The sequence below is a fragment of the Taurulus bubalis genome (genome assembly GCF_910589615.1).
Source record: "Taurulus bubalis genome assembly, chromosome: 12".
In the NCBI taxonomy this organism is placed as follows: domain Eukaryota; kingdom Metazoa; phylum Chordata; class Actinopteri; order Perciformes; family Cottidae; genus Taurulus; species Taurulus bubalis.
The window spans coordinates 14,965,727-15,016,686 of NC_136600.1; the positions used below are offsets into that span (position 1 = coordinate 14,965,727).

The window sequence follows — 50,960 nt, forward strand, 5'->3', positions numbered from 1 at the left end:
CCATGTCACAACTATAAGAAGTGAAGTACCGCGTGTATCCACCAGTGGCGCTTTTCTGTGTTTATAATTCTTTCAATGACAACCTCAAATCCAATATGGCCGTACAGTAACAGGGATGCCAGTAACAAGCACAGTTTAAATGACACACAGCATTGAGTAGTGACGTTATTTTCATAATTGAAAGTTGACACCCGGGTCGCGATGTGGCTGCCGATCTGTTTAAGAAGCCGGACAGCCTGCAGGAGAAGCTACGCTGCTGCTCTTGTACAATGGCCAAGGCACTGGGGAAAAGCTAACGTGTCTCTCTTCAGTCATTCAGCTGGACCTGCAGCACACACGAGCAAGGCTCTCCTGTTCAGGAAGCACGGAGACCCTTCTCACGTCGTCCAGTAAGCCTGCATTTTCTTTCCTTTTCTACACTTGTCGTTGCTTCGTGCAAACCCCATTACAGTGACATTAGCTGCAGTTCATGTGCTCTTTGACGGAGGTTGAGCGGTTAACCAGAAGTGCATTTGGCAAAGTAACATGCTAGTCTTCATTATATTGATCTTTTATGTTGTAAAATCGAAAAATAAAATTCAAAAACACTTTTGATAAGGTATAAATCTTACCTTTTTGTCGCTTGTCCAAGTAAGTGCGACTTCTTCTTCACCGTATTATAGTTTACCAAACCGTACCAGGCTCATTACTGCCCCCTTACGTCGGAGGGTACAACAACCACTTCGCCCAGTGGCCACACTGGTTGTGATACTATCCCTAAATAGAATGTGGATTAAGGCTTCAACTAGCAATTACAGTCATTATGGCTCAAGTCATTGTCATTTTTTTAATTAGATTTTTGGAAATGTCAGAAGAAGAGGGGGAAATCACCATCAGGCATTCCTACAGCCCAAATGATCATACCCAATTGTTTGTTTTGTCCAATCAACAGTCTAAAAAACAATGCTAATCCATTTACAGTAACAGACAAAAGAAATGGCTTCAACAAATAATGTATTTTCATAGCTGTTGGTTATTAATTTGTCTAATTTGTCTGTTGTTTTGAGGTGTCTAAGCCTGTTTAAAAATGTTTTATAACAAATAATGCTCTTGTCTTTTTTTTTAGGATTAAAATGATCAGTTTTTACTTTCCAGTATTCAACACCAGGGACCTCCAATGAATATATTTGGACAAAGTCACGCTATGTGACTAAGCCTGATATGCTGTGTTTCATACATTAGAATGTTGTTACCAAACCCCCCAAAAATGGACTATACATGCTTTTGTAAACTTCAATGTTTTTGGTTGTCAGGTTGGAAGAAGTAGTCCTGCCCCCCTTAGGGGAAAAGGATGTCCTGGTTAAAATGCTGGCAGCTCCAATGAACCCATCTGACATCAACATGATTCAAGGTGCGTGGTTTGTTGGTTACCTCCGCAACAAACAGCAGCACAGTAGCTTAATTTAGAAGCAGCTCCACCGAAGGAACAAGATAGCCAAGAAACCCAACATAGTATTTATTTTGATAAGGATTAAAGATAAATTGTTTATCTTACTTTTTTTTTTTTCACCAGGTACTTATGCTATCTTGCCTGACCTCCCAGCTGTTGGGGGTAATGAGGGAGTGGCCCAGATCGTAGAAGTTGGCAGCCAGGTGACGTCCCTCAAAACAGGAGACTGGGTCATTCCAAAAGATGCTGGTTTAGGTAAAAACATGCAGACGCTTGTATGACATGGAAGAGTCCTCAGGGACTCTTCCATGTCACTCGCCTAAGAGTTTTTTCTGTCTTTGTGTGAGCAGGAACCTGGAGGACAGTGGCAGTGCTAGCAGAGGACGATGTCATCTCGCTGCCGAATGACATTCCTCTGTTGTCTGCCGCCACACTGGGGGTGAATCCCTGCACTGCCTTCAGGATGCTCTCTGACTTTGAAGATCTCAAGCCAGGTAATCATTTCCACGCACTTAGTCATAACATTATTGTCTTTTTTTATAGAACCACAAGCCACTGAAATACGGGGGTAGACATAAAAGGACTCCCTTTATTTTACTAAGGTTCCACTTCCAAAAAGAAACATTGGTTAAGTGGCTTTTTTTTCTTTTTTCTTTGCAACCAGCTTGGTTAATAAAACCAATAACTTCCTTGTTGTAGTAACTCCCAGTAATAAAGTACTAAAGCACATGTGGAAATCAAAGCCACTGCCTTGGTCAGGTTTATGGGCTTTGCAGCATGAACTTGCAACAGCATGAACAACAACGCCCATTTCATGTGCTGATAAAATACAAATCTAAATGGAGACTTGAGGATGGAGTATTCCTGCCTCAGTTATCTCTAAAAACATGACATGCTGTGCAGTACTTTAAGCCATCATGTGACAGTTTCACTCCATCTACGGTCCTTGCAGGTGATTCTGTGATCCAGAATGCAGCCAACAGTGGAGTTGGGCAGTCTGTAATACAGATTGCTGCTGCAAGGGGAATAAGCACCGTCAACGTAGTCAGAGACAGGTGAACTCAAGTATATTAAGTGTTTTCAGAAGACTCAACTTTTCAGCCCTAATCACTGGCCCAGGTAATCCATCCACCTGACTGTGAGATACTGAGGTCTTTTGTCCAAGGGTAACAGAGTTTTTTGTGTGCTCAAATTTACGACTGTCATGAACTTCTTCATTGTTTCTTCCGTTTTAAAGGCCAGAGTTCACACAGCTCAGTGATAGGCTAAAGGCCATAGGAGGAACTCATGTAATCAAAGAAGAGGCGCTGAGGCGACCGGAGATGAAGGAACTGTTCAAGGTCCGAAGACTTCAAAGATATAATAACACATGTAGATATGTAATAAATAAACAGTGGTAATTTAAATATTTGGTTCTCTTTTTCTTTGAAAAAGACCTGTCCAAAGCCTAAACTGGCACTGAATGGAGTCGGAGGCAAGAGCGCAACAGAGCTGCTCCGTCATCTACAGTGAGGATGCTGAATCATCTGTGATAATAATTTACACTGATGAGAAAATTGGATTGTAAAATGCAATAATTCCCATGTATTCCAGGTATGGAGGATCTATGGTCACGTATGGAGGGATGGCCAAAAAGCCAGTTACTGTTCCTGTGGTAAGATGAAACCTCCCACTCCCTCCTAGATTAAACATTACATTCCACTGCACAGACACATGTTTCTCTCAGTACGCTGACTAAACTTGTTCTCTCTAGAGCGCTCTTATTTTCAAGGATGTGAAGGTTCGGGGATTTTGGGTCACACAGTGGAAGAGAGATCACTCGAGCGGTGGGTCAGCGGGAAGTTCCATCTTTCATCAAATAAGTCTCTTGAAATTAATTTAATGAGAAGTGACACTCTCTCCATAGATGAAAAGGCTTTCAGAGCCATGCTGGATGAACTGTGCCACCTCATTCAGCAGGGAAAGCTGACGGCGCCGGCCTGCACTGAGGTGGGCCTCCAAGACTACAGCAAAGCTCTGGGCACGGCTATGCAGCCTTTCACCTCAGCTAAACAGGTCTTTGTCATGTGAACGGACTCGTTCTTGACCCCAGGGACGGCCACTATATTGTCAACATGTCAATCAAATACACTAATCAAGCACATACTCAATAAATGTGTCTTCACAGCAGGCCTAAAGTCCAGCATCTGTCATTTTATGACATTTAAAAATCCTTTTAAATTTACTGACGGTAATTAAAAAGTAATGACATCTTTATATAGTGATGTGGAATAACAGGAAGCTATATAGAACTCAGATAATGAAGCGTTATCTGATATGTTTAGTAACAGGTTAATCTGTTTCTAAGTTATATGGGCATGAGTAAGTGCAATTGATCTTAATCAACAGATTTACTGTTGTGATAATACTAATATGGTCAATATATAATATATACTGGTGCATTGATTCTTGCTGCTAAGAAAACGTTCAACCAATAAACAACTGTTTGAGCCATTTCTAGTTTTATTAAATAGAAGCAGTAGAGTTTGACAGGAAAGCTTGGTGACAAAGAAACATTTGAAAAAAGTCTGGATTTGATCCAGAACATCACATGTGAACTATTATCTACTTGAGCCACTTAAACACCACATAGTGTTGTTCTATTGACTGGAAATGTAGCATTCAACCAGCACCAATAAACCAAGCTCAAGAAGCGACACCAGAGATTGCTGAAGCCAAAGGTTGTTTTTTACTCTGCTCAAGTTCTCATGCATGACTCAAATTATAGATGTCATATGATTTAAAAACGTCATCCTATGATGTTAAATATTTACATGACAGCAATAATCTTGATCTTGAGTTTCCATTTTTGGTCATTGGATCGGTTTCCGATCCAGTGACTCCCCGCGTAAAATAATATATATATTTAAAAAAAAAAATCATCTTTGACAGACTGATCATCATTACCGATTGGCCATCACCAGACTCACAGCCACAGAAAGGACCGTCAGCAAACCACCATAAATGGCAGCCGCCGCTTCCTTTTCCAGACAGTGTTCATACCTGTCAAAGTCTACCTCTCTGGCTGCGCACACGTGGTCAACACGGCAGTCTCCGTTACACTCTGTCAGGTCATAGCTGACTGAGTTGAACTCGTAGTACTTTTGCAGGTAGCAGCGGTCATTAGCCATGCGCTCGAGAGCCTGATGCATGGAGGATGGGGAGGCGTCGGGGAGTCTGAAGCTCTCTGTGAGGCGGTACTCCTTCTCCCAGCGTCCGCGGGCTGCGTTAGCGTGTGTCAGGTTCAGATAATAAGTCACCACATCCTGAGTTTGTTCAAACGTGGTTTAAGAAGCAGAAACGAAACCATAAAAGTGTTAGGTTTTTTTGTTTTGTTTTGTTGAGGCTGCGTATTGCAGTTAAGTATGTGGAGGTAAATTACACAGACTGGCCTTAACTTACTTTGACCAGGAGCGTTTGGGTATCATATTCAAAAACACGAATCCCAGGGTTGTTTGCTCCATCCTCGACTCCAGGAAGTGTTGTTTTCCACGGCGTGAGGCCCGGGCTGAGGAACATCGTACTGATAGGAGAGCCTGTTCAAACCGGTATTACTTCTGATTAACACAGTATTGTGGTCCTAAAGGTCAAAAGTAACATCTGGACACTAGGCGAGAGTCACTTTGCATAACAGTGAAGAAAGAAAACAACTAAATAATTTCAATACCAACCAATCACCACTTGCAAATGCACATATAGAACAGGAGAAAGCATTAGAAGTAGCAATGGTGTTCTAACAGTGAGAACTTACCCTCTGAGTTATAAAACATCCGGAAGCTATCGGTATGATGATGGCCAAAGAACTGTCCAAGTATCACTGAATGATGCTTCTGAATTAAGTCCAAGTATAGCTTGTTGAATTTAGGCGTAAACCATGGCTTGCTTCTCTTCTTCTCGAAGAAACCTGGGGGAACGTGGCCAATGACGTACACCTTGAAGAGAAATTAGTGTAGAGTTAGCAAAAATTATCTTTTTTCATTCAAGTAAGAGGGAGTTCCACTATTTCAATGTGCTCATGTTTTGGAGGTAAATTGAGAGAAATTTAAGAGGACTGGTCCCGCCTCAGATTCAGGAAGCGTCTGCTTTTGAAAGTTTACCTTTTCTTCATGAGAGGAATGTTCAAATAGGGGACGTGGTAACCAGCATTAAAAGATTAATGAGTTATTCATTACTCACTGAATGTTTTATTGCCCTCTACTGTATGCAGAAATTAAAAAATAACTTTAAAATGAAAATTCATGATTTGCCTTTTCTTTGTTGATGGCGGCCTCTGTAAGAACCTGGTCCGCCCAGCTAAACTGGCCCGCTGGGTCATCCATGTCCTGGGTCAGCTTGTTCTGGTCATAGTAGAGATTAGTGTTAAGGGCCAGCATCCTGAAACCTGTTCGGTTCAGCAGCTTCTCTGTGTAATATCCACCTATGTGAAGAAAAATATTGTGGAAACACAATTGGACGTGTGCCTTATGTATAATATGTGCCATAAAATAATGTATTGATTCTTAGAGAATAAATTGTGTTAATATCAAAAGTATTCATCTCAAAGTATCACAAGAGACTCAACCTTTTTTAAATGTTCCTCTGGACTCTGGATCCAACCAGTCCTGCCACAATTCAGCTGTCTGATTATAGATGTAGTTTGGGCCTGCAGGAAGCTGGCTCTTGGGATGGTAGTCATGGTTGCCAAGGGCAGGATACACTTTAGTGTCTAAGAAAGGCAGTAATGTAAAAATAATATGAGTTCATCCATCCTACAACGTCACTGTAAATGTTGATTCACGATATTTTCTCATTCAAATAGGCTCTCATGTCTCATATGAGACTCACATCTTGGCCTCACACTTACTTGGAAACACCTGCTTTATAATGTGGGTAAGGTTGCTGATAATGTGGAGCACTGCTTCTTCTCCCAGATCCTCGTTGGGTACATGTGGTGTGTCATCTCTGAGCAGCAAAAAAATATAGTATATATATAGTATACAATATAATATATAGTAAATAGTTTAAGGTTTAAAGTGTAGGAAATTATATTTTTTTTGAGCCCCCCACAGTTGGAGAGGGTGAACAAAAAGTAGAGTCGGAATATCATTTGCAATGGAGACATGGCAACATTTTTTCAGTGGATCAATTCTGTCATGCATGATACCTCGTTAAAAATATTATTGAGCTGCACAAGCATTTCTCTCTATGGACTTGGGACTCAACAAGCTAGCAAGATTCGTAAACATTTTTACAATCCACCTAAAGTTGATACATACCCTGTCCATACGATGAAGTCCGGGTCAGGTAGAATATCCTTCATGGCATACACAGAGGAGTTTATAAGGGTCCACGGTGAATCACAAGCATAGTCTCCAAACTTCCCCGCATTGGCCGCGGGTCGTTTGCCACTTGATGCGCACACACGTGTAGGATCATCGGTCAGTTTGTATGTTGGGTCCCAATGCTGATCCGTGATGTGCCAGAAGTTTCCTGGATTAAAACGATGCGTAATTGCGCACATGAAGTTGTTCCGATGATAGGAGATTTTCCAGAAACATTTTGATACACAACAATATAACTTACCTGAAAGTGCAACAACCTCTTTAAAAAGCAGACAAGATATGAGCAGCCTTAGAGTGGACATGTTAAATTCGTTGAAGAAATCAGAAGTCCAACAAATGTCAAGTCCACGTCTGAGAGGTAAGTCTATAAAGGGCAAAGGGAGATAAGATACAGCATGACGCGTCTTTGGCCTGGAGGTGGTCCGTTACTGAGTTCTCTGGAAAAGATTATATTTGTCCCATTCATTGTTTCAATTTAACATTTAAAACTAAGATTATCAACTCGCCCCTAATAGCCCAAGGCCACACCTGTCATAAAGTTATATCCGTGCAAAAAATAACTAATATTTAGTTACAACTAAATAGCTTATTGTGGAAAACAACAAGCTATTTTTTTGCAAAACAGAATGAGTGCAGATGTGTGAGCATAACGTTGTATCATTAATAGTGGCTGCAGTGAGCTGCTTTCCTATACAACTCTTTTTAAAACGAGGTAGATTTGATACAGCCGTTCTCAATTCATGCTCCATGTTGAGCGACGCAACAGCAGAAAAGACAACCTCACGGAGATCTCATAAAGATCGGCTTTTGGCGAAATGACAAGAATCGGCGAGTCGTACATGCGCATGTGACCCATTAACGGCGTACGGTAAAATCAGCATTTCCTCTTGCGCCCCACCTGTAATACGCCCCAGTTTGATAAATACTGACTTAAAGGAAACATAGTGTTCATTTATTTGAATGATGACCACAAAGTGAGCAGGCTTTGTCACTGGAGTGTGTTTTTCGGGCTTTTGGAAGAATATTTCCAGAGCCTCAGAAACGTCAGAAACGTCATTGATGGAGCGCCAGGCTGCAGCCTGTTGGATGTTTGTCTTGACCTACAAATACCTTAACTGTTGGGCTTTAAACATGAGAGCTCATAGCTTAAAATAGTGATAGCTTAAAGCAGCATATCCCATTGTGAAAAGCACGCGACATATTTTTCGCCGCTCTCTCTGTCCACTGTGTGCTCTCCTGTGTGCATCGCATCGGGGCGGAAAGAGTTGTAGACGCGACCCAGAAATTACAAGCTGTCGTGTACGATCAATAACATACGGCCGTTTAGTTTGTTTAATAGCAGAACAAGGTGCAGACCTGTTCTATAGGAAACTACTAGGCCAGCCACTATATTGCAGGCTCAGACGCTCAACAATGGAAAATTATTTGCGGCAGCTAAATAATATTTTTTTGGACCAATTAAGTGAAATTGGAAATTTTCTCACGGCACACCTGACGATCTGTCACGGCACACTGGTGTGCCGCGGCACAGTGGTTGACAATCACTGATTTAAAATATAAATATTAAGACATTTTAGAATTTCGGAATTGTTAAAGTTTTATGAAATATTGCCTATCCTTATTTTATATACATGATAGGACGCCTAACAATTCCTAACTGAGAAATGTATATTATCATGTAATTGAGAAACTGCGTTCGTATCACACAGAAACTGCCACGGTTGCAGCAATAACCTCTTAGTAGTAAAAACAATATGTCCAACAGAACTTGAAGGCAGCACAGCCTTGCACAAGTAGTGAAATGCTTCACGATTAGCCCCGAGCATGGTCTTTCAGGCACTCCTTTCTTCGGGGCTGTTTACCGCTCCAACAAGCTTAGAGCCATTGTTGAGAGTTGGAGCAGCTACAAAGACTGTATTTGTACACCCACACACACGGACGCACGCAAATGTAAGAGCAACTGTCTGACCAGTCAAACTCAGGGTTACAATATCCTTTTGCAACCGTGGGTTCGCGGGACTTTTGCTACGCGCATGCGCTGTATATTGAGTTTGGCGCGCGGGACTGACTACAAGGAAGTCTAACAGCGTGTCTGTTGTACCTGCGCCACACTGTCAATAACATTAACGTCTGACTTTATTAGCTAAATTACAAGGAACCAGCATGTGGAACCAGGGTGAGTTTAATGACCACACTAGTGTGTTCACAAAATGGTCAGGTCAGCTCGTTGACGTTGTCTAACGTTAGGTTGACGAACCGTTACTTCACGCTAACTTAGCTAACGTTAACTTTCTTCTTTGTTGTTGTTGTGTCTTGAAGGTGACGCCACTTGGTGAAAACGTCTGTTTTAATTTGGAAGATCAAGCGGCCATTTATCTCAGCTGTCTAACTTTTGTCCCCTTCTTTTTCAGGAGGATATAATGAGTCGAGTACTGTCGGAGGCTACACTCAGTCTCCAGGGGGCTTTGCGTCTCCTGCCCTATCCCAGGGAGGGGAGAAGAAAGCGGTTCGTAGCGTCACTGAAGTCTAACGTTACACCACACTTTATTTATAATGCACTGCAAACATGAAACAGAGAGCAACACAATTGTACTGAGCATTAATCAAAACATCATCCCTTAAATTGCACGTTCATATTTCGAATAGATTAGTTTGGGTTATCAAACCCTGCTTTCCTACATCCACATTTGTTCACATATGTTTGTGCACTGATGGAAAGACTGTCTGTGTGTGTTTGTTTTGCAGAGAACCCGTGCATCACAGATAATCCCCTGCACAGTGTCTCAGCTGATGTCTGCCTCCCAGGCTGATGAGGCCTTCAGAGTAGGAGATGTGGAAGTAGCCCAGGTAAAATTACTTACCTGGTAGAACATGACAACAGGTGCCTCGTTGTGCAATTGCATTGAAATCAATTAGTATTATAATTATTTCTTATCTGTTATTCAACTCTTTGGTTTCTAATGGTGGGCATGAAATAATAAAATGTCAGAAAATAGTGGAAAATGTTTGACAATTTCTCTGAGATCTTTTAAATGTCTTTTAATTATTTTTTTTTGTCCAATCAACTGAAACAATTAGTTGATTAAAATGGTATGCAGAATCAGCAACACTTAAATTACAATACATTTAAATTCGATTGAGCTTTTGACAACTATTTTTGATCTCACTATTGGATGACGGTTCATATTCTGTGTTTTAGGTTACCATTGTGGGTATCATCAGGAGCATAGACAAATCCATGACTAACATCCAGTACAAGGTTGACGACATGACCGGCGCTCCGATGGATGTGAAGCAGTGGGTAGACACAGAGGTCAGTGACGGCTTTTATCCTTACACAAACCATTTAAGTAATGCTGCTGTTGTATTCAATCTCAAGCCCTTGTGATGGAAGTATGAATCATTTGTCTGTCAAATACACTCACCTAAAGGATTATTAGGAACACCTGTTCAATTTCTCATTAATGCAATTATCTAATCAACCAATCACATGGCAGTTGCTTCAATGCATTTAGGGGTGTGGTCCTGGTCAAGACAATCTCCTGAACTCCAAACTGAATGTCAGAATGGGAAAGAAAGGTGATTTAAGCAATTTTGAGCGTGGCATGGTTGTTGGTGCCAGACGAGCCGGTCTGAGTATTTCACAATCTGCTCAGTTACTGGGATTTTCACGCACAACCATTTCTAGGGTTTACAAAGAATGGTGTGAAAAGGGAAAAACATCCAGTATGCGGCGGTCCTGTGGGCGAAAATGCCTTGTTGATGCTAGCGGTCAGAGGAGCATGGGCCGACTGATTCAAGCTGATAGAAGAGCAACTTTGACTGAAATAACCACTCGTTACAACCGAGGTATGCAGCAAAGCATTTGTGAAGCCACAACACGCACAACCTTGAGGCGGATGGGCTACAACAGCAGAAGACCCCACCGGGTACCACTCATCTCCACTACAAATAGGAAAAAGAGGCTACAATTTGCAAGAGCTCACCAAAATTGGACAGTTGAAGACTGGAAAAATGTTGCCTGGTCTGATGAGTCTCGGTTTCTGTTGAGACATTCAGATGGTAGAGTCAGAATTTGGCGTAAACAGAATGAGAACATGGATCCATCATGCCTTGTTACCACTGTGCAGGCTGGTGTGGTGCTGTAATGGTGTGGGGGATGTTTTCTTGGCACACTTTAGGCCCCTTAGTGCCAATTGGGCATCGTTTAAATGCCACGGCCTACCTGAGCATTGTTTCTGACCATGTCCATCCCTTTATGGCCACCATTTACCCATCCTCTGATGGCTACTTCCAGCAGGATAATGCACCATGTCACAAAGCTCGAATAATTTCTAATTGGTTTCTTGAACATGACAATGAGTTCACTGTACTAAAATGGCCCCCACAGTCACCAGATCTCAACCCAATAGAGCATCTTTGGGATGTGGTGGAACGGGAGCTACGTGCCCTGGATGTGCATCCCACAAATCTCCATCAACTGCAAGATGCTATCCTATCAATATGGGCCAACATTTCTAAAGAATGCTTTCAGCACCTTGTTGAATCAATGCCACGTAGAATTAAGGCAGTTCTGAAGGCGAAAGGGGGTCAAACACAGTATTAGTATGGTGTTCCTAATAATCCTTTAGGTGAGTGTATAAACACTTGACACAATATTGATTTGTTTTTTGACTGAGGTTATTTATATGTTATACTTAAAGAGAACCGGTTTTATTTTTGCGTGAGTGTTAGTTAACAATAGGGATCACAAGTGTCCATTTCTGGTCAAGAATGAGTTTCACTCTATTATTAACCTGAAGGAGTTTTGGCAGGAATTAAACACAAAACATTACAGATACAATAGTGTTGACAAGCCAACATCCACGAGGTCACATTTGTCAAATGTATAATATATGCTTTAAAAACATAAATTAAGCAAGGACAGAGACAGTCATACCAGCATCAATTTAACAATGTAAGATTGTATAACCCTAAATCTGACTTTTTGCCACAAGTAAAAACAGAACATTGTTTTATTTCCTGGTAGAACCTGAAGCATATGTTTGTTTGGTAAACTAAATAATTTGAGCGTCTTTATCATGCTGTTGTTTTGGTATGTTTAGGACCCTGGTGTGGACAGCACTGTCCTGCCTCCAGGCACATATGTCAAAGTCTCTGGCAATCTGCGCTCCTTTCAGGTGAGTTTCATGTTCTAAAAATCCTCTCCACAGTACCCAGAAACAAAAAGGAACCACAGCTTTATGATCTATTGAGAAGCAATGTTTCCATGTGGCATTTGGTTGATAGGCTTGTTTCATAAGCAGTTGTGTTCTTGCGATGTTATTCTATTTTCAAGCAAGTAGGTTTCTCTGTGAATTCGGCTGTTTTTTTAAATTGACTGAGGGTGTGAATCTTTGTCTTTCTCAGAACCACAGATCTGTCGTGGCATTTGGTGTGAGGCCCCTGGAGGACATGAATGAAATTACCTCGCATATGCTGGAGGTTGTTCAAGCGCACTTGGCGCTCAGCAAACCTCAAACCATGGTGAAACATCTTTAGCATAAACTTCAGCAGTCTGTATTGTTTTTTTCACACGCAAAGTAAGGAAGTCAGATTAGCTATCAGTCTATGATGCTTTGTTGAAGTTAGTATCGAGAAAATCGGTATGAGCGTCCCATCACTCTAGAGATACTGATGAGCTGGTAAAAACACACATCAATGTGAAACTGAAAAGCACGAACATGTTACCTTAGAGAATATAAAGTGCCTGTTGTGTAGTACATTTGTTTTTAACAGCCTGTTTCCCAATAGTGGCATTTGCTCATTTTCCATTTCTGAGTATTTATCTTCCATCTATCTTTGGGGATGTCCTTTGTGCTGTTACCGAGTAATAGTTCACCCAATTTAGTTTTGTTTCTCTTTCAGTCGAGTGCTGGAGGAGGAATGAGCAGTGACGTCACGCCTATTTCACGACCGGCCGTGGAAAGCACTGGAGGGAGCTATGCAGGTGCTAACGACATGATTAACAATGGGTTAAGCGCAAACCAGAACCAGGTGAGCCTAAATTATGTATTGATTTTAAGTTTTAGAATGCATTACTTTTAAACATTTGACTGTTTAAAGATCATTTATGGACTTTAGAGGTGGCAATTGAACAGATTTTAAAAGCGGTTTAAACAATGCAAAAAGGAGAGAAGTTAGACTTATGAGTTAAACTCTTCTTTTTTGGGGGGCGGCGGCATTTAAAAACAACAAACTCATTTTTACTTAGTTTGAAGAAGACAGAGTTAAAACGGGCTGGCAGTGAGTCCATTTTCTAAGGACATTTTCATCTGTGTGCATTGATATTTTGTAATTATTACTTATTAATTACAATGCCTCTGTATTTGCAGGGTTTTGTTGTTTCGTTTTTTACAAAGCTAAGCACATGTCGAATCTCTTTTGTTTTTCTTCCCTTTTTACCTCCGCACAGAGAAAGAAGTTGCGCCACACAATGTTCAGTCTCTCATACTTCCTGTCCCTCTGTAATATAGCAATTCATTACATGAAAATAGTTTACTCAGAAAAATGTTACGGCCGCCTCTGTATTTGCTGTTTAATGCTGTCTGCATGTTTTTAATGTCATCGTTTATCTCACAAGGTACTGAGTTTGATAAGAGGCGCCCAAGATCAAAAGGGCATCAGCGTTCAGGAACTGAAGCAGAGACTAGGTGGCATGAATATGAATGTCATAAAGTAAGCAAAGTTCCACTTTAAATTGTAATGGCATAACCTGAGAAGTAACATTTACATTGTGGTGTTTTAGTGAATTTGGATAGTAGAGTCAGTTACTATATTGCAAACATTGACTTCTCCCTGAGGCTCATTGATAGTGAATTCAAGATTTGCACTGTGTTTGTATAAAATGGGCTCCTTTTTGTGTTTGAACAGGCAAGCAGTGGAATTCCTAAGCAACGAAGGTCACATCTTTTCCACCATCGACGAAGATCACTACAAATCAACAGACAACGATGATTAGACTCCTTTAGCACCAGTTATTTGAGTTTAATCCTATACTTGTCAATAGGTTTTAGAACTCAACTCTATCAACTAAATCACAACCTCTCTGTCCTGAGGGACATCCCGAGAATCCTTCTCTGTGAAGTTTCTGTGGTTGATGTTCGGTGAAGAAAGGTTTAGGTTCGACGTGATCTTTCCGTGTACACATCCTGTCATCCTGAGGTTGCTTCTGCTATTTTGCAAGTCCCAAAGGTGTTGCTGTTGAAGTAGCCGTTGTTAGCAGTTAATACTGTTGTTCAGTTTATCCACCTCCATTGTAAAGCTTTTTGTAATTTTAAAGATTTGGAACGTCAGTACTCAATATATTTTTGTCTATGTAACTTTACTTTTTCCAAAATTAAAAGATTATACAAAATGCAGTTGGGTCGCCTACCAGGTACTTTTGTTTCATAATTTAAACATGCACTTTAAGTTATATTTTTCTCCCTTTTAATAATAATGATAATGATGTCTGTACAGTGGGCTTTGAAAATATTCAAGCCCTTTCACCTTTGTTGTGTTAAACCTTAACCTGAGACGATTACAACCCCCATTTTGCATTACAAACAACAATTTGTGTACATTTATTAACATGTAAATACAGAAATATATAATTTACATGTATAAATAGCTGTGACACAACAAACCTTTGCATCTGGTATTTTAGGGTCACACTTGAGATGATTGTCTAAATTAAGTCCAACCGTGGCAAATTCAGTTTGAGCAGGATGCAGAAATGTAGACCAACACATCTGTCAACAAGGTCGCACTGGTTCACAGCTTTGAATAAGATTTGAATAAACCACAAAGGTCTGAGATGATTATGAAGCCACTTTATTAGGGATGATACATGTCTTAAATACCAACTAAAACTACAGACTAGTAGTACACAAAATGTTTTTTACAGTACACAAAAGTACATAAAATATTTGTTTTTTTTATATTTCTTTGGCAATGACTCAAAACCATCAAGTAAAAATAGGATTTGATACTATGTGTGGCACCTTTTTGTATTCTCAGATCATGTGTTGGCTGTCACAACTGGGAGAGCTTCCGCTATTGTATTACCATTATTACATGGCCAGGTTTGTGAGAAGCTGCACATTTAATTAAGACTCGTGCCTCCCAAACTGGTTTGAGCATTTTCTGTTTAGAGTTTGTAATGCATATGTTTATACTAAAGGAGGTTTCCATATACATCAAATGCCTGTACAATGAAATGTAATACCTCTGTGAAGCTTATAAATATGCATTTTTTTAAGGCTGTTGTTTTAGGTGTTGTGATCTGACTATATTATACTGGAAGGTGTTGCGGATGTTCCAGGAAGGACTATGTACAAAAACCTCTAAGAATTGCACAGTATAATGAAAAAATGTAAACGGAAATACTCGTGTTGGCAAACATTTGCGAAATAAAGTGTCTCAACAGGGCGACCCATTAATAGTCAGTTCAGATAAAAGCTGAATAATTGTATATTTAACTGAAATATCTAACCTTAATATAACCGATTATTTTCAGAATGAAATTAAATCACAATGAGTTTCAATAATATTTAGGATTTCATGGACAGGTTGCTTGGTCTGACTGTAAAGTCTCACAATGTAAGTCTATGCCACATTGGTACAATACAAAACAATTATTCAAGATAAGAGAGCTTAAAAACTGCAATAAGACGTTCTCCTTTGTCATTCTTAATTTAGGCCCACCACGTGATCTTCTGCTGCACAAAACTTTAGTAAAACATGACATTCTCTTGTGCTTTCTTCACTACTACTGCAAAACTCTCATCCACAGTTTCATAGTCATGGTCGCTGTCCACATCTTCTGCGAACTCACACAGCTTCACTAAAGAAGAAGGGGTACAGTTAATCAATCAGTAGTATTCAATATTACAAACAGCATGAGGATGAATTGAAGAGCCTAGTTAAGGTTCTGTCATAGATCTCTATATTTGTCCATAAATATTTAAAAATAAATACATTCTATGTTTTACTTCATCATTTAGTCTACATGAACACGTAAGTGTATTTAGAGTAAATTCCACATTCACTGTCCTGGTGCCAAAAATGATAATAATAATCAAAATGTGTGTTAATCTGTTTCCGAAAGTAGTCCCCATTGAATGCACCATGGAGTAACAGTTGATATAAACCACAGTGTCCCATTAGTAATGTCGCTGTTGGTTTTGGTCTTAATAAAAATGATAAAATAATGTCCGAATTGTCCGTTAAGTGTTTCCAGTATGGCTGTAATCTATGCGATAAGAGTCTGCAGTAAGAGATTCACCTTGTTTCATCGACTCCTCCCTTTCCACATAATTGTTTGGCACAGCCTTGCCTGTTTTTATCTCGACGGCTGCGTGCTTTCGGGGTACAACTGGTGGAGGTTGATCATCCAAGATAGCCTGTCCAATTAGAGGAAGTCCGAAACATTCAGCTTCATTACACACACAACTTATTTACCACAGCAAAAAGAGGAAGCATCATGTATTTGCATGGCATGCTTCTGACTGGCTTGAGATTTACTGAAAGTCACATTGTGAGAAAACACGTCTATCTGAGACAGAAGTCACGCTGTGTTTTTTTGTACATAGCAACATGATGTTAAAAACTACATCTCAACCACAATAGATTCTAAATAGCACTCATAGATGACTATCATATGAAAAGCAGTACTTACTGGAGGTGGTGGAGCTGGGGGCCTTCTTTTGCTATTCAAAGTCAAATTGGCTAAGTCCTTGGTTGGGACTCTTTTGTCTGGTCTGTGCTTGGACTTGGCTGCCTTCTTTGATGATTTTTCGGAAGACTTCGAAGATGACAGATTTCTCTTTGGTGGTCGAGGTGGAGGAGCTGCATCTGAATTTCCCTGTCTGCGATATTCATAAAAGAAGGTGTCTGTCACCTCTGTAACCCGATCCACATGGCACTTAGGCGGTTGACTGCTGGGCCACGGCAGGGCTTCCTGGGTAAAAGAGACGGACATAGAGAGCCACTGGGTTGGGATCTCGAAACAGTGGTCTGGCCTGTGCAGAAAGCTTGCCTGGATGGTGGGCTCTAACATGGCCCCCTCTATTCTGAGACACGTAAACCCAACCAGGGGATCAGTCTCGAGTTCGGTGTCCCGGCTCACCACTTTCACATCCAGCGGCAAACTAAACTCCTTGCCCAAGTCTTTGAGTCTGTACTTCTTGTTATCAGCTACCACTTCCACAAAGTGACCCTGCATGTACAGAGGCAGAAGAATCTCCTCTTTCTCATCCTTCTGCTTGACCTCCTCCTTGTCGTCGTCGTCGTCGTCGTCATCATCATCCTCATCATCTGGCTCTTGGAGACGCTGACACAAAAGAGCCTCGACGACCTGCTTCTGTCCCAGGCTGCTTTCACAAGGCAACTCCATCGTTTCGAAGCGAACAACCTCCAGCTGTTCGCCCACACTGAGGGCAGGCAGGCCTTCCTCATCATCTTCCTCACAGCTCCTTGTTACACTCACCTTCAGACCCGGTGCCTGCATGAAAGCGACATATAGCTCGTACACTGAATTAAACTCTCTTGGCCGCCTCCGAAATCGTCCACCATACTGCTTAGATACCAGAAAGTACTGCTGTGTCTTTCGGCCCTTTAAGCTGGATAATAAAATCAAGGGAGAGGTTCCTATCTTGTGGAAAATGATGTGGCTGTTCTTGCTCAGTTCGGGCAGCCAGCTGCACCTGAACAGAGAGCGGGGTTCTGGGCCCTCCAGTATCTCTGCTACTACAGGGAAGGATTCCTCCGGCTGGGAAAAAACCTCCGTCAGACTGAACGGGGTCACAAAATTCACATCAAGGCACATCTCTGTGACATCGACCACATCCACTTCTAAGCTGGAGGGGAACTTCAAGATGTTTTTTCTCACTGTAAAAAACAAATGAGAGGAATTATGTCAAAAAAATGTAGTAGAGGAACTTGATGAAGTACAGTGTGTTTCTTCAGTGACGGAAGATATATTCAAAACCTTTACAAAAAAACTAGTAAAAGTATACAGTGGAAAACTATGAATGATACTCATTAATGAGATCATCATTAGGTTTTTAAGATCTTAGCCTGCACACTTTTTTGGGGGTATAAGAAGGAAGAAGGAAGAAGAAAAAAGATGGGGCAAATAAGGCGGCCACCTTTACGACATATGAACAAACAAAAAGTCAACAAAAAGCACTCAGTAGCAGTGGAGGACACATGAACATAAGCAGGCAAGAACAACTTAAAAAAAACACAGAAAAAATGGGTATGGAAAGGGCAATTTACACACACAAAATGTTAATCAATTTTGATCAGGTTTACAATGTGAAAATATTATAATAACTATTATGTTTGCAAAATGCAGATAACTTTAATTATTTTCAAATAAAAAATGAAAGTAAGTTATTCTCACAGTTCATGACGGCCTGGACCTGGTATACTGGGCTGAGGGCAAGAGGCCGTTCACTCTTGGTGGTGTTCATGAAGCGAAACTTTCGACTGCGCAGGTACGGCGAGGACATGATCTCCAGCAGAGTGAAGCGCTCCTCACTTTCACATTCCCTGAACTCCCCTTGGGAAGAAAGTGGGAAACACACATCCGCAAAGGCTTCCTGTTGTCCTCGAACATGGCAGCGCACCTGATCCTCCTCGCCCTCATGCCGCTCAATGGAGAGCACCGTCAAAGCTCTCTCGGCCCCCAGTGTGAAATCGCCAATGGTAATCTTGGAACGGCTGGTGAAAGTGAAGGGAAGGCAGGATTCCAGGCCCACCGGCCTCAGGCTCACCATCTCCTCGAGTGTACCGTATGGCATCTCCTCTGGAATAACCTGGAACAAACCTGAGGAACAGCACCAAGTGTCAGTGGGCAGCGATGAAGCCAAACTAGCCGTTCTCACAAGAATCTTGTCTGAAGACCAACCTTTGTGGTTGATAGGCAGCTCGAACGTCTCATTGTTGTCGATGTCTTCACAGCAAACTGATAGGAGCTCAATGCCAATGACCTTTATTAGATCCCCAGTGGAAAAGCACACTTCACTTCCAGAAAGTTCATAGACAGATCCTTAAACGGAGATTGAGAATTTTACCAAAGAGGGACTAAATAACACAATCAGTAATGAGCAGATATATCAGGTATAAATAATATGCTTTCTTGACGCAATTCTCAGCAAATAAGACATTTATACAATTACCATTCATGACCAATAACTCTTTAAACTAAAACAAAAGCTCAATAACGTCTCATTTGGGGTTGAGAAAAGAAAAAAAACATGCATAATATATAGATACAAACAAATGCAATAGATACAACCAGACACAAAACAGAAATCCAGACAGGTTAGAATAGCTAATCTCTTCAGATAATCACTAATCTTCGTCTTCATCTAACCTCACAGTTTTGGTTCTGAATGAACAAAGCCATCAAATGCTTACCTTGAAAATACACTCCAGAGCAAACTTGTAGAATTTTTGGCAGACAAGAGTTGTCCAATGAAGCAATACATTGTTGAAGTGGCAAAGCAGTCATGCCTGCCATCACTGTTGCCTCAGTGCGCTACAATCAAAAGTAAAGGCAAACAGCAAATGTCAAGTGAAGCACAAAGGGAGGTGGTTGTTTTCTCAGAAAGAAACCACAAAAGTGAATAAGGAAGTTGGATCTGTTTGCACAGTGCTTGCATTCACAGGCAGAGGACAAGTGGTATCACATATTCTTTTGTGAAGTTGTGAAATAAGATGTCCGAGTTATCTGTTATCTGTGAGACTCTGTTATTCATTTAATTTCAGCATTATTTGCTAATAACCAAAGCAAATAGAACAAGATACACTAAAATATACACCTTTATTAGGAAATATGTCATGCTCGTGTTTGTGTCTGTGTTTGATAACTGCTAATGTGCACACATAATATTCCTAAAAAGTTACATACTCCACATTCAAATTGACAAATGTGGTTCTTCTCGATAAAGATTGTTTCAGGGTCTAAAACATCCCCAAAAAAACAATCTAGTTTTTGAATATCAAGATGGACAACTTGGCCAAACACAAAGTTCTGTTACACAGCACTGACGCCAAAACACACAGGAAGGACTGACACATTTATTCCAGCTGAGCAAGAAAAGGGTTCTTTGAGTCTGACACTTGCCATGTCTTTCATGCAGGGAATGTACCCTGTCAAACTACTTAAATATTCTGCCCTGTCTGGTGGAAAAGGATGACACCTTCACTTCCTGTAGAATAAACTAGGCGTCCTCCCACCTCGTGACATGAAAAAGCAGCCCCTCACCCTCAAACCATTATCTCCCCACAACAACACGAATCTGACACATTTTGAAAAAACATGTTATTGCAGCATAATTTATTTTGAGACGGAAATCTGGGCTCTGAGAACCCCTAGTGGTTGTTGAGGGAATTCAAAGTTGTTCTTGTTCACTTTAATTCCCCTCAGTTGATGTTAGCCCAGTGACAATTGTAACCAAGTTCAGCATAATTTGTGTGGACAAAGTGCATATTAATAAATCTATTTGGTGTTCTACTTTGGATGCAATGTGTTAGAACTGGGAGACAACAACTCCCAGGAACCCAAAGTGACGTTTACCCAACATGCACTTCGGCTATGAGAAGATGAGGCAAGATGGCGACTAAAATAAGCAAAGAAAGTGCTCCTCCTTTTGATTGTCCATCATGGTGAGAAAATCCACATGCTAATGTTGTAACTGTCTGTTTCTAATGCAATACCAGATGCAAATGGCCAAAGCAGCGTTCACTCATTCATATAATTGATATTGTACTCAGAGATAAGCTTGTAGTAACTGTTGCTAGCGTTAGCAACTAAGCCAGCTAGCAAGCTAACTCGTTCACGTTGGTCTTAATTTACAAATGGCGTAAGGTTCTTTCTGTCGTTTTTAAAAGAAGATGCTTCACGTATTTAATTTTAAGGGTGCCTGTTATCAGCAGAAGGGGCTCAGTCGTTGCATAGTGTGTTTTTTAACATGCATTTGCCTTTTGTCTTAGTCTTTTAAAAGCATTGCAATAGATGACGACCGCTAATGCTGCAAACGTTTCCATGAGACGACTAGCTAACGTACAGGTCCATCGTCACAAGCACTCGTTTATTATGAATGGACCTTTAAGCATGCCAAGAGAAACATTGTTTGGCTATTGCTCTATTGTCATGATCAACGTTGCACAAATGCCGGGACTTGTGGACTTTGTAAATGTTTAAAACGTTCACCAAGTGTTTTCTTTCAGGGCAGGCAAGCCGCCTCAGGGTCTTCATCTAGACGTGATGAAGGGAGACAAGCTGATGGAGGTAACTCGACCTGTTTTACCTGAGGTCACGGTGGCCTTTCCATCAGCCCGTTGTTGTTGTGAACTCAAGTTAATGCATGTAATGGATCATATTATGGGATGTAAACGCACCAGATACGAGCCTGCAGGTCCACTCTGTCCCAGGTGTGTTTGCACACTGGGACTTTCTTTGGCTGCATGGCTTCAAACGGTGCAAGAGTAGATTACGCCCTGAGATTTAAGCTTTTCAGTGACAAGCAACACTGTTAAGTTATGGATCAGAGGCACAAAGAAGTTGTACGTACCAGTGAACCAGTTGTTTGAAAGACCTTGATTAACCAAGACTGTCTCTTCCCCTAGAAACTGATCATAGATGAAAAGAAGTACTACTTGTTTGGAAGGAATCCGGACTGGTGTGACTTCACCATCGACCACCAGTCATGCTCACGTGTACACGCTGCCTTGGTCTACCACAAACACCTGAAAAGGCTTTTTCTCATCGACCTCAACAGCAGTAAGACATCATTCACAATCACACTTGTATACTCATGTTATATTTAGAACCAGTGTCAGGAAAGGTTGGACATACATATGCTCAGTGCTGAAATACTAACCTGCAAATAATTCTTTTTCTGGCAAAGAAATATGTGAGAGATTAACTGTTGGACACAAATGAATTGTCAACTATTTTGATAATACATAAAGTTCCAACTTTGTCAATGTGGGGTTTTCCAGCTTTGTATCCTAAATACCTGTAAATGTAATAGTTTTTGCTTCGGACTGTTGAACTAAAAAAAGCTATTTGAATATTTCCCTTTGGCGGCGTCTTCTTCTTTTTTCTTATTTTTGGACATTTTATAGACAAAGTAATAAATAGCTTTGTATTAAATGGGTTGCCACCAGAACTAAATCACATTTGATTAAGTTCCACGATAATGTAACTTTTAAAAACTATGAATTACCTATCTTGCCGTTTTTTAAACCACTTTGTGTGATTTTCACCATTTTAGCCCACGGCACTTACCTGGGACACATCCGTCTGGAGGCACACAAGCCTCAGCAAGTTCCCATAGACTCGACAGTATCTTTTGGGGCCTCAACAAGGACCTACACCATCAGAGAGAAACCCCAGACCCAAGGCACCACCGGCACAGGAGACAGTAAGACGGGAGAGGATGAGGAGCTGAAAGGACTGCTTGGGCTTCCAGAGGAAGAGACAGAGCTGGAGGTACATTGGGTTTCTTGATAAGAACAATATTCTCGTGCTCTCAAATATGAGTTACACAAAAGGAGAAAGAAAATGACTGCACCATGTCTGTTAATTATCAAATGTTTTGCCCACAGGGTAGACTGCTTATTGGCTTTATGAAGTCTAACATTTTGTGTTTTTGATTGTATGAGTAGTATTAACGCAAAATGCACTTTCTATAATTGAAATGTAACATAACATTGGCAAATATCTAATGATAATATAACCAGTTTATGCCTATAGTGTATTTTTGCTTAGTTTTATGACGCTACTTGTTATTACCTTGCTCAGGCTAAGATATTGTTGTCTTGTAAAGTAGTAATATCTTGATATTAATGCCTGTCTGCATCCTGTCAGAACTTGACAGAGTTCAACACAGCTCACAACAAGCGCATCTCCCTACTGACTATTGAGGAGGGTAATTTGGAAATCCAGAGGCCGAAGAGGAAACGGAGGAACTCCAGGGTTACCTTCAATGAGGACGACTCCATCATCAACCCAGGTATGGATCAAAGCTGAGGCTGTATTGAAGTAACCACAAAGAAACCCTCATACCTTGAACAACAACTTTGTGTTGAAACAACTCATTTCATTAAAATTCTTTTAAGATTCTTGTGTGAAGGTTTTACGTCATGTAACCTGAGAAGGAAGTTTAGAGGATTTTAGTTTTGACCTCAGCCAAGTCATTTACTGACGATAAAAATAATAAAGGCAATGTACGAGGTTTGGAGCATTTCTATTGCTCTCAACATTAATATGGTTGAGTTGCAGCTAACAGTGCAAACTTCAACGAAAGGGTCAGATCTAACAGTGTTCGGCTGAGAGGGAACCGGAGAGTTGGTGCTACACTTCTGCGCTTACGCTGTCGGTTGTGACAGCGTTATTAGCTGTACACGTCATATAAACACAGTGCAGAACGACGGCCATAAACTAGTGGGGTGCACTCACATGCATAAACCTTTACTAAAAGCATGCACTGCAGCCCGCCTACGTCACCAATTCAAGGAGAAGCTCAAATCACAACACACATAGAGGGACAGTGCTGTCGTTCTCTGCGCAGGTAGACATTACTCCACTACTTGTTTGTAGCTATATTCATGCTCTGAATATACATTTTACAGGGTTCTTATGGTCATGGAAAACCTGGAAAAGTCATGGTATTTTAAAATGGTTATTTCCAGGCCTGGAAAAGTCCTTGAAAAAAATACAATCTCAAAAGCTTGGAAAAGTCATGGAAATTTGTCATATTTATATGTTCATGACGTTCATTTACGCTGAGTTTGAAATAATTAATATGCTTTTAAAAGAAAGACGCTCAAAATATAAGCAGGCATACATATAAATGTTTATTCTTTTACTCAAACTATTGTCTCTCATTCATTTGTCATTTAAGATATACTGTATGCTTTGGAAATCTTCTTGTTAGTTTAAATAAATGTTCTCGCTTTTTCATGTATACACCGAGATTTCACAAAATGTTTGGTCATGGAAATCCAATAGTCAAAATTTGTATGAACCCTGATTTTAGAACCAGGAAGTCATTTCTTGAATTAATTTGAATGGAAGGTTGTTTTGGGGAGAGGCCTCCCATCATGCTGTAAATATATTACCAAGCTATGTCATATGTGATAAGATATGTGCATGTCTGCTATTTTTTTTCAGGGAAGAAACTGATTCCTTGATCCTTTTTAACACTTGTATTTTAATGACTTACAGAGGATATAGACCCCTCGGTTGGACGGTTTAGAAACATGGTGCAGACTGCTGTCATCCCCATCAAGGTAAGCTTTGTTTTAGTTTTTTTCACACACACACACCGCACATTACCAGTGCTGTATTTAAGCAAAAATAATAACGTATAACATGTGTAGCTCACTAGATGAGCATGACACCAGCATTCTCAGAATGAGTGGTTCTGATCTGTTTCAACCAAAAGTAGTGTGCTCATTAGTGAGCTAATGGGTCAGACATATAACCTGCAAAGGTAGTGATGTGTGCCTTGGAATATGTATCACCGGTGATGTTAATACACTGTCATGTCTGATGTCTGCCGCAGAAACGTAGATCAGAGGGTCACAACACTCTTGGTCTGGATGACCTGACTTCGAAGCGCATCCACAGCTACAACTTGGGTGGTGGTCTCTATGGGGACCTGCCTCCCACCAGTCACGAGAACCTGCCAACAGGAGCTCCAGGAGGCGCTTCTATGCAGGGAGGGCTTCCTCTGCCCTTTCCCAATCCAGCGCCAGAGGTGGACCTGGCCCCAGAGGCTCCCCAGCCCCCCGTCACACTCAACCCCACCCCTGTCACAGCCCCCTACCTACCAGAGACACACAACGAGCCACGCAAAAAGAAGTATGCCAAAGAAGCTTGGCCGGGCAAGAAACCCACCCCTTCACTACTCATCTAACAATTTCTCAAAGCTGCTGACTATCAGGTTACCAGCAGATACATCAGGGACTGCAACCTGGCTGAGGTGGAGTCATTCACATCTCAAATGTTCTTTTTTTAAATTTGGCGTGCTACTCCTTGTCATCACAAAAAGGCACCACACAATTCCTTTGTGGTCTTTCACAAGATATCACCAACATTGATTGCTACGTCAGCAGTTGATAAATTGGCAGGAATACAGCAGAAGCTTGTTGATTGCAAACACAATTAACATCAATTTACAAGACTTGGCAGTTAGCGTTTGAGCCTCAGAGGTGCAGTTGCCTATGTTTGTTTGTGTGATGGGCTACATGGATATGGCTGTTTTGAATGTTAAGTTGTATTTTTTTTTCTACTAATCACTTTTTCAACATTTTTTTCACTCCGTCAGTGTTTTTGAAAATGCTGTTGAACAAATGGTAAACAAACACTTTTATATAAAATATTTTACTGTGAGGTGTCAGGAAAGTCGGAGAATCCAGACATGAAGTCAGTTTCTATCAAAACACAGGGCTGCTTTTTATTTTGAAAACCTCTTGATATAATGTAAAGCCTTTCCATTACATGTATTAGACCAATATGACATCAACGCAAGTGTTTTGTGTTTGTCCAACAAGCCACTAGATGGAGACTTGTGCTCAATGGTCAAAGTTTTCAATGAGGTTCAGCTGCAGACTTGCAGGTACTATTGTTTATGGCCTGTTGCACCAACCTCAACATGTCAAAGTCCATTTGTTGCACTCCTTGAAAGTGATGATGCAAACTTCTTGTTACTGATTTGGATTCTTCTGCAGATAAAAGCCACTTGCCCTGTCCAAACAGTATGTTGACATCTGCCCTTTAGCTTTTTCCAATATATATTGAGTTTTAAATGGTTTGTAGTATACTGCAAATACAAGAATTTACAGTTTTCTATGTTGGCAGTTAATTGGACTATTATGTAGTCACGGAATATAGGTTAAAATCGAAACGGCAGCACAGTAACGAATACCAACTCTGCGGCAATTTTTTCTTTTAAAGGTAGTAAAAACACAGGTTTGGTTTTAGTATATTTTAATGGTAATGTAGCTTGGTCAATATCTTTCACTTGCAAAAGAGTACAGTGCAGTTTATCCAGTTAACTGTTCATATTTAGTTTGCCCTGAGCTAACTTGAGACATAGGAATCATCTTTGCACAGTAACAGAAAATCAGTTATTCATGTCAAACAGGTGGAACATTATTTAATTTGTTGTAATGCCCAAGTTTAAATGTCCCATGAAATGGTATTCTTACTTAATTGGTGGTAAATATGCAGCTTAATCACAGGGCCATCATGATGCCTCTTGAGAGGTTGTTGGGGGGGGCTTATAAGACCGCAAGCTTTCAATCTTATTTTAAACAAGGGGCAAGTAGTTTCAAGAAAGGAAGGTTGAGTTGATAGAACATGCAGAAAGATCAGATGGCCTTAATGGTTGGACTTTAAAGTTCTCCTTTGGTCTAGCATGAGGTCACCACTAAAGATGAGCAGTTTTATGGATCATTCAAGTTTCCATTTCATGGGATCTTATAAGTGAAAGGTTGGATATCAGAGATCAACAAAAGACGAGGTTTCACTTTTACAAACTGCTGGTGACTTTTTGTCCTTGTGGATTTTGTAATCATATGACTGTAAATAAAAAATGAATTACTTTTGACTCAACTCTGCAGTGTTTTCAGCTGTGATTATAAATATTGTTGAATTGTATCTGTATTCCCTGAAAGGTCTTCTAAGGGGCAGGTAATTCGACAACCTCTCAGCAAACAGACTGGGAACAAAGACCTTATTCTGGAGGTATTCATTGATCAGATACCTCGAGAGTACTTTGGACCGGCTTCAAAAGTCAAACTTTACAAAGAGGCAGTATACTGCTCAGTCAAATACAACTTGAACTTTGAACAGCGATTTTTATATGAACACGAGAAGAAGAAAAAGTCAGCTTCAACTTTTGGTGTTTTGACTTTGTGCTAACAGACATCAACCACAACAAAATATATTATGGTGGATAATGCATTTACAGATGAAGACATTTTAAACTTATTTGGTGCAAATGTCTTGCCACAATATAGGTCTTATTCTTTTTTTTCAAATATGAAGTGTAAAAATGTCTCTTAATAGTGTTCCAGTGAGACATATATTTTACAATACTAATACAAACAACTAGTAATTTCTCCCCAAAATGTTCAGCCACTAAATAAAGTACGTAGTTATTTATTACATTATTAGTGATTGTATGTCAGTCTTAAGATTTTTGATTTATTACTCTTGTGGGTGAACAGGTTTGATCTTGATGTGGATGCCATTGATTGAGCGAAGCACCAAACTAGCTATTAACTTGGGCTTCTGAGTGGGGTCCTCTATCAGATGGTATCTCTTCAGAGTCAGGGCTATTGCCACTTTCAGCTCATTCATGGCAAAGTTCTGACCAATGCAGTTTCTGAGTGGGGAAAAGAAACAATTTGAGGAATATGATGATACATATAATGCTTTAAGGCAACAAGAGGACAGCAACATGCCATGACTAGCAAATTTAAAGTAAAAGACAAAAAACAAAACAAGGGTTGTTTTATGGTTAAAGAAATCATATCAACAGTCAGTACCAACTAATTCTTATTATTTTTTAACTTGGATTGACGTTATTCAGTCACTCGGGGAAGGAGGAATACAGTCTCAAGAATCAAAGTCTGTTTATTTCGTGCAAGAAAGGAGGAAACATGTAACAGCTACGTAAAGCAGTCTGCAGCAAGATTTCTTCGACATATGAAAAAGTCACCAGCATATTTATACATATCGGAAGTAACACCCCTTTTTAGTTGAACACTAGTAGAACTGAACTAGTCTAAACCAGATATGGTTTAGACTAGTCCATGTGCTCTTTCTGTATAAAGAATGGGAGTTCCCTGTATGCGCTTGCAGTCTGTGCAATGATTGAGCCTTTACTGCGCAGATAATAAATACTTCAAAGACAACTTCTTTTTATTTCAGCCCTAAAATACTTGCACAAAGCATGTATAAGATGTTCCACCATACTGGTGATGTATAATCTTTACCTAGCAACACGCTTTTCCAAATTGGTTCTTACTGCAGGGCAATTGGGTTGTAAATGGTTTCTTTTATATTGCCTATAAATGAATGTCCAGTAAACGAGTGCATTTTTTTTTGGTAGAAAATCAAATTTCTAATCCAAGGATACACTGAGTTCTCAAGGCCACTTTAACCCCAGTTTGTATTGTGTCAGTGAAAATGGAGGCTGGTGTTAGCTACACAGTCACACACTGCAAACTGATTAGATAACTGATTAGACATATTGTAGCTGAAAGCCTAGTTCATAGTGGCCCAGTCCAAATGATAAGGTACATACCTTGGCCCTGCTGAGAAGGGCACGAATGCATGTGGTGACCTCTTGGAAACATTCTCTGGAAGAAAACGCAGAGGGTCAAACTCCTAAGAGAAAAAGAAAAAGAAAAAACACTAGTGTGGCATAAAACCCCCCTTTTTTACATTTGTCCCCTGTAAATCTTTCGAGTTAATGCCGGCTCACACCCCTAATATAGTGAGAGAATACACAGTGGCAGATTGGGTCACTTTTTATGTAGAGGCAGGGTGTCGGGCCACCACAGCAAAGAGTAAGATATAAATGTACTTTTATCATCGATTCTATGTACACCATCATATCACAAAGATTTGCTCAGGATGATCATCTTGACTTACATGAGGGTTTTCCCAGACAGCTGCATTCCTGTGAATCCCAAACACACTTGTTCCAATAAAACAACCTACATATGAGAAAAAATAAAGTGTTTTAGTACAACTTGTTTTACAGTCTCTGCGCAATCCAAAACCCCAAAAGACTAAGCATTTAATATAGGCAAGGCAAGTTTATTTGTATAGCACATTTCAACAAGGCGATTCAAAGTGCTTCACATAAAACCATTAAAAGCATCAAAACATAATGCAGAAGAAAACAAGATTTAAAAACAGTTAAGAAAACATTAAAACAGTCAAAAAGCTAAATAAAAAATTGAATAAAAGTTGCAGTGCAGTTTAAGAAATAAAATATAGTAGTGAGATGCAGCAATTGAATCTGGTTCAATTAAAGGTAACAACAAACAGAAAAGTCTTCAATCTGGATTTAAAGGAGCTGAGGGTCTCAGCAGACCTGCAGTTTTCAGGAACCTTGTTCCAGATATGTGGAGCAGAAAAGCTGAACGTTGCTTCTCCATGTTTAGTTCTGACTCTTGGAACAAAAAGTAAACCAATCCCAGACGACCTGAGGGGCCGGGATGGTTCATAAGGCAGCAGTAGATCACACACATACTTAGGCCCTAAACCATTCAGTGCTTATTAAACCAGCAGCAGGATTTTAAAGTCAATTCTTTGTTTAACAGGAAGCCAGTGCAAAGACCTCAGAACTGGAGTGATATGATCCACTTTCCTGGTCTTAGTGAGGATTCGAGCTGCAGCGTTCTGAATCAGCTGCAGCGTTCTGGTTGACTTTTTACAGAGGCCTGTGAACACACTGTTACAGTAATCAAGTCTACTGAAGATAAATGCATGGACAACTTTCTCCAAATCCTGTTGAAACATAAGTCATCTAACCCTTGACATATTCTTCAGGTGATCGTAGGCTGATTTTGTAATTGTCTTGATATGGCTGTTCAGGTTGAGGTCTGAATCCATAACTATTCCTAGATTTCTGGCTTGGTTTGAGGTTTTTAACATCAGTGATTGAAGCTGAGCGCTCACTTTTAATTGTTCGTCCTTGGGACCAAAAACAATTACTTCTGTTTTATCTTTATTTAATTGAAGAAAATTCTGACACAACATTCAATGCATTTAGCCAGCCCTTGTATGGGACTATAGTCCCCTGGTGATATAGTTATCTAGATTTGTGTGTCATCTGCATAATTATGATAACACACTTTGTTGTTTTTCATATTCTGAGCCAGTGGAAGCATGTAGATGTTGAACAGAAGAGGCCCCAGTATTGAGCCTTGGGGAACACCACATGTCATCCTAGTCAGCTCTGATGTGTAATTAGCTACCGATACAAAGCATTGTCGGTCCTTAGTAAGATTCAAACCAGTTAAGTGCTGCGCCAGAGAGTCCTACCCAGACTTTCAGTCTGTCTAGTTAGTTTGTCATGATCGACCGTGTCGAATGCAGCACTGAGATCCAGTAATACTAACACTGAAGTTCTGCCATTGTCTGTGTTTAAGTGGATGTCGTTGAAAACCTTAACAAGAGCAGTTTTAGTACTGTGGTGCTGACGAAAGCCGGACTGGAAGACATCAAAACAGTTATTTTTGGCCAAGAAGTTGTTCAGCTGTTGAAAAAACACTTTTTCTATTATTTTACTTAAAAATGGGAGGTTTGATATTGGCCTATACTTTTTCAATATTTCGTGGGTCTAAACTAGCCTTCTTTAGGAGTGGTTTAATAACTGCAGTCTTCAGGTCTTGTGGGAAGACACCTGAGAGAAGGGATGTGTTTACAATTTGTAAAAGATCAGTGGTCATGCGGTGTGAAATATTTTTTTTAAAGTGTGTTGGTAGAATATTCAAGCAGCAGGAGGATGTTTTCAGATGTTGAATAATGTCTTCTAGGCTTCTTTGGTTAATTGAGTGAAATTGTGTCATGATATTTGAATGGGTGCTATTTAAAGATGGGAACAACACATGTGGTTGGTGTGGAGCCACCGACTGCTTGTCTAATTTGTTGTTGTTGAAAATAATTGTGTTGGCTGTGATCCATCCAGGAGCAACAATGTTCAACATATATTGTACATAAGTATACTTTTGCATCTACTATGAACTTATCATCATAATTCTCCAAGAAGCAATATGATACTATGATGGAGTTGGAACAGTGGAGCGTGGAGTCTGTTCCACCACAGTCCCTGATGTTGGTCTCATGATTCATTTTGTTTTCTAAAGATAGATGTGATTTTGTCGCGAGTAACGAAGGTTTCAGGGGAAATGACATCTGCTTGCATTGAGGAGACTCATTAAATAAAATAGTAACTCCACCTCCTTTCTTATGCGCTCTTGTTTCACTCATGAAACTGAAGTTGGAAGGTGTTGATTCAATAAGAACAGCTGCACTGTTATCTTGGTCTAACCAAGTTTTGATTAAAAACAAAAATCAAGTTTGTGCCTAATAATGAAATCATTGATTAAAAATGTTTTCCTGACAGAGACCTGACATTTAATAAAGCTAAGTTAAATGCGCTTAAGGCTCTATTTGCCTTATTTATTTGGACAAGCTAACGAGGAATGGATGTTAAATTTGATAAATTTGCAGATTTACTAATGTTTCTTTGCAGCCTCACCTTTCTTTTTCTATAAGTCAGGACAGGAATTGAAAAGGCTAGCTTCATACAGGGCCCCGACTGTTCTTGTAGATAATCAGTGGTGTCATTAGCCTTGTAGTCCGGACCCAAAAGATGTAATTCATGTCTTTTTCAGGTAGGAGAGATAGAAGATGGTTGTGGGGCGGGGGAGGGGCATGGTGCTTTAACTTCGCTGGTGTCAAAGGACTCTAGTAATATAGTATATATAGTATAGAGAATATAGTAAAGTGTTTTTTGGAATCTGCTACATCCAGTTAAAGCATGCAGGTTAATAATATGCTGCATGCTGTGCAAAGCAGACTTAGGTCATAGATCCATTATGGAAAACCAATCCAAGTTAATACTATATTCTTACAGTGAGGTAAACGTTATTATGTAATCAAGAGTATGCTGCCTTACTTACTGTATGTGAACTTTCCAAAAGCAGTAACAAACCTTTTGGCAAAGTCCTTCCATCAAAAAAGGTCATGGGTTTGGTGGTGAGTCTGGCCATTCCTGGTACAGGAGGGTAAAGGCGGAGGGATTCTTTGATGCACATTGTAGTGTATGGAATTTTACTGAGATCCTCCCTTAAAATAAGACAGACAGTTATTTTGTCAATATTCTAAACAAAAAAAGTGACAGCCTAAAGCTCATCTAATTCTGCTGTTGTGACACTGACTTGCATTGCATGTAGCAAGGTTGTCAACAATGTAAGCCTACCATGCTAAGGTGTCCTTGCCATCCAGAGTTTGAATGATCTCTTCCCTGCAAAGCTTCTGGTGTTCTGGGTGACAGGCCAGAGAGTAGAGGATGAAAGACAAGCCACTGGCCGTGGTGTCATGACCCTCAAACATGAAGGTGTCCACCTCTGCTCGTACATCTTCATCTGACAGACCCTGCCGCTTCTCATCCTGAAGGTGAGATAATAGACATAAATGTAAAAAAAATAAGCATGTCGTTTGTGAATGTGCCACTTCTGCTACTGTATACTTTATTTGTAAAGAACGTTTTAAAACGACTGTACTGACAATGAAGCCATATTAAAAGAACAAATAAAATACAAAGATAAAGGATAATGGCAGCCAGGTGAGTGCTGAGTTATGGAAATCACAGAGACAGGTAACAGACATCTCACCAGGTCAAAGGTGAAGCACTTACGTGTGTTTGGACAGAGGTGGTTCAATATGTTTTTTGGGGGTGGGAAACAGCAATGATACACGATGTACCATAGTTAGTGTTGTTAGTGGGAAGTGTGCTCAAAAATGTACACAACACTACCAATTGAAAGATGCCCATGATCAGTCTTCTGAATAAGTCACGGTGTGAAGGCTATTTATCTTGCTAGATGTTGCACGTAAGGACTAGATCATCTTTGATCTAAGAAAGTTTTATTCTGTCTCTACGGCAACTGACATCTACGGTCCAAAAACACACAAGCTGGTGGAGCACTACATAAACTATAAGGCAAGTCAGCCACTGGAAGCTCAGAGATGTTTAGAGCAAGCAGAAGCTTTGTACAGTCAACTTTGTCTTATTTTATTTTTTAAGTGATATTTGCACATTATTGTTGTTTTTTTGTCTCAGTGGCCTTTGTGCTATTTTACCGTCATTCTACATGTTTGTATGGTTGTCTCTACTCTCTTAGTTGTTAGAGAAGTGCTTTGAACCTTGGCTGAACATTAGTATTTTTGAGCTTCAAATGCTGTCTGTCCTAATGAACTTGATACTCATAATCAATTAATTACCGTATATGTACGTGCCAGCATTAATGAAACATACTCACCACTCGTGCCACTGACGGGCATCGCCTCACATCACCTGGCCGGTGTTCTTTCTGGCCCGTCCTCACCGTGGGACACACATTTATGCTATAGGACCCGGAGTGTCCCACGGTGAGTATGTTTCATAGTTTGCTGGCACGGACATATTATTGATTATGAATATCTAGCTATAACCTGGATTGGTCTACTTACAACTGAAGTGATGCGTGCCTGTCTCAGGACCTCTAGTTAGTGACGAGCTGGCTAGCTGTCTAGCGAGCAAACAAGTCACAGCTAGCTGTGACTAGATATTCATAATCAATAATGTGTATGCATCAGCAAACAATGAAACATAATCACCACTCGTGCCACTGACTGGCTTCGCCCCATCACCATCATATTAATGTTTTTCATCACTTTGTGTTGTGTCTATTTCCCTTTTCTGTTGAGAAGATAACTGAGACTTTTGTGAGCTTTGAGGCACTGCTGGCCTTTCAATGTAATTTATTAATGATTTGTAAAGCATAGATAGTCCTCACTTTGGGGTCACACAAAATAGTTAATGAATACTTAACTAACGACTAGTACTTACCTGAATTAATCATAAATTGCAGTAATAAAATATGTTCATAAAGCACATGTTAACCATTAGTGTATCATTTAGAAGCCCTTAATTTGTTTGCAATATATATTACTTAATTTACAAATGGGAAATCCATAATTTATAAAGTATGAAAACCCAATCATGAAACACACAATAGTCAAGCTCATTAATCAAGAATAAAACATTTATAACTGTGTTTATAAATTGCATACTAATGAGTTACTAATAAATAAATTATATGAATGATGAATTAAGTGTTTTACTCATGCTTTACTAATGCTACATAGTGTGTAGTTGTTATAAAGTGTTGCCACATACTCTTGCTAAGAGAAGGATGTCCAGAAAGTCCAAGTTTCTCTTGGCTTGTACGCGATCCAGCTCATTCTCCTCCTTTAGTGCTTCTTTCCTCTTTCTTATGACTCCCTCTTCAAAAAAGGAAAAGACAATGAATGAGTATTTGCAGACTAACTCATAAAATGCAGCAACGTGGAATCTAATCAACCATATACCAAAAGCTTAGTGTGGGTATGCTATATTGCAAATTGATCAAATCCAGTCTGATTGATATTTGGCAAACGTTTTAAGATCTTACCTGTATGTCTGCGGGCCACCCTGCATGCTTTTCTAAATATGAAGCCATGTGGGCTGATGTAGAAAAGGAAGTCACTGTGGTATGGAAACGTCCGGAGCCGCAGGTTAACGAGGTAACTGAGGTCATACACTGCTTTGATGTATGCATTTCCCCCACTGAAATAAGAACATATGCAATAATTAAAAGCTACATTTCTTCTACTCATGATTCAGGCAGCTGATGCAGGAAACAATTGAGAACCTAGACTAGAACTTGTGAATGGCGGGAAAAGTTATTGATTCACCTCTCGGTCTGACAGTTGCTGTTGTCACTGAAGGCACACTTCAAGATGGTGTCTAGTGTCATGAGGCTCACATGTTCAAACAGTTCAAAGGACTCATTGCCACTTGCATATCTTTCCCATTTGTCCTGGCAACAGAGAGAGAACAGATGTGACATCTCTGCAGGAGATGGAAAAAATTCCAACACTCTCATGAGCTCAACAAACATTGACACACACATTTTTTGTCTCGATTGCCTAAACATTACTACACCATTGTGGTCTTTGTTTACTTATTATGAATTGTGATTTACACAACTAAACTGTCATTTACATACCAGCATAGTTTTAGTAGAGTCTGACATCAGATTTATGTATGGTTTCAAAACATCATAATGGAAACCTGGGGTCAAGAGCCTTCTGTGTCTAAACCACTTCTGACCTTGTGACACCAGTAAGCCTTCACCTAAAGACAGATATATATGTTTGTTAAAACTATTCTGTTGTCACTGAAATATGTAGGAGAAGGGCAAAGCGGTCTTACCAATCCAATGTGCAAGAAAACTATACGAAACATTATCTTTTGGCTCTGTTGGGAGACAAACAAATACAAATGATGTTACATTGACCTTGGGTTGTAAAATCAATGTCACCATCGTCTCTGTCGGAGATTATAATGAGCACGGAATTCACAACACTGTTCTCTTGGTGCATCATATCAATACAGAAAGAAAGAAAAAATTGCTCACTCACCTGTTGATGCCAGTACTGTTTTCACATAATCCGGATGGTGAATGCTGACGAAACAAAAAAAGGGACCAAACCACAATGGGATGACATAAGGGTAGGGCTCTGCCAATTTCAAAAACCTGTAGAGATCTTTGCCATCTTGTTTGAACTGAAAGAAAAACACAAGTAGAAAGCATAACCACGCCTGTCTATCCTGTAGCTGAGGTAAGACAGTTGGTTCACCTGCACCTCTCTTCTTGGTGCAACTGTAAATTGGCTTGTACAGCCGACATAGCAGAGGTCTTCATGAACTAGAATCCAGTGCAATTTGTATATAACCTTTTAGGGATCTGCTTTTATAACATTCAAATATTGGTAAATTATGAATATCATTATTTCTTTTAAGCTGACTTTGCCTTTTATTTTCTCAAACCCTGTACAGTAAAATCTCATCCAAATAAACATGGGAATAGCAGAGGTCCTCCTGAACACGAAGGACATGGTTTTATTACAGATTAAAGATTATGATTTGGTAATGTTATAATTTTCGAACCTCTTTTTCAATTAAAAAAAAGAACAGTAGTGTAACTTCATATGTTACTATCATGTTATTACATATAATTGTCCACAATAATGTTGTTTTTTACTTATTAAATCAAATTGGACACATTATTGCTTCAATATACGGCCAATCTGCATGCTTTTTTGGCTCTCCAAGCAGCACCCGTACCGTAACACCAGGAATAGACGGTCTCACTGATGATGACGGCGTAAATAGATATACTGGCACCCCATGCATACATGCACCTCACAACTATCCAACAAATTGCACTTTTCTACAGTTTCTGAATTACCAGATTCACGTGTCCAAAAAGCCAGTGTGTGGGTGGTCCGGGAAAAGCTGCAATGCTTCGGAGCGTGTGTCTTCTTCCTGCGAGTAAGACTGAGAACTTATAGACGCCGGCGACGAGACAAAGTAGAGCCAACGCGTGAAGCGTCTGAGGCCAGCCCAAATGCAATGCCGCGAAATCTGCAGCGGATTCCATTCTGGTTGAGCTTGAGCTTTGCTGAAGTAACGACTCTTTAAACACACGTTGGAGTTGACAAGGGATGTGCGCAACAAACTGTGAAATAGGTCACGCTAGTATGACGCAATCACAGGCGGTGGAGAAGACTGGGCTCGGACCGACTCTGAAATGGACTCGTGTGTGTGTGTGCGTGTGTGTGTGTATGTGTGCGTGTGTGTGTGTGTGTGTGTGTGTGTGTGTGTGTGTGCGTGTGTGCGTGTGTGTGTGCGTGGTGTGTGTGTGTGTGTGTGTGTGTGTGTGTGTGTGTGTGTGTGTGTGTGTTGTGGTTTTGAGTCACCTTGCTGTGAGCAGGTACATTTGGTTTGATTTGGTTCGTGTGCAGTGGCGGTTTATTTATAATTTGTCAACATAATTTCTTTATATTTTTTTCCACTGACATACCTGATGATGCAATTTAGCCCTTACGTTGTTTATTTTCTTGTTCATTTTTTTATTATTACTTGTATTGTCAATCTCTGCATTTAGGCTTTCTATGGAGAAGTCTTCTTGATGCATTGTCAATAAAATCTATATTTTCGGTTTAATAGTCACTGGCTCTGCATTCAGTAGCAACAGGTTATTTAGAGAGGTGTTATATATTTGTTACTGTATGGCCATTTTTGAGGTTTTTTGTGCTGTTGAGCAGAGAAGATACATTAACTTTAAAGAGCTTATGACTGAATGATGCCACAATATTTTAGGTGCTTATTAGATTAGATATTCCTTTATTAGTCTCGCAGCAAACAGGGTAAAGTGCACACAAGAGACATAGTAATATCAAAATAAGTAATATAAATAATAAACAGTAAAAACTGTAATGAAACAGTACAAAACTATCCAGCGTATCCAGTGGACACCCCAGCACACTGCTGGTCTTCTTGACCAGTTTATTAAGTCTCTTCCTGTCAGCTGCCGTGATGCTGCTGCTCCTGAAGACCACTCCATAAAAGATGGCTGATGCCACCACAGAGTCAAAGAAGGTCTTCAGGAGTGCTCCCTGAACCTCAGTCTCCTCAGCAGAAAGAGTCTGCTCCGTCCCTTCCTATATAGTGCATGAGTGTGGTCAGTCCAGTCCCGTTTTTTGTTCAAGTGAATACCCAGGTACTTATAAGACTTCACAATCTCAATGTCCATTCCCTGGATGTTCACTGGTACCGGAGGAGAGCGTTTACCCCGGCGGAAGTCCACCACCAGCTCTTTGGTTTTTCCAGAGTTGATGTGGAGGCGGTTCCGTTGGCACCATCCTATGAAATCCTGCTTTAGTTCCCTGTATTCCCTGTCATCATCGGCGGAGATGAGGCCGACGATTGCAGAGTCATCTGAGAACTTTTGCAGGTGGCAGTTAGCAGAGTTGTGTTTGAAGTCCTACTTTCGGCTTGTCTTGCTCACATCTGATTCATATTGCTCACTTAATGTAAACTTTTCCATTCCAGACACTGCTTGTTATCAGAGTCTACTCTGTTAATCTCAATGATCTTTGAGAACTCTATAATAAACCCTTAGTATTGTTACTCAAAGCATATATTTTATTGAAGTAAAGTAAGATCATCACTGCAAGAAACTCTAAGTTTAAGCTTGGCAGTTAAGCAAAGGGTATTGGCCGCACTAATGTTTTTTGTTTGACTCAAATATATAACAAATTATCTCGGATGTATAAACAGCAGCAATGTTTTATGTGAGAAATTATACTTGGTACTGATGCACATGCTGTATCTCAATATGCTAACGCACAAAAAATGTGGTGTGAAAAATGGCACGCGAAAAATAGTGTGGGGGGAAAGCTATGCCAAAGCTTCATTGCATTTTGACTGTTGGACCACTTCCGATGTGTCACTGTGAATTTAGTCTTTGATCTCAATCTAAAGTCTATGATCTGTGTTTTGTTGCGCAGCAATAGTGTAACACTGAGGGGGTGTTTCATCACTTCATTATTGTCTTCATCTCTCAAGAGAATTGAGTGTCTCAAGCACAATGCAAAAAGGCTTTGTTTTTCTACTTATCATTTGGAACTCATCCCCCTTTACCTCAGGAAACGGTAAGAAACGGACTAAATCATTCATATTACACTGTATTTAGAATGGGATTTTAGAAGTATGTGTTATTCGTATTTTACATTTTTCAAGATACTCCTAGTGTGTAACAGAAAACTTGTGTTTTGGCAGCCACTATGCACCTTCTGTTCTCGCTGGGATGTCAAGCTGTGATACCTTGTCAACATTACAGAAGTGATTCAAACTCTTTCAAATGGTCTTACAAGAAAGTCGAACATAGCCGCGATACACGCATGATATATTTTCAAGATAAGATGGGAATAGAGCAGCATCAGCTGCTCTTTCGCTCCAGAATGAAGGTGCCAAACAACGGTTCCTTGGTCATCAATCATTTCACAGAGGAGGATCAAGGCCTTTACTGGTGTGAAAATTGTTTTCAAGACAATTGTTTGAATAATCCGCCCACAATCATCAGCGTGAAGAAAGGTCACAACTATTGCGATTGTCATAAATTGTTTTTTAAAAACTGAATAAAAGCACCAAACAGATTTTCGTATCATGTGATAAACATTTGCCAAAACTCATCCCTTACTCATATAAACAATACCTTTTTTATTTTCAGAAATTCTGAAAGAAATTCGTCAGACATTCTATGTCATTCCAGGCATCAGTTTTACTTATGCATGTCCAGGCGATTTTATTAACTTAAAATGGACCTTTGAAGCAAGTGACACGACTGCACTCGGGAACTCCGAACGAGGACCAGAACCAGACTTTGGGACTTACAACAAGTCTATGCGCATTTTAAAGGTCAAAAGAGCAGATGCTGGGAAATATACCTGCTGGAAAAGTGAACGTGATGGACACAAACAGAAGTTATTGACCATCAACTTGTGTGTACTAACAGGTGTGAAAACAACACACGCATACGATGTCTTACGTCAAAATGTAATGTTTTTAACTAAAATATTTTTCTTTTTCCGTATCACAGAACACAACAATGAGGTTTCCTCTGTTTCTTGTGCTGTGATGTGCGACATGGAATTCAGTCCCATCAAAGCAAACGGCACAATAAATGTGGAGACAGGCACAAGGACAATATCCGTGCCTGTAGATCCAAATGGATCTTTAAATTGCAGTGCAAAGCAAATGTTTTATGGACCAGTTAACAGCACTCACAAGCCATCACATGCTTTCAACAACTCAACAGGTGGGTGTTTTTCTGTATCTCTCTTTAAGGAGTTCATGGGCCAAATCAAAGAAATTAAACATTTTGTTTTCTTGTTTTTACAGACTTACCTACAGAGCCTGGATATCTGATGGCAGTTATTTATGGAACATCAGCAGTCCTTACATCTCTTATTTTAATGTCCATTTTAATTTGCTACAGACAGAAATTGCTAGCAGGTAGAGCATGTCGATTTCTGTCGCATTGAATTTCCTGTTTATTGTTTTTTGTGGTTAGCGGCCTTGAAAGAGAAGTAGACTTTTGACATACTCTCGAATTCTTTTTCTGTTTCTGTTTCCTTCTCTTCACAGCATGGCCTGTTCACTTTTGTTGCTGTGGCTTGAATGGCATGGTGAGTAAGAGATGATGATGATGATGATGATGATGATGGCATAACCTAACACTATCTACCATGCAGATTAGATTCAGATTCAACTTTATTGTCATTGCACATAGTACAAGTACTAAGACAACGAAATGGAGTTTGCATCCAGTTTTGCTGTCCAGAATGCAAAAGAGAAGCAGTTAAGGTGCAGCGCAATGTCGTGGATAATATAATGAAGACAGTATAAATATATATATATATATATATATATATATATATATATATATATATATATATATATATATACATATATATACATATATCTATATATATGTATATATAGATATATATAGATATAGATATATGTATATACACACACACATACATACACACATACACACACACACACACACATACACATACACACACACACACACACACACACACACACACACACACACACACACACACACACACACACACACACACTGGTGTTAGTGTGGGAGAGAGGTTGGTAGTGGTGATGGGATGGGGTCTGTCACCGTGATGCAGAGTTAAGGGTGTTGACAGCTGATTGGAAGAAACTGTTCCTGAGCCTGCAGCAATGAACATAACAGTCACACTTCTTACTGCAGGTGGAAGAGGAGACATCAGTGGTTTATTCATCAATTGTCTTGCGGAGACCTGCTCAGACAACAAACAATCATATGACTTGCAGGGACAGTCGTTGTGTGTATAGTCAAATAAAAGTAAAGACAAAAGGTCCAGAGTTAAGTTGTTCCATAAATGCCACTGTTTAAAGGATAGCTCTTTTGTATTTCATGAGAAAAACATGTTTGTGACTTCACCCACGCGGTTCTGAAGGGAAATGTTGAAGCATTGAGTGCATGAGCTCTTTGATTGAGAAGTTTTCTCACTGGGTGAAATGTTCCAAGCAGCAGCCCAGACGAGAGCTGACTAAATTCTCTACTACACAATGTAAAAAAAGTAATGTATTAGTTGCTTCCCTTTTCCTTTCAGAAACTTATGTTACTTATGATTGATAATGCGTTTTATGAAAAATATATTTATATTACTTGTAGCTACAGTGCATTCAGTGGAAACTATACGAATACTGTACTGTATTGTATGAAAGTACATTTTCATCTTTTAGATATAACAAGATATAAAATGCCCCTGTATAAATATATATATATATTGTTTTGGCCTTTGAGACCCTGATGCTGTTTGCTTCCATTTTAGTTATGCCTTTTCGTTAAATGATAAGCTGACAATAAATTATATGTATTGCCGCTTAAATATCTCAACCGCCTTATTGTTTCCCTTCCTTGCTCCACCTTTGCAAGGCTATTTTTCCTACAAATGTGCGTTACGGCTGTGTACCCCTAGGCAGGCCGTAACACATGCACAAGTGAATATTGAGAAGTACAGCTTAGTGATAGTAGTTTTAGTTTACTACTTGCTTTTTTTTTTGTATGTAGGGGTTTTACTAGGTAAGTGGACACAGAGCCTAAACTAGTATTACTTCACTTGCTCCATCACTTTTGAAAGTAGATAACTATTTTAGGAAAGAAAAAGAAATGGATTGAGGAGGAAGTGGGAGTTGAAACGAGTGCCTTCATTCAGAAAAGTTATCCCAGTTGTCTTAAAATCTTCACAGACATGTATCAGAACAAACAAGAGTGGGGAAATCTCTGTTTATATACCAGAATTCCAAATATCTATCTCCAAAAGGCTGTCTGACAGTTAGCTGTACAGGTGAGATAGTGGCAGCCATTATTGGTTTGCAGTGGTGGAAGAGGTCAGACATGGCTCAGATCAAGCAGCTGTCGATAAAAAGCACACAGTCAAACAACATCTATACGGGAATATTTACCCATTGAACTTTCTATGTTTGGTAAGACTACACAGAAGTGGTGTAGATGTGCCGTTCTTAGAGGGAATGAGTATGCTGACAAGCGTACAAAAAGGGCCGAACAAAATGAAATAACTGGACCAATTCCACGAGCAGAGGAGAAGGACACTTGTGATTAAAAGAAATGGAGAGGTGGCATAACAAGTGGAATGAAGATGAAGAAATTAAAAAATGTATCACAAAACACAAACATGTGTCAGTCAGACCGTATAAGTACTTTACTTCTGGTATGGACCCCATCGCCGGCGACAGGAAGTAACATGCAAACAGGATGCAAAACAAAAATTACGGTAACTCGTCGAATATTTACGCTATCCACGTAATTCCAATGGATTCTGAACGCTAAGAAGCCTAGCTTTCGATTATGGTAATGAAAAAAACCAGCAGTGAGCTTACCTGTGGGGGAGGGATGGAAGTGAACAAAGCAGAGAGCAGCAGGGGAGAGAGTTTCAGTGGCCTTTGGGGCCGATTACACCAGATCAGAATCAGCTAAAAGATGCAGCCGCTTCAAAAACGCCCTGTCAAAAACGTGGCCTGTGGAGCGGGCCTGCGTGCGCAATCGGGGGACATTGATGAGCTGTGCGACTCCGCGCCTTGCGCTTAAAAATTGAGAATATTTGAACTTTTATGCGTGCCTAAAAAACGCGAGAAAAATGCAAAGCGCAGCATTTGAAAGGCGCAGCATTTAAAAGTACTATAGGAAAACAATGGTTTTGCGACGCGTTTTTGAGAGTCGCGCCTGGTGTGATCGGCCCCTTTGAGTGGCTTTTTCTTTGTAAATAATATGCTAGGGTTGTAAATAATAGTATTGGTATACTTTCGGAGAGTTCTGCCTCTGGCTGGCCCACCTAAACCCCCCACTCAAGGCCACTTTCCTGTTCCCACAAACACAAAGGACAGTGGGAAAAGAACAGACAGACACCTGCCTGGGGAGGAAACAGAGTCCTCTCTGCCATAAAAGCACTCTTTTATAAAGTTGGGCTATGTCTTCAGCTGGACAGGAACTGCTTCAGGGAGATAAACAAATCTCTAGAATGCCTGGACATGGACACATATAACAGCCTATAACATGGACACTGAATTGCTCTTGACAAACAAAAACAGTTTGAGAAGGTTCAATTTGATTTCTGTAATCTCAAAAACTTTGGTCATGTTCATTTACAATTGTTTAAGAAGAGAAACATGATGAAAATTGAAATACGTTTCTTTACTTTTGAGTTTTTACACACAGTTTTAAGCCTTTGTAACATATAATAATGACAAATGACATATTTAAATTTCTCCTGAAAAAAGGAGCAAAATAATTTTGCCAAAAGGACATTTACTGACATATTTATTGATAAATAAGACAAAATGGACCAGACGGACTGTCATAATTACAGATGTAAAAGGGTTTAATGTGACTTCACCCACGCGGTTCTTTATAGTGCTTTAAAGAAATACTTTAAAGCACTATAAAGATAGGAATCTTTATAGTGCTTTAAAGTAATTCTACGGTTTTACACAAGTTATACACAAGAAAGGAAATAATCACAGAAAGACTAAGCGTGGTTAACACAGCTTTACATAGCAATAGCACCATGTTTGTGCTGGTCAAAAGGATCAGTGACAAGTGTGGTAACGATGGAGTTAAAGAAAATGCTGAACACACTTCTGCATCTACTCTGCCACATATACGACTGTAGAAGAAGAACCTTGTATACGAGCCTCCAGTAGGTGGCGGTAATGCGCCTCAAAGTTGGATGCATCAGCAGCGGTAAAAGAAACAGAAGAAGAAGAAGTAAGATCGATTTTCATTCACTGTTGTCGACTGTGTTCTTTCTTTTGCTGTCCGACAATAAACCAAACAGTTGGAATTGTTTTTGTTTATTTTAATCGCCTCTTTTATTCCATAATATATATTTGGCATTCCATTCAAGTACCGTAGCTCACGTTGACGCCACGCTATTGCTTCTAACAGATGCTAGCTGCTAGCTAGCTAGCCAGCCTTTATCGCTACTAGCCGTGTGTCAATTGAACAAACAAAGTGAAGCCTGCGGGTCCTCGGTCTTTACTGTGGAGACTGCAGAAGACTAGCTCTCCAACGTTGAGCCGGTGTTCCCCATCAAGTGACCTTAAGTTTCCTTTTTCAGGTAATGAATCAAGCTACCGTTTGAGAGTGAACTGTTAAGTACTGTTTATTAGCTAGCTAGCTCGCTAAATGTAGCTAACACTGGTTGCCAGGTATAATAACTTCTGTGTTGACTAATGGAGAGTGTGCAGATGTAGCTAACTGACTGAATGGCACTTATTTCCTACAGAGAAAAACAACTTGGTGCCTGGGGAAATATGGAAGCCCCTCCTGTCTCAGTGATGCCGGTCACCGGAGGAGCGATCAATATGATGGAGTATCTGCTGCAAGGTAAGCTAACGCAAAAATCAGCATATGACACATCTCGCTATACGTGTTAGCTGGCCTGTAGAATATAATTAGTTGTATATCACTGCGGGATGTGAGCTGTAAATGTTACTCCTAAATAATAATTTGCTTGATTGTTGTGGCGGAGATTGATGTCTTAACAACTTGTTCCAAAATGTTCTGAATTAGTCTGCCATCATCGATTTAAATGGGGTGGACAATATATTATAGACTCATTGAAATGGGTTAGAATTAAACATTATCCAAAATTACAGTCTGATCATGAAGTTTAATCACCACCCCTTTTAACAGTTTAATAAAACAACTGAATATTGTAACCTTCATGGTCGTAGGAGTTATTGCAGGACTGATGTATTACAGTGTTGTATGAGACTGCAATCCTGCCAACATATCGTTATCAAAGATTACACAATATTTGTAACCTTAACTGACAAAGTGGAAGAACATCTGCTGTGTTTGTGACAAAGGTTTATTTCCTGTCTCTCTCAGCTCTGTGACTTAAGTAATCTCAGCTGATATTGGAGGTTTTCTTATTGTGTAGATGTATAAAATGTAAGTGCAATGTATTGTGCAGACCACACACCACTTTGTTTACACGTTATTTATATATTTATGCATCTGTTTCTCTCCCCCTTATCAACTCAGGCAGTGTGTATGACCAAGCCCTGGAAAGCCTCTTGCATCGCCTTCGAGGTCTGTGTGATAACATGGAACCTGAGACCTTTACGGATCATGAACTGGTTTATCTTCTGAAAGGCCAACAAGGAAACCCTTTCATTCTGCGTGCCCGGCGGTCCCTCTCCCACCCCACATCACCATGGCACCTACGCTACCTAGGCCAACCTGAAGTGGGAGACAAGAGCCGTCACGCCCTTGTGCGCAACTGTGTTGACGTGGCTGCCTCTCACAGCCTGCCGGAGTTCCTCAATGAGATGGGCTTCCGCATGGACCACGAGTTTGTGGCCAATGGGCACATATTCCGCAAAGGTGCTATGAAAATTGTGGTTAGCAAGCTGTCACGCATCCTGGTACCGGGGAACACGGATAACACCGAACGTCTATCGCTTTCATACCTGGTGGAGCTGAGTGTGTTGGCTCCCGCTGGTCAGGATACTATGTCAGAGGAAATGCGCAGCTTTGCTGAGCAACTTAAACCCCTGGTTCACCTGGAGAAGATTGACCCCAGCAAACAGAGACATTGAATGACATCATTTAGGGTCAAGTCATCTTTGGTCACCATGGACAAACACATTTCTTTTTTTATAATGTTTACATTTGAACAGAAATTAAATGCAATTCAACTTTGACTTAACGTTTACACTTCTGGTCAATTTGTTATGTGAGCTGGAACAGTCATACAAAATATTATTGCATTTAATAATTTTCCACCAAAGCATGATCAAGGAAGTTTTGAATTATGCATTTTCATCAATTCATACGGCACAGGTTTGGTTAAACTCATTGCAGGTTCTACATCTACATCTGTTAGTTGTACCGCGCTGGATGCATCAGGATGCTCGTCTCCAGCACAGTGGAATTGACTGTTTCCAGAAGAAATAATAGTGATGTGTTTGAGAATAAATAGAAGAAATGTAAAAGTGTTGCTAAAAAAGAACTTCCAGGCAAGCTATATTTGTCTATATTTCTCTATAAGAGTAGATTTTTGCATCTTGACATAGTTCTCAGGGTGACTCCTGGCCTTTTTTAATTTCTTTAATTAGTTTAAGTTCTCGATTTACGATCCTTTTTAATAAAAAATACCTCCCTCTGTGGCAGGTTTAACACCTAAAAACACATGTTTTTATATCCGTTTATCAGGTTTTATATCATCTATCTATCTATCTATCTATCTATCTATCTATCTATCTATCTATCTCACTAAATTGTAGCTGCTCTTTCCTAGAGTATGATGTATGTTGCACAAAGACCTGCGTTTTCCTGAAGAAGTTTTTTTCATTATGATTTGTGCTCTGCACATTAATTTTCTCCCACAAGGGGTCTCTCTTGCTCTTTGTGAAACGGGCGGTCTTGCCGGCTAAATGCTACCTCAGATCATCTACAGGAGCTGTGGTTGCCATGGAAATAATTAGCTGTGAGATCTGCACATCTTTCCCCCCACTCTAATTACCTTTCTCAATTGCTTAATGATACATAGACCTGTGAAAGCCGTTCTTTCTTCCCCTCAACAAAAGCATTGATTTCCCCTCTCTTCCCCTCTCATTTCTACTGTTAACCCATTAGTGCCTCTTTCATGGGAACTTGAGCTGGGACTATTACACATGAAAGCACTAAAGCTGCCTCAGGATCCTCCCTCTTCATGCTGAATTCCAAAATGGCTTGTACACTAGTGTGTCAACATTATGGCCAATCTGCTGCGGAGACTGAAGTAACTAATGCACATCCTGTCAGTTATGAATATAGTGTGGGCAATAAGACATGAGTGCTTCTAATAATACCCCCACAGGAAGATGCATTTGCAGGGGTTGCAATGTAAAGCGACTGTGTCTGAAGGGAGAGCTCGAGGGCAGATGGCTGTCTCTACATGTTGAGCTACCTGCATATCAAGGCTGATGAGGACGAGCTCGCTGAGGTGGTGAGGTGACATTGCTTCCACATGCATAAAATGCACCTTGAAAACCACCCTTTGAACATACTGTATATTATATTGCGACAGGATTCTTTTAATGCGTCTATTTCGAAGGCAAACCTGTTCTGTGCTCAACTCGAACCTAATATTATAGTTTGGTGCTCAAAGTGGACAGTCACTCAGAGACTGGAATATCTGATGAAGAAAGTTTTATGTTCCAACAATCACAAGCAGAATACTGGCCCTGAGGACTAAAGCACAATGTTTCAGCTCCGAGTGAATTATGTATTAAAGAGGCAGATTCCTCCTAGCCCAAGGCTTTATATGTCTAGCATGGATACACTACAGTCTGTTGGCTTTCTTCCACTTAAACTTGTGTTAAGCACGGTGCTCTTTGGTGATGAGCTGGACTCCCACTGCACCTCCACTCCACATTGCCTGGAGAACAGGGGCACAGCTAGGCTAATCAGTGTCTTGGCATCAGGCCTGCTCGGCTATTGTGGATGTAGCCAACTAACTAACTTGCACAAGTGAGGGATTGAACTTGTTGCCGGCAGCGATATGGAATTCTGCATGGTTTATTTCAAGAAACAGACTGCAGTGACACCAATTCCAATACATATGATATACAAAAATCCTAATAACTCTTATAAGGGGTTAAAGGATGTAACTGATCATCAAATTGATTACTTTTCCGTGTGGGTCTGCACACGACGAGTCAGGAGCCAGAGCTAAAGAAGTTTGTGGTGAATCGTTTCGTCTGAATTTTTGCAGGGAATCCGACCCGATGATGACTAGAGAAATAGACAATATTGCCTCGGTGGATCATCATCACTGTTAGACTAAAACTCTCTGATAACCAGACACAAGTTAACTATAGTATCTTTAATGGGAATGATAGAAAAGAGAGATGAATACATTTTTGCCATGTGTTCTAATCTTAAGTATCACATACTATCAGGGGAAATGAGCACACTTTCAGTCATTTTATTTGAGATAAACACAGATTTCCTCAGGTGTTCTGTCTATTTTCATTTTATACAATATGAAATTTAGCAAACTTTCCTAAAATATATATATTTATATTATTTTCTTCTTCAGATAACATTAATTACTCAACTTAGAAGGTGTTGAGAAGAAATACCTCAACAACATTCTTGGAAGCCCAGTCGGTAGTCCTTGTAGGTGAAAGATGTTGGTAGGATAATTGATTGTAGTATACATACTTGGGTAAGAAGGTATAATCTTATTATAGTTTCATACATTCATTTGAAGTGCACAATTCTCAGTGCATCAATGAAACCGGCCACTCGCCTCCACTAGAAGCATCTTTGACATCATCAATGTGTTTAATACAGTTACGCTCGCTGCATTTTTGGGTATGAGCAGAGCAAACTGATTTCCTTCTTTGGGCCATTTGATAGTTCTGGGTCTTCAACTGTCAACTATAATTAATTTACTAAGGCAGATAGTGTTAGTTATACACATATTTTGTTAGACCTCTGAAATGGGTGCCTTTTACTTTCCATTCCACAACGTAGCCTTAATTAAAACAGTTGGCATCCATTGTCTTTGCTGCCTCTGAACATCATGTTCATAGTTGGCAGCGCACATACCAAGATGCCACAGAAAGCTGGCTCTTTCTCAGGGCAGGAAGTCTTTAAGTCATCCTACTTTGGGCCAGTGCCATGAAGGGGTGAAATCCAGCTTCGTCTATACTCGGAAACATTCACAGCACTTGGATTTGAGCCCGCTCCTTCATGTGTCATTGAGAGCCCATATGCTTGTTAGAGAGTGTGGGTTGTTTGCCATGGGGGTGGAGAACCAGGGTTTTCCCAAACAGGCATCTATCTCCCATAGGTGTTCTTGTGGCTTCTCCAGCTTCCTCTCATCCTAATCCCGCTGGGCAGAATGGTTGACGGGGATACATTGCACAACGTGGTGAGGTTCAGGTTGTGATGGACGTCTGGCTGCAGTGCCGTAGAAATGAGGATTGTCCCTTTCTGTATGTGAATGAAATTCCAGAGAACTTTTTTTTTTGGGGGGGGGTTGACGTGCCCAAAGCTCTGCCTTGCTTGTGGCTGACTGAGGTGATTACTGCTGTGCAGAACATGCTGTTCCAGGATCAGCTACTCGGAGCCTAAAGCCAGCCACGCCGCCTCTGGAATGTCTGGTATGGGCACAGCCTAGCAGTCAGCCTGGAGGCAACCGAACACATATGTAGATTTTAAAGTCGTGCGGCCTGGGCCTCCATCTTCTTTGTGTCTCAGTCCACTCTTCTTGTTTCTCTGGAGATTCGGTCCAGCTGTGAGATTGTGTCATTCAGTATTCACAATTACTTTTCTTTCGCTTTCTGTGTAATCAAGAGACATTGTGTTGTCTTGTGTCACCAACATTCTGGCATCTTCAGGAGTTTGACTTGTGAACAAGCGTTGTAAGTATTACAGGCAATGCAAGGGTCGTCATTCTCCAGCATTGACCAAATGATAATATATAATATATATTAATAGGTGGAGTAGGGCTTGCAAACCTTTTACACAAACCGTTACCAACATGGCTTTTTAACCATCTGATCCCCTTGATTTTTAGCATTAAATCATTCTATGACATATGACACATCCCGCATTTAAAAGTGTGCTATTTTTGACCCACATTTCTCAACCTCAGTCATGTCTGAGTGCACACAGTGTGGCCATATTGTGAAACGTTTAAGTATAGCTTCCATCCATACACACTTTGCACGAATTGGGCGGGGTCTGGCGGGCAATTTACAGCCACCTTGCTGCGCAGGTGCTTATTTTGCTGGTGCCTGTGAGCCGCGCATGTGTGTCGCACTGAATTATGAGGGTGTTTTGGTCTAACTGAAGTGGAATGTGGTGAGTTGAATCTCCCCCATGGGCGGTAAAAATGCTTGCCTGAACGGCCGCCAAACATCCAAATATTATCAGCAATTGTGTGCAGCGTAAGTGAGTGAGTATAGGACTGCCTGTAGTCCATGAATAAATAATATACAGCAACCTAACATAAGTTCTAAATGTGCACAAAACTGTTGCTGTAGAATAGCCTGCAAGCTCAGCAAATCGTTTGGATAAAGGTGGAAGGTGAAGTGCAGCGTGAGGCTACCATCTCACTTTTATGAAAGAAAAATAAGTAATTTTTAATGGCAGGAAATAAACAGCCAATGGGAATCGTGCACCTGTGTCACTGTGCCCGCCCTGCTGTCAAATTTGGGGAGGGGGTGGTGGGTTTGGAGAGGCGGAATCCCCACCTCGGTCAGTGTAGCAGATTTACGCACTCGGGTCTGACCGGGGCTGTGTCTGCCACATGCAGACACAGCCGATTTGAAATCCGATTTGAGATGATGACGATGATGATGTTCAAGTGTTATATGCCTCCTCACTTTGGATTGAGTGCGGAGCAGAGATGATCTTTCAATCTGGCCTCTGAAAAGCAAAAAAAAAGAAAAACATTTCACCTCACTCCTCCCGGATTAAAATCTAGGGTTACCTAATCTCTCGTAATCTGGACTAAATCGGTCTAATCGGCAGAGAAAATTACACTGGCTGAGGTATAGCCCGCAAATAATCATCAGAGGTGAAACCTCATGTGCACCGCGAGTTCTCCCTGGAGGGCAATTGGACGCTGCACACGTTGCTTTGGACAATTTGTAACGCTCAAAGACAGATCAGACATTATTGTATTTTTTTTTAAAGACTAAAAAAAAAAAAAATCCGTGTCGAGATTATGCAGGAAATTCCCCCTGTGTAATGTTCACGTTGTCTTGTTCTATCCCCGCTGGACGGGGAGGCTGGCACACAAAGCGCCGTGTGACGCTCTGCCAGAGAGATCATAATGCAGAGTTTTGATTAAGAATTTGGGGTTTGCTCCCTCCGTTTATACCAGAGATGATGGTGAGGTGGAGACAGAGAGAGAGAGAAAGAGAGAGGGAGGGAAAAGAGAGGGAGTTCGGGGTTTCGCTGTAATCATGTTCGGAGAGTATTGATTTCGTGCGCGCACTCCAATTGGCAGCATCTCCACTACAGCGCCGGCGCGTCATCGTCGGTTCACATCGACTGAACGAGTTGTAAGCAAATGAGAACATGTGTGGGATCTGAGAGAGTGAGAAGAGGCGAGGGGGGATAGAGGGGAGCAAGAGGAGGTGTGAGAAAGACTATTTTATCAACCTGACAAGTGGATACGAAATTTAATCGCTGGACTATTCTTCTTCTTCTTCTTTTTTATTTTCTTTCTTTCTTTACATTTTTTCAGACTGGGAATGTATTGATTCGTCACATGCGCACGCCTCTTCATTATAATTGCAGACAGTTGGGTGCTGTTCAGGCTGAATGGACTTGAATGTGCC

At 40.3% G+C, this 50,960-nt stretch overlaps 7 protein-coding genes across 7 annotated transcripts; 4 read left to right on the forward strand and 3 right to left on the reverse strand.

The window, feature by feature from the left end:
• The first annotated feature begins 1,311 nt into the window (after nt 1-1,311).
• Nucleotides 1,312-3,969, forward strand: mecr (mitochondrial trans-2-enoyl-CoA reductase). Its single transcript, XM_079227233.1, has 9 exons — nt 1,312-1,390; nt 1,553-1,684; nt 1,780-1,923; nt 2,382-2,484; nt 2,667-2,769; nt 2,864-2,937; nt 3,023-3,083; nt 3,183-3,255; nt 3,336-3,969. The coding sequence occupies exons 1-9, from the start codon at nt 1,345-1,347 to the stop codon at nt 3,497-3,499; spliced, it is 900 nt and encodes a 299-aa protein (XP_079083359.1). The 5' UTR covers nt 1,312-1,344; the 3' UTR covers nt 3,500-3,969.
• Nucleotides 3,970-4,302: 333 nt separating this feature from the next.
• On the reverse strand, nt 4,303-7,091 carry smpdl3b (sphingomyelin phosphodiesterase acid like 3B; the record flags this gene model as incomplete). The annotated part of the gene is made up of 8 exons (XM_079227134.1): nt 4,303-4,734; nt 4,871-5,004; nt 5,220-5,400; nt 5,716-5,885; nt 6,030-6,173; nt 6,312-6,409; nt 6,724-6,937; nt 7,031-7,091. The coding sequence occupies 8 exons, from the start codon at nt 7,089-7,091 to the stop codon at nt 4,372-4,374; spliced, it is 1,365 nt and encodes a 454-aa protein (XP_079083260.1). The 3' UTR covers nt 4,303-4,371.
• A 1,763-nt stretch (nt 7,092-8,854) lies between these two features.
• On the forward strand, nt 8,855-14,168 carry rpa2 (replication protein A2). Its single transcript, XM_079227515.1, has 9 exons — nt 8,855-8,965; nt 9,201-9,295; nt 9,535-9,636; nt 9,989-10,102; nt 11,895-11,969; nt 12,199-12,315; nt 12,697-12,825; nt 13,412-13,506; nt 13,702-14,168. Exons 1-9 carry the CDS (start codon nt 8,953-8,955, stop codon nt 13,787-13,789), a joined length of 828 nt encoding a protein of 275 aa, XP_079083641.1. The 5' UTR covers nt 8,855-8,952; the 3' UTR covers nt 13,790-14,168.
• Nucleotides 14,169-14,647: 479 nt separating this feature from the next.
• Nucleotides 14,648-19,348, reverse strand: themis2 (thymocyte selection associated family member 2). Its single transcript, XM_079227620.1, has 6 exons — nt 19,237-19,348; nt 18,725-18,865; nt 18,218-18,643; nt 16,490-17,700; nt 16,097-16,214; nt 14,648-15,655 (listed from the first exon to the last, which is right to left on the reverse strand). The coding sequence occupies exons 1-6, from the start codon at nt 19,337-19,339 to the stop codon at nt 15,543-15,545; spliced, it is 2,112 nt and encodes a 703-aa protein (XP_079083746.1). The 5' UTR covers nt 19,340-19,348; the 3' UTR covers nt 14,648-15,542.
• Nucleotides 19,349-20,434: 1,086 nt separating this feature from the next.
• On the forward strand, nt 20,435-24,918 carry ppp1r8b (protein phosphatase 1, regulatory subunit 8b; the record flags this gene model as incomplete). The annotated part of the gene is made up of 7 exons (XM_079227004.1): nt 20,435-20,487; nt 21,052-21,112; nt 21,451-21,604; nt 22,101-22,318; nt 22,697-22,841; nt 24,056-24,120; nt 24,396-24,918. 7 exons carry the CDS (start codon nt 20,435-20,437, stop codon nt 24,747-24,749), a joined length of 1,050 nt encoding a protein of 349 aa, XP_079083130.1. The 3' UTR covers nt 24,750-24,918.
• Nucleotides 24,919-27,046: 2,128 nt separating this feature from the next.
• cyp4t8 (cytochrome P450, family 4, subfamily T, polypeptide 8) lies at nt 27,047-36,111 on the reverse strand (the record flags this gene model as incomplete). The annotated part of the gene is made up of 12 exons (XM_079228041.1): nt 27,047-27,224; nt 28,149-28,231; nt 28,499-28,563; nt 31,575-31,708; nt 31,842-32,032; nt 33,804-33,910; nt 34,078-34,232; nt 34,361-34,485; nt 34,675-34,802; nt 34,881-34,925; nt 35,090-35,234; nt 35,920-36,111. 12 exons carry the CDS (start codon nt 36,109-36,111, stop codon nt 27,047-27,049), a joined length of 1,548 nt encoding a protein of 515 aa, XP_079084167.1.
• A 7,786-nt stretch (nt 36,112-43,897) lies between these two features.
• med18 (mediator of RNA polymerase II transcription, subunit 18 homolog (yeast)) lies at nt 43,898-45,711 on the forward strand. Its single transcript, XM_079227087.1, has 2 exons — nt 43,898-43,992; nt 44,656-45,711. Exons 1-2 carry the CDS (start codon nt 43,920-43,922, stop codon nt 45,210-45,212), a joined length of 630 nt encoding a protein of 209 aa, XP_079083213.1. The 5' UTR covers nt 43,898-43,919; the 3' UTR covers nt 45,213-45,711.
• Nucleotides 45,712-50,960: the final 5,249 nt, after the last annotated feature.

Coding starts and splice junctions, on each gene's coding strand:
- mecr (XM_079227233.1), top strand. CDS start 1,345: ATGCTGGCAGCTCCAATGAACCCATCTGACATCAACATGATTCAAG. Junction 1,391..1,552: donor TGACATCAACATGATTCAAG/GTGCGTGGTTTG, acceptor TTTTTTCACCAG/GTACTTATGCTATCTTGCCT. Junction 2,938..3,022: donor GAGCTGCTCCGTCATCTACA/GTGAGGATGCTG, acceptor CATGTATTCCAG/GTATGGAGGATCTATGGTCA.
- rpa2 (XM_079227515.1), top strand. Junction 10,103..11,894: donor AGCAGTGGGTAGACACAGAG/GTCAGTGACGGC, acceptor TGGTATGTTTAG/GACCCTGGTGTGGACAGCAC. Junction 11,970..12,198: donor GCAATCTGCGCTCCTTTCAG/GTGAGTTTCATG, acceptor TGTCTTTCTCAG/AACCACAGATCTGTCGTGGC.
- themis2 (XM_079227620.1), bottom strand. CDS start 19,339: ATGGCAGGCATGACTGCTTTGCCACTTCAACAATGTATTGCTTCATTG. Junction 18,866..19,236: donor CTCTGGAGTGTATTTTCAAG/GTAAGCATTTGA, acceptor TCTCCGTTTAAG/GATCTGTCTATGAACTTTCT. Junction 18,644..18,724: donor GCTGCCTATCAACCACAAAG/GTTGGTCTTCAG, acceptor GCTGTTCCTCAG/GTTTGTTCCAGGTTATTCCA.
- med18 (XM_079227087.1), top strand. CDS start 43,920: ATGGAAGCCCCTCCTGTCTCAGTGATGCCGGTCACCGGAGGAGCGATC. Junction 43,993..44,655: donor GATGGAGTATCTGCTGCAAG/GTAAGCTAACGC, acceptor TTATCAACTCAG/GCAGTGTGTATGACCAAGCC.